At 57.0% G+C, this 56,271-nt stretch overlaps 1 protein-coding gene and 3 long non-coding RNA genes across 4 annotated transcripts; all 4 read left to right on the forward strand.

Moving 5' to 3' along the window:
• The first annotated feature begins 7,880 nt into the window (after window positions 1–7,880).
• On the forward strand, window positions 7,881–28,939 carry LOC137453088 (protein phosphatase 1 regulatory subunit 7-like). Its single transcript, XM_068162041.1, has 5 exons — window positions 7,881–7,991; window positions 24,105–24,221; window positions 24,680–24,784; window positions 27,154–27,240; window positions 28,565–28,939. Exons 1-5 carry the CDS (start codon window positions 7,881–7,883, stop codon window positions 28,739–28,741), a joined length of 597 nt encoding a protein of 198 aa, XP_068018142.1. The 3' UTR covers window positions 28,742–28,939.
• LOC137453083 (uncharacterized) lies at window positions 9,261–11,459 on the forward strand. Its single transcript, XR_010990246.1, has 2 exons — window positions 9,261–9,397; window positions 10,838–11,459. It is a non-coding gene; the product is annotated as an uncharacterized lncRNA (long non-coding RNA).
• A 2,574-nt stretch (window positions 28,940–31,513) lies between the features above and the next one.
• LOC137453084 (uncharacterized) lies at window positions 31,514–37,582 on the forward strand. Its single transcript, XR_010990247.1, has 3 exons — window positions 31,514–34,299; window positions 36,767–36,875; window positions 37,505–37,582. It is a non-coding gene; the product is annotated as an uncharacterized lncRNA (long non-coding RNA).
• An 11,931-nt stretch (window positions 37,583–49,513) lies between these two features.
• On the forward strand, window positions 49,514–51,027 carry LOC137453086 (uncharacterized). The gene is made up of 2 exons (XR_010990248.1): window positions 49,514–50,391; window positions 50,481–51,027. It is a non-coding gene; the product is annotated as an uncharacterized lncRNA (long non-coding RNA).
• The last annotated feature ends 5,244 nt before the right edge of the window (window positions 51,028–56,271 follow it).

Genomic DNA, 56,271 nt, shown 5'->3' on the forward strand with positions numbered 1-56,271 from the left:
AGCCTTCTGTGCCGTTCTGTCCCCTTCTGTCCCCAGCAGCAGCCCCAGGTCCCTGTAAGCAGGGCTGGGGAGGCTGCTTTTGGCAGCTAACAGGAACAAACCCTTAGAGGGTTGAGGTCAGTCCCTGGGCTCCTGAAGAGGTGGTGTTGTGCTGCAGCCAGGAGGGCCGGCCCGTAAGTGGGCGCAGGCCAGAGCCCGTGGCTCTCCGTGGGGCTTTTTGGGAGTGCCGGGCCGAGAGCGACCGCCCTGTAGGCAGGGAAGTGCGTTGCCGGTGTCCGGCGGGAGGTTCAAGGAGGGACCCCCCCTGTAATCAGGGCGGGTAGATCTGGTCCCGGCCTTTCAGAGGCATGGGGCCAGGGAGTGTGTGGGGCTTATCTTAGCGTGTTGTTCCCCCCCGCCCCACCCCGTCTTCGGGGCTGGCGCCACAGCCCCCCGGCCTTTGGCCGTGATGCCCCACTGCCTGGCTGCTGTCTTCCTGTAGCTGCGGGGCCAGGCCAAGCTCTCAGCTCCCTGGGTTTCGACCCGCCCGTAAGAGGGGTCGGGGTCCGAGTGCCTTTGCGCTCAGCTGGCAGCCTGTGTGGGGCACCCCCCCCGGCTAGCGGGGTGTGGGTCAAGATGCCCCTGAAGCGGAGAGAAGGAGCCTCCGTGGGCCTTTTGGGACCAGGGCCGCCCTGTAAGTCAGGGCCCGGTCAGTGCCCTGGCATCCCGGGCGCTTTGAAATGCCAGCGGCGGCTCCAGCCCCCTGTAAGCAGGGTCGTGCAGCCGCTCTGGCCGCTGCGTTGCATGCCCAGCTCCATTGCCCAGGGCGTCTGCTGCGGCGCCCGTCTGCGGTCCCGACCGGAAGTGTGCCGTGCGCCGCTTGGGTGAGTCGAGCGAAAGCGGGAAGACTTTGCAGAGCTGGGGGTGTCTGCGGGCGGGTAGCTGGCCGGGGGGTGCCCATGGGGAGCTGCCTGCGGGGCTGGAGGCTTCCCTCTTTCCCTCGGGCGGGGAGCAACTGGCACTACTGAGGCCTAACTCTGTCCTCCTTCCTTGGCAGTGGCTGGCACAGAAGGAAGAAGAGGCCCGCTGCGGAGCGGCGAGGCAACATACGGCGGAGGCAAGAGGCGGCGAGGCAACATACGGCGGAGGCAAGAGGCGGCGAGGCAACATACGGCGGAGGCAAGAGGCGGCGAGGCAAGAGGAGCGGCGTCCGGCTGAAGAGCGGGACAGGAGAAAGGCGCCCTGGGCAATGAGACCTCCCTCTCAATTTGGCTGTGGTAACACAAGATCTTTGCCAGCACCGTTAGGGTGCCCTGGTTGGCTTTGTGCTGGGCGACCTCCCTGTAAGCAGGGCTCGGTCTTTGCTTTTGCTGTTGTAGGCGTTTTGCCACCTAGCTCCTTGGCTGCACGGAGACTGGCAACCCTGTAAGGAGGGTCCGAGCCGGCGTCTCGGCCCGTATGGGGGGAAGTGTAGCTGCCTGGACCCCAGCCCCCCCTGTAAGCAGGGGAGGGCCCTTTAAACAGTTTCTCGGCTGCTGGCGGCCTGGCCAGCGTGACGCCCTGTACTTGGGGCATGTCACAACGATTGGCATCCTGAGGCCCCTCTACCTGCATGCATCCCCGGGGGGGCCAGGTCTGACCCTCTGCTCTCCTGCTCGGGGTTAAGGATGCCTGCCCCACCAGTGGCTGCCCAGAGCTTGCTCCCTCTCTTGGGAAGGGCTGTGTGTGTGGCCCCTCTTGCCTCTGTGTGCCTGAGTCTGCTTGTCCTTTAGGTCCCTTAGAAAAGGCTGTAGCTTAGCTTAGGCTTCCCAGGAGGGAAAGAGGGGCTCTGGGCGGTTCCACGGCAGTCTCCTTGGAGGCCTCGAGTGGGGTGGGAGCTCGGCTTGCCCCTCCTTTGATTGGATGGACACAGCGAAGCCGCTTAAGTCGTCTTGCGGCAAGGTGACCCCCCTGTAGTTCAGGGCCTGGGTCTCTGCCTTCATGGCAGCCTGTTCCCTTGGCGCCCTGTCAGCTTAACAGCCCCGCACTCGGGGCCTGTGTGACGAGTTATGGAGCCTTCTGTGCCGTTCTGTCCCCTTCTGTCCCCAGCAGCAGCCCCAGGTCCCTGTAAGCAGGGCTGGGGAGGCTGCTTTTGGCAGCTAACAGGAACAAACCCTTAGAGGGTTGAGGTCAGTCCCCGGGCTTCTGAAGAGGTGGTGTTGTGCTGCAGCCAGGAGGGCCGGCTGGGGGCATCCCTCTTTCCCTCGGGCAGGGAGGAATTGGCACTACCGAGGCCTTCTTTTGTCCTTTTGGCAATCTTTGTCAAGGCAGACAGAATGTAGCACTGCTGTGTATCATCACTTCTTGTCCTGCTCCTTCAGATATTCTTCATGTGGAAAGCACACTCAGACTAGCCTTCAGCTGCCACAAGCTGTATCAAAGGCCTGCCTCAGGTGATTTTTTGCCTGTTTATGTCTCCTGGCATAATGAGCTGCAGTCCTGTTGTGCAAGAATCCCATCCTTCTTCCATGTGGATTGTCACTTGCACTAGTGCAAAATGGTTGAGGTACCACGCAGCTCTTACTGTGTCCATTTGAAGTCCATTTTGCTTCGATTCTGGACAGCTTTTCTGTGCTCAGGGTGAACATGCCACAGGTGTAAGGGTGAATTTGTGTTCCCAGTGATCCTCTTCTTTGGGAGAGAATAATTTTTGTTCTTTTGCTCTTATGTGATGCCTCCGTGCTTTTAATGAGTTGGAAGGAAATTTTAAGTGGTATGGAAGCAGTATTCAGCAGGGACACTAAGGACCAGTTTTCAGTTAGTCCACGTGCCAGGCAATCAGGTGAGAGGGTAGACTCAAATCAAACTCTCCAAAGCTTCTCATCATGTCTTCACATGGAGCAACTGCTCCTTCCCTTGCAGGCATCCTGGCTTGTTTCTAGGCTTAAGCATCTGTTGTGGACGTTCTTTGCACTTTTTAACCCTCCTAAACACCGGGGGGATTCTTCAGGGAACAGTTTAGCTCAATCACAGCACTTATTTGTCTGTAAAATTTTGCCAGTGCTTCTGTAATAAAAAGGTTTTTATTTCTGCTGTAGCTTGCAAGCTGGTGACCACCGTGGGAGCACCGCTCTGTTGTTCACAGAGTGTTTTGTTGTTGCAAACTTGGGACAAATGTGAGATTTAGGTGAGTTACTTTCTTTAGAAGTGTCTGCTCAGCCATCCTCTTCCTGGATCTCTTGGACAGGAGAAAGGTTTGTCTCTCTCTGTTTGCAGTGCCCTGATGAGGACTTGTGCCAACACAGGCTCAGAAAGCTGAAACCACCGAAGGGTTTAGTGGATGAGAGCAAAGCTCAGCCAGTTGCTGAAGGTGGAAACCTTACCCAGAAGGCTGTCCCCAGCTCGGGGTGATAAAAAGAACAGGAGCGTAGCTGCTCAGCTGTCTTTCCTTCTGTGATGCCACGTGGGGGTGGTAAGGGTGCAGCAGAGGAGCAGTGAGGGAGGAGTGGGGGCAGTCTCCCACAAAGGCTGCTTGCAGACCTGAATGTTTGAAATGCCAGAACGTTCTTGGAGGGGAGGGAAAGCCCTGGGAAAGTGTGAGTGTGAGGTGTTCCAGCAGAGGAAAAGCGGTGCTGTTTAGCAGGAGATTGCAGGACAGTGATTTGTATGCAGCAAGGCTTTGACCTGACTCCCCCTGGATCTCTGTTATCTTGAAATGCTTCCAGAATAGAAAAGCACAGCCTGAGCAGGCCACAGAGGGTTTGAACTGGAAATAGAAATATCAACTGTGTCTCTCTCAATTAAAACTTTGTGTGTGCTTGTGGTGTGTTGTTTTTTCTTGGAATGGAAAAAGCCTGGAAGGGAGCTCAGCAAAGCTGCTCCCCAGGCAGAGGTGGAGGACCTGCCCCAGACCTGCTGTGTTGGGAGTCTGTTACAGGGGTCTGCTGTTATCTAAAGTGGGCCTTGGGGGGTATGAAAAGGGAATTTGGGGGTATCTGAATGGTTCTGAGGGCCTCTGCAGGGTCCTGATGGAGACTGGGGGGAGGTGGTGGGGTTTAGGGTCAGGCATCTCTGTGGGGTTCCAGGTTTTGGGGTCTTGCAGGAGCTGGGGAGGTCTCACTCTGGGTTTTAGTGTACCTGCAGCCCTGGGAGGCCCCAGCTTCGGCTCCCCCTGCATCTAAAGGTAAGCTAGGTGCACCTCCAGGGCTTCAGATTGTGACAAAAGGGGTCTGGGGACATGTGAACGGGACTGGGGGTACCAAGGCGGTTCTGACCTCACCAAGGTGCTGGCTGGGCAGTTTGCTTTATTTTCTGACATTTTTGGGGGTGAATCAAAGGGAGTGGGGGGATTGTGGGTGGGCTGGTTCTGCCACGTGGGGCAGGGGGCTGCTGCAGCAGAGGAGCAGGTGAGCGAGGGCTGGGGGCACCCCCCTAAAGTGCTGAAAATTCTCCGAGGGGACCACACTATCTTTAAAAGTGTAAGTACTGGGGTGAGGCGAGGCGGAGGCAAACCTCTGGTTTGCAGCTGGAGAGGGAGGGCTTGGAGTGACTGGTGCGTAAGAAAGCTTTGGAAACGACCCCTGTCTGCCCTCTCTGCTTCTAAAAGGCTTTTAGCATTGGAAAATAAAAGCCAGGTGGGGGCCCGGCTGCTGCCCACGCCCAGGGAGGTGCTCAGTGCTGCCACCCGGTGTGTAATGGCCGGCAGTGCAGCCGTGCCGCGGCGTGTGCCGCCCCGGGGGAGCTCAATGCTGCCACCCGGTGTGTAATGGCCGGCAGTGCAGCCGTGCCGCGGCGTGTGCCGCCCCGGGGGAGGTAATTTCTGCAGCCTAACTGCGCTGAATGCTCGAAAATTCTTAGGGGAAGAGCGGAGAGCTTGACTCGAGCGTCGCTATGGATCCGGCGCCTGCGCCCTACCCCGGCTCTGCTCGCGCCAGGGGGGCAGCGTCCCGGTGGTCGCTATGGATACGGCGCCTGCGCCCTAGCCCGGCTCTGCTGGCGCCAGAGGGGCAGCGTTCCGGTGGTCGCTATGGATACGGCGCCTGCGCCGCAGCGGGTCCGGTCCCGCGCACGCGCCCTCCTCGCGGGCTGCGCCCCGCTTTTCTGGCCGGGGGGGCGGGCGCCGCGCTGAGCAGCTTTGGAGCCGGAGCGGTGGCGGACAGCCCTGATTCGGCGCCTGACGCCGTTCTGTGCCCCAGGGTGCCTGCGAACCGCCGTCCTTTGGCGGGGCAAGGCGTCCTGGCGCATTCGGGGAGCTCGCAGTGCGGTTTCCGGTGTCGCTGCCGGCCCGGGACTCCCAGGTGTGTTCCTTCCGGCGTCTGAAGGTGGTCTGGGGCCATCGGCAGGGCTTTTGGGGGTGACGGAGGAGGTCTGGGGACACCTAAGAGGGTCTGGGGATATGTAAAGTTCTGGTGGGGCCATCTGAAAGGGTCAAGGGTCGTGGGGAGGCAGCTGGGCACCTCCGACGGACCCTTTGGGAGGTCTCTGCAGGCTCCCGTGGGAGCTGGGGGTGTCTCGGGGTGGGTTTGGTTTGGGTTTGTGCTGCAAACAGCGTTGATAATGACTTAGAGAAAGACACACAAGAGACTCAGTAAGTCTCTTGTATCGTGCTTCTATTCTGGCGCCTGACACAGGTAGGATCATTTCAAAAGAGCTGTGTGTCTTCAGAGAGGTTTGGGCAAACTTTTATACAAAAAGTTATCTGTCTATAATGACAGAGGTCCAGATGCTGCCTATCTATACAAAGCTTATCTATCTAAAAGAGCAGAAGTATACATATCATGCAGGTGTCCTTTATCTTATACAAAAGAGCATCTTGTCCAAGACTAACAGAAGTGAATCACTGACAAATCCTGTTATTCCTTCACTATCCAAAGGCTGTCTGCCAGCCCCTCTCCCCCTCCCTGCGTCCCAGCATTTCAGCTAACAAGCGGAAAATTCTTATCAACTCTGTTCTGTTAATGAGACTTTTCTGTTCATCAATTCCCCCCTTTCTCACAGCCAACAGTATATTCCTATACTATATTTTCTTAAGTCAATCTTTGGACCCAGGCTTTCTGAGCTATCTTTCCCATGCTGACACTTGTGGAAGTTACTCTCAGATGTAGTCACCCAGTCTGATGCCCCCCAAGTCCAATTCATTGAGGCTTCCCCAAATAAAGGGGTCCTCATTTGGCCTCGAGGAAGTTCAGTGCATATCCAACAGTTAGAGAGATTAGTTTGCAAAGCCAATTCTTGCCTAACGTGTAAGTACATATTGCCTTCCCATCCCTCAATTTCCTTGCTGTGCTGCAAAGATTTTGAGAGGAATTTCTAGGTATTAACTACAGCCAGGGCAATCCTTCAAGTGCCCTAGGAACGCAGTGAAAACCTTTTGGGAATTGTTCCTGCTCTGGTACTCCTCAAGCTATGAGGAGCTCTTCAGGGCAGCTCCAAGGTTAGGTTTGGATTCTCCTGGAGTCTCACACAGAACGAGTCTCACGATTCCAGTGGTCTAATTTCATAGCTGCATTTTCTTCTCTCTGCCTAGGTGACAGGACGACCTCACTAATCAAGAGAGATAGCCTGAGCTCTGCAGGAACCTTGAACCCAAGCAGCCAGTGCCTTCTGTGAGTACAAGCTGTCCTTGTTCAACGTGGAGGTAGTTGAGAGCTGAAGCCAGACCATACCTTAATTCCCTCAGCTTCCTCTTCTGCAGATTAAACAGTCCCAGTTCCTTCAGCCACTCCTCGTAAGGCTTGTTATCCAGACCCCTCACCAGCTTTGTGGCCCTTCTCTGGACTCACTCTCTCACAAGGGGTGTCCTGGGGAACACCACTTGTGCCCGGCCGTCCACCGGCTGGGTTTAACTCTGTTCCCCACCGCTCTTGGGGCCCAGCCATCCATCCTGTTCTGCTGTCCAGCAGTCCCTTTGAAAAAAAATCCATCTGAAAAAAGAAGTAGCAGAGAAGGAAAGCTGAAGCTGCAAGGATTGCAGTCCCCTCAGTTCTGGTTGTAGCCGGGTGGGGGTTGGTCTCTTCTCCCAGGCAAGCAGCGCCAGAACAAGAGAACACAGTCTCAAGCTGTGCCAGGGGAGGTTTAGGCTGAATGTTAGGAAGAGGTTTACAGCTTGGCCGAAGACTCTTCTGATCCCTGCCTTCTGGTCGTGACCAGCAGCGTGCACGGGTGGCCAAGAAGGCCACTGGCAACCTGGCCAATATCAGGAACAGTGTGGCCAGCAGGAGCAGGGAGGTCATTCTGCCCCTGCACTTGGCACTGGTTAGGGCACACCTTGAGTCCCCTGTCCAGTTCTGGGCCCCTCCGTTTAAGCAAGACGTTGAGTTGCTGGAAGGTGTCCGGAGAAGGGCAACAAAGCTGGGGAGGGGTTTGGAGCACAGGCCTGTGAGGAGCGGCTGAGGGAGCTGGGGTTGCTTAGCCTGGAGAAGAGGAGGCTCAGGGGAGACCTTCTTGCTTTCTACGACTCCCTGAAGGGAGGTTGTAGCCAGGTGGGGGTTGGTCTCTTCTTCCAGGCAAGCAGCACCAGAACAAGAGGACACAGTCTCAAGCTGTGCCAGGGGAGGTTTAGGCTAGAGGTTAGGAAGAGGTTCTGCACAGAGAGAGTGATTGCCCATTGGAGTGGGCTGCCCAGGGAGGTGGTGGAGTCACCATCTTTGGAGGTGTTCAGGAGGAGACTGGATAGGGTGCTTGGTTGCATGGTTTAGTTGATTAGGTGGTGTTGGATGATAGGTTGGACACGATGATCTTGAAGGTCTCTTCCAACCTGGTCCGGTCCATTCCATTCCAACACCATCTAATCAACTAAACCACGGCACTGAGTGCCTCATCCAGTCTCTTTCTAAACACTTCCAGTGATGGTGACTCCACCACCTCCCTGGGCAGCACATTCCAAAGGCCAATCTCTCTTTCACCCTGCTCTATTCTATTCTATGAAGACCTTCTTCCTAACATCCAGGTTTAATTGGCGAGAGCAACGGACTTGGTTGCTGCCACCCGCTGCTAAGGGGTCTGAGTGGCCCCCAAATGGGGTTTGGAGGCAGGTAAAGGTTTCTTTTGTCATGTGAAGGGGTTTCGTGGGCATCTAGAAGGGGTGTGGAGCCCCCTGAAAGGGTCTGTGATAGTGTTAGGGGGTTCTGGGCTGGTCCACCAGCGGGTCTGGGGACATTAGAAGCGTCTGGGGGTACCTAAAACAGAGCTGGGCGTATCAGATGGGGGGTTTGGGTGCCTCCAAAGGGGTTTTGTGGGCATCTAAGTTGGGGAATCGGGGGGGTCCTGAAGGAGTTGGGGGGTTCTCCTCAAGCTATGAGCAGACACACAGACAGTTGTTAACGGACTTTCTTTGATCATTCCAGGTCTGGTGTGCTGGGACTGGCAGGATCTTCCTGAGCTGTCCACGTACAGTTTCTGTCGACACTCTTCAGCTCGTACATCCGGTTTGCTGACAGAGGGTGTGGGGTTTGTGGGGCCCGGCAGCGAGACTTTTCCAAAGAGGAGCTCTTCAGGGCAGCTCCAAGGTTAGGTTTGGAGTCTCCTGGAGTCGCACACAGAACGAGTCTCACGATTCCAGTGGTCTAATTTCATAGCTGCATTTTCTTCTCTCTGCCTAGGTGACAGGACGACCTCACTAATGAAGAGAGATAGCCTGAGCTCTGCGGGAACCTTGAACCCAAGCAGCCAGTGCCTTCTGTGAGTACAAGCTGTCCTTGCTCAACGTGGAACTAGTTGAGAGCTGAAGCCAGACCACACCACAATTCCCTCAGCTTCCTCTTCTGCAGATTAAACAGTCCCAGTTCCTTCAGCCACTCCTCATAAGGCTTGTTATCCAGACCCCTCACCAGCTTTGTGGCCCTTCTCTGGGGATACTCTCTCACCTCTGTGTGCTGGGGAACACCACTTGTGCCCGGCCGGCCACCGGCTGGGTTTAACTCTGTTCCCCACCGCTCTTGGGGCCCAGCCATCCATCCTGTTCTGCTGTCCAGCAGTCCCTTTGAAAAAAAATCCATCTGAAAAAAGAAGTAGCAGAGAAGGAAAGCTGAAGCTGCAAAGACTGCAGTCCCCTCAGTTCTGGTGGTACCCTCTGTGAGATCCTAAGCCACCTGAACTGAGCCGGTCAGGCAGCCAAGCTAGTGCAGCAGTGTCTTCTGGAGAGTTGATAGGAGCCAGTTCTGTGGGGTTTGTTGAAGTGAGTGGCCAGTCGTTCTACATGAACAATTGTCTTAGTGCTAGCAAGTAGGAGGCTCTGAAGTGTGGTACTTTGAGAGCTCCATTCATACTTGCCCTTCAGGAGGAGCCAGCTCTTTCATTGAAGGATCTTCCTGAGGTGTCCAAGTACAATTTCTGTTGACACTTTTCAGCTCTTACGTCCAGGTTGCTGACAGAGGACGTTGGGTTTGTGGGCCCTGGCAGCGACAGTTTTCCAAAGAGGAGCTCTAAGGCCAGCTGCAAGGTTAGGTTTGGATTCTCCTGGGGTGCCTGTGCTTGAAAGCCCCCCAGAGGCCGTGCAGAGTGGTGCTCGCAGTAGCTCTGTGCAAGTCTGCCATGGGCTCAGGAGGCCAGTATCTAGAGAGAGGGAAGGACAGAGACTCTTCTAAGACAGTTTTAAAGAAATAATTATGAGAAGAGGCAAATTAATTCTGGGGACTCATGTGATATATCTGTTCAAGAGAAAAAAAAATGAAGGCGGTTTCTGACCATAACCAGGCTGACAAAGCACAGTAATGTGGTTTCCTATGGGATTCAACTCCTCCTGCATTGCACAGGACAAGCTATAAGTAATGAACTTAATCCACCCTGTGCGAGCAATGGGGCAAAAGATTACAAAATCCATGTATGCAGTTGAGATGTGTTACGTTGGGACGCCCAGGATACAGCTCATCAAGCTCTCCTAGTGTTTAGACGCAAGATGGAAGAAGGAAGGGGGAAGACAGAGCAGAAGGTCTATTTAAATATGAAACTCCTAGGCTGAAAGAAAAGAAAAACATTTTAAAGAGCACTCAGTGAGACTCTGTCACCAGCATAGCTAATCACAGAATCACTGAGTGTTAGGGGTTGGAAGGGACCCCAAAATAGCATCCGGTCCAACCCCTGTGCCAGTGCAGGATCACCTGGGGCAGGTTTTGAATGTCTCCAGAGACTCCACTAACTCTCTGGGCAGCCTGCTCCCGGGCTCTGGCACACACAGTGAAAAGGTTTTCCCTTCTGTTCCTGTGGAACTTCCTCCTTTTATTCGTCGGACACAGCAGAGCCGCTGGGTCGTGTTGCTGCGGCAAGGTGACCCACCCTGTAGTTCAGGGCCTGGGTCTGTGCCTTCATGGCAGCCTGTTCCCTTGGCACCCTGTCAGCTTAACAGCCCTGTACTCGGGGTCTGTGTGACGAGTTGTGGAGCCCTCCATCCCCCTTCTGTCCCCAGCAGCAGCCCAAGGTCCCTGTAAGCAGGGCTGGGGAGGCTGCTTTAGGCAGCTAACAGGAACCAACCTTGCCTGGCCCTTAGGGGGCTGAGGTCAGTCCCTGGGCTCCTGAAGAGGTGGTGTTGCGCTGCTGCCAGGAGGGCCGGCCCGTAGGTGGGGCACGGGCCAGAGCCTGTGGCTCTCTGTGGGGCTTTTTGGGAGTGCTGCTGAGGCCTCACTCTGTCCTGTTGGCATCCTTTGTCAGGGTAGCCAGATCCTAGGCCCGATGTCTATCGTTAGCTCAATCGCAGAATTTGCTCGTCTGCTGTTCCTGTCCGTAAATTTTTGCCAGTGCTTCTGTAATAAAAAGGTTTTTATTTCTCCTGTAACTTGCAAGCTGGTGACCTCCTTAGGAGCACCACTGTGTTGTTCACAAAGTTCTTTGCTGTTGCAAAGCTGGGAGAAGTGTGAGGTTCAGCTGATGAAGTTTCTCTCTTTAGGAGTGTCTGCTCAGCCGTCCTCTTCCTGGATCTCGGAGCTTTGTCTCTCCCTGTTTGCGGTGCCCCGACAAGGACTTGTGCCGACACATCCTCGGGAAGCTGAAACCACCAAAGGGTTTAATGGGTGAGAGCAAAGCTCAGCTGTGTGCTGAAGCTGCAAACCTTGCCCAGAAGGCTGTCCCCGGCTCGGGGTGATAAAAAGAACAGGAGCGTAGCCGCTCGGCTGTCTTTCCTTCTGTGATGCCACAGCGGGGTGGGCGAGGATACAGCAGAGGAGCAGTGAGGGAGGGGTGAGGGCAGCCTCCCACAAAGGCTGCTTGCAGACCTGAAATGCCAAATGTTTGAAATGCCAGGACGTTCTTGGAGGGGAGGGAAAGCCCCGGGCAAGTGTAAGAGTGAGTGTGAGGTGTTCCAGCAGAGGAACAGCGGTGCTGCTTATTGAGAGATTGCAGAAGGGCAGTGATTTGTGTGCAGAAAGGCCTTGACGTGACCCCCCTCTGTTCTGTAGAAAGGCTTCTAGAGGAGAAAAGCACATCCTGAGCAGAGCCACGGGGGGGTGTGGGGTGTGGTTTGAAGCAGAAATAGCAACTGTCTCTCAATTAAAACAGTGGATTGTCTTTCATGTGTGTGTGGTGTGCTGTTTTTCATTGACTGGAAAAAGCTCTGCAGGGAGGCCAGCTGATCTGCTCCCGAGGCACAGCAGCACCGGACCTGCTGAGCGTTGGGGGCCTGTTAAGGAGGGTCTGCTGTCATCTGAAGTGGGCTTGGGGGTATGAAAGGGGAATTTGAGGGCAATAGGATGGCTATGGGAGGGGGTGGGGAAGCGCCGTGCGTCACAAGGGGGCGGGGCTTGAGTGCAATAGGATGGCTATGGGAGGGGGCGGGGAAAGGGCTGAGGGAGGTTGCAGGAGGCGGGGCAGGAGGACTGGAGGCGGGGCTGGAGGGCGACAATAGGATGGCTATGGAAGGGGGCGGGGCTCGAGGAGGGCAGCCGGATTGCTATGGGGGGCTACGGAGTCCCTGTTGTGTCGGCACAAGGGCTACGGCTGCTGCGACGGTACAGCCTCGCCCTGCCAGCCTAGCAGGGGATCTCCTGCTTGGCTTGTTTGGGCTCCAGGTAGGGTTTGATCTCTGTCAGTCAGGAAGGAAAGGCTGAAAAGGAAATTGCTGAGTCCACGCTTTTACCGAGGAGCTGAAACTTCTTCCAGTGTACACTCCAACCGAGCAGGTAGGTAAGCAAGCAGAAGTCCTCTGATGGGTATAACGGGGGTGGCAAAGAGACTTCCCTTGTTTCCAGTGTGGAAAACCTCTTGTTTGTCCTCTGACCCCAGGAGCTTCTCACAGGGGCTGTGTTCCTCACTAACAGCAAGGCTGCGCTCGGCCCCTGGGGATGCTGCAACCGGAGCAGAGAAGTTGTGCTCCTGGCAGTTCTCTCTCCACCTGGATCAGGATGAAGGTGCAGGCCATTGCTCTGCAGCTGGGCACTGCTGAGAGCTGCAGCTGGTGCCCAGATCAAAGACAGCTTTGTCTCTAAGGCCAGTGCTTCTCTGCAGAGGAACCAAGATTTCTCTGCAGGTGTTGCCCAGGGTTCCTCATCTGCTCAGAATGCCCAGCTCCAGTGCCAGGCTGATGTCACCTCACAGCCGTCACTCTGTCGGTGCTCGCCTAGGAGTGCCGGAAATCTTCCTGGAACTATTGGAGAAAAGGAAGCTTTGTCTGTCTCTGTTTGCGGTGCCCTGAGAAGGACTTGTACCGACACAGGCTCAGAAAGCTGAAACAAAACAATGAGAGCAACAGATGGAAGAGATGGGTTGATTGCCAGCAAGAAATGCACCAACTGCAAGGTGGTTTTGGTGTAGTAAATCCCAGAAGGTAAATCAACATTGCCAAATGGCAGTGTTTCCTCTTCACCATGGGTTACCCTATTAGAATATGTATTTCCAGCATAGAGGGGATCTTTGCTGCGTGACTAAGAGTGGGATCGTTCCAGTGGGAAACATCATCTGCTCCTGAGCCATTGGAATCTCTCCCAGAGAGACGCAGAGGTACTGTGCTGACAGGCAGAAGCAATCAGAAGGGTTTCAGGTTAGGGGTAGGTGTTGATTCTGGCCTAGAAACCCCTTAATGAGTTTTGTGCCTTGTTACCTGAGAAACAAAGTTTGTCCTGTTGTGTTTCCACCCCTAGAAAAAGCTGAAGAGCTTTGGTTCACCATGCTAAGTTGGCAGGGCAGGAAGACATCAGCGCCCAGCCTCCAGCCACGCCCGCTGGAACATGCTTTCCAATTAGTACGCTACCTCTTAGGTTTCCAACCTGGGTATTCAAAGAACGCCGAGGAAAGTGGGGGCAGGTGCTTTTGCCAGGCAGCCTCCAATGAGCAGGCCCGGGGCAACGAGGAGGTGGCAGCAGCCAGCACATGCAGGCATTTCCTGGGGCTCAGTGAATGTTTAGAGCTCAGGGGCTCAGCCTGTGCTTCCGCTTCCTTTTCTTCAGCACAGGAGTTCGGTTTGGCTGTCCGGAGCCTTGCTCTGCACCCGAATGCCGTACCGAGCGTGAGGGAAAGATGAAGCAACACCCACGTAGGCACCCAGGGAAAAAGCGGAGGTTGTCTTAGGAGCCGGATTGAGACAAAATTCACCCAACTCCTTCTGCGGTGGTGTACGGGAAAGAGTCGGTAGGGGAAGCCGCAGGACAGCCTGCAGCAAAGCTCAGGACTTGTTCCCTCGCCTCTGCCTTCTGCACGTCTCCTCGTCGGCCGCCTGTGAGCGAGACGCTTCACCAGCTGGCTTGTTTGAAATCAGCAAAGTTATGGCATGGAAGTTATCTGGTAGGAGTCGTTGCTAAACAGATGTAGTTGAAGCTTTGTATCTTCCGTTCTCTCTACTAGTTATTCTAATCTTGCCCTGTTGGTTTAGCCCATCAGTTTTCATGCTCTCTTCATCTATTAATAGCAGAAGAAAGGGCCCCTTGATTCCAGTATTTCTTGCTGTAGTTCAGAGGTAGAGTTGGCTTTCCCTCTGACCTTTTATACTTTGTGTTAAGTGGAACCCAAAACTGAATAGGATACTTTGTGTAAAGCTTGAGCAGCCCTTAACTTTCCAATTATTATACTGCATGCACTACTGCTTTGCAACATTTACAGGACTGTGGTGGTGTCAGACAGTTCACTTGCATTTAGCTCCTCAGGGGCCAGGCCTTCCTTTGGGCTGATAGTCTTGGCCAAAGCTGCAATGTTCAGTCCTTGCTGTGAAAGGCAGGAGGTTCATCAGGAGGTTTCCTTTCTGAGGAGGTTCCCCTCGGAAAGGAAACTGGTGACATGGTCACAAGTGATGAGGAAAAGGCTGAGGTGCTTAATAACTTCTTTACCTCAGTCTTCACTGCAAGGGCCTCTAGCCACACTCCTGATGTTATGGAAGTCAAAGCCAGGGACGGGGAGGAAGAACTGCCCATTGTAAGTGCAGATCAGGTTCGTGATCATCTGAAGAACCTGAAAGTGTTCAAGTCCATGGGACCCGACGGGATACACCCACGGGTGCTGAGAGAACTGGCAGAGGAGGTTGCTAACCCCCTCTCTATTATATTTCAAAAGTCATGGCAAGCTGGGGCAGTCCCCACAGACTGGAAAAGGGGAAACATTGCCCCCATCTTCAAAAAGGGCAAGAAGGAGGAACCAGGGAACTCCAGGCCACTCAGTCTCACCTCTGTGCCTGGAAAGATCATGGAGCAGATCCTCCTGGAGTCACTACTCGCTCAAAAGAATAGTGAAGAGGTGATTGGGAACAGTCAGCATGGCTTTGCCAAGGGCAAATCCTGCCTGACCAACCTGGTGGCCTTCTATGAGCAGGTGACAAAATTAATAGCTGAGGGGCGAGCAACTGATGTCATTTACCTGGACCTGAGCAAAGCCTTCGACACTGTCCCGCACCACAGCCTGGTCTCCAAACTGGTGACACATGGGTGTGATGGGTGACCACTAGATGGATAAGGAACTGGCTTGATGGCCACACCCAAAGAGTGGCTGTCAATGGCTCCATGTCCTAGTGGAGGCCAGGGACAAGCGGAGTCCCTCAGGGATCAGTCCTGGGACCTGTCTTGTTCAACATCTTTGTGGGTGACATGGACAGTGGCATTGAGTGCACCCTCAGCAAGTTTGCTGATGACACCAAGCTGTGTGGTGCAGCAGACACGCTGGAGGGAAGGGAGGCCATCCAGAGGGACCTGGACAGGCTGGAGAGGTGGGCACAGGCCAACCTCATGACGTTCAATAAGAGCAAGTGCAGGGTCCTGCATCTGGGTCGAGGCAATCCCAGGCACAAATCCAGGCTGGGCAGTGACTGGCTGGAAAGTAGCCCTGAGGAGAGAGACTTGGGGGTGCTGGTGGACGAAAAGCTCAACATGAGCTCTCAGTGTGCACTTGCAGCCCGCAAAACCAATCAGATCCTGGGCTGCATCAGGAGAAGTGTGGCTAGCAGGTCGAGGGAGGTGATCCTCCCCCTCTGCTCAGCCCTGGTGAGACCCCACCTGGAGTACTGTGTCCAGTTCTGGAGCCCCTATTACAAGAGGGATGTGGAGGTGCTGGAACGTGTCCAGAGAAGGGCCACAAGGATGATCAGAGGGCTGGAGCACCTCTCCTATGAGGGCAGACTGAAGGAGTTGGGGCTGTTCAGTCTGCAGAAGAGAGGGCTCCGAGGTGACCTCATTGTGGCCTTCCAGTATCTGAAGGGGGCCTACAGGAAGGCTGGGGAAGTTTGCTTTATTTTGTGCCTTTTTGGGGGCGAATCAAAGGGAGTGGGGGGATTGTGGGTGGGCTGGTTCTGCCACGTGGGGCAGGGGGCTGCTGCAGCAGAGGAGCAGGTGAGCGAGGGCTGGGGGCCCCCCCCTAAAGTGCTGAAAATTCTCCGAGGGGACCACACTATCTTTAAAAGTGTAAGTACTGGGGTGAGGCGAGGCGGAGGCAAACCTCTGGTTTGCAGCTGGAGAGGGAGGGCTTGGAGTGACTGGTGCGTAAGAAAGCTTTGGAAACGACCCCTGTCTGCCCTCTCTGCTTCTAAAAGGCTTTTAGCATTGGAAAATAAAAGCCAGGTGGGGGCCCGGCTGCTGCCCACGCCCAGGGAGGTGCTCAGTGCTGCCACCCGGTGTGTAACGGCCGGCAGTGCAGCCGTGCCGCGGCGTGTGCCGCCCCGGGGGAGCTCAATGCTGCCATCCGGTGTGTAACGGCCGGCAGTGCTGGCGGAACGAACGTTTTTCTGACAGCTCTTGGAGGAACGTTTCTGTACAGGTGTTCCCCAGGGCTCCTCAGCTGCTCAGAACTCAACGTGTTGTCTTGGAGGGGAATAAAACCCATGGAACGCTGAGCGTGAGGTCACAACGCAGGCACCGCCCCCCCCAGCGTGGCACCGCCCCCCCAGCGTGGCACCGCCCACCCCAGCGTGGCACCGCCCCCCCGAGCGTGGCACCGCCCCCCCAGCGTGGCACCGCCCCCCCAGCGTGGCACCGCCCCCCCAGCGTGGCACCGCCCCCCCAGCGTGGCACCGCCCCCCCCCAGCGTGGCACCGCCCCCCCCAGCGTGGCACCGCCCCCCCAGCGTGGCATCGCCCTCCAGCGTGGCACCGCCCCCCCCAGCGTGGCACCGCCCCCCCCAGCGTGGCACCGCCCCCCCCAGCGTGGCACCGCCCTCAACAACATGGCGCCAGATGTTTTAAAATGGCTCAGTGCAGGGTTGTGGCTGGTAGAGGTTGGAGCTCTTCTGCTGTGTCCCAGGTCAGTGCCAGTCTCTGCTGCTTTGGGGGGTTTCTCTATAGCAGCCGCTGGAGCTGCGCGGGGCTTGGGGGGGTGGCCACCGGCGGGGCAGCGCGGGGCTTTTGCGGGGGGGACGGGGGCATGTCCGGGCTTGGCCGGTGGGGCTCTGCGGGGGTGGCGGCTGCTGCCTCAACCGTACCCAGAGGCCCCGTGGGAGCTCAATGCTGCCACCCTGTGTGTAATGGCCGGCAGTGCAGCCGTGCCGCGGCGTGTGCCGCCCCGGGGGAGCTCAATGCTGCCACCCGGTGTGTAATGGCCGGCAGTGCAGCCGTGCCGCGGCGTATACCGCCCCGTGGGAGGTCAGTGCTCAACCCTGCGTGTAATGGCCGGCAGTGCAGCCGTGCCGCGGCGTGTGCCGCCCTGGGTGAGCTAATTTCTGCAGCCTAACTGCGCTGAATGCTCGAAAATTCTTAGGGGAAGAGCGGAGAGCGGAGAGCTTGACTCGAGCGTCGCTATGGATCCGGCGCCTGCGCCCTAGCCCGGCTCTGCTCGCGCCAGGGGGGCAGCGTCCCGGTGGTCCCTATGGATACGGCGCCTGCGCCGCAGCGGGTCCGGTCCCGGTGTCGCTGCCGGCCCGGGACTCCCAGGTGTGTTCCTTCCGGCGTCTGAAGGTGGTCTGGGGCCATCGGCAGGGCTTTTGGGGGTGACGGAGGAGGTCTGGGGACACCTAAAAGGGTCTGGGGATACGTAAAGTTCTCGTGGGGCCATCTGAAAGGGTCAAGGGTCGTGGAGAGGCAGCTGGGCACCTCCGACGGACCCTTTGGGAGGTCTCTGCAGGCTCCCGTGGGAGCTGGGGGTGTCTCGGGGTGGGTTTGGGTTTGGGTTTGTGCTGCAAACAGCGTTGATAATGACTTAGAGAAAGACACACAAGAGACTCAGTAAGTCTCTTGTATCGTGCTTCTATTCTGGCGCCTGACACAGGTAGGATCATTTCAAAAGAGCTGTGTGTCTTCAGAGAGGTTTGGGCAAACTTTTATACAAAAAGTTATCTGTCTATAATGACAGAGGTCCAGATGCTGCCTATCTATACAAAGCTTATCTCTCTAAAAGAGCAGAAGTACACATGTCATGCAGGTGTCCTTTGTCTTATCCAAAAGAGCATCTTGTCCAAGACTAACAGAAGTGAATCACTGACAAATCCTGTTATTCCTTCTCTATCCAAAGGCTGTCTGCCAGCCCCTCTCCCCCTCCCTGCGTCCCAGCATTTCAGCTAACAAGCGGAAAATTCTTATCAACTCTGTGGTTCTGTTAATGAGACTTTTCTGTTCGTCAATTCCCCCCTTTCTCACAGCCAACAGTATATTCCTATACTATATTTTCTTAAGGCAAACTTTGGACCCAGGCTTTCTGAGCTATCTTTCCCATGCTGACACTTGTGGAAGTTACTCTCAGATGTAGTCACCCAGTCTGATGCCCCCCAAGTCCAATTCATTGAGGCTTCCCCAAATAAAGGGGTCCTCATTTGGCCTCGAGGAAGTTCAGTGCATATCCAACAGTTAGAGAGATTAGTTTGCAAAGCCAATTCTTGCCTAACGTGTAAGTACATATTGCCTTCCCATCCCTCAATTTCCTTGCTGTGCTGCAAAGATTTTGAGAGGAATTTCTAGGTATTAACTACAGCCAGGGCAATCCTTCAAGTGCCCTAGGAACGCAGTGAAAACCTTTTGGGAATTGTTCCTGCTCTGGTACTCCTCAAGCTATGAGGAGCTCTTCAGGGCAGCTCCAAGGTTAGGTTTGGATTCTCCTGGAGTCTCACACAGAACGAGTCTCACGATTCCAGTGGTCTAATTTCATAGCTGCATTTTCTTCTCTCTGCCTAGGTGACAGGACGACCTCACTAATGAAGAGAGATAGCCTGAGCTCTGCAGGAACCTTGAACCCAAGCAGCCAGTGCCTTCTGTGAGTACAAGCTGTCCTTGCTCAACGTGGAACTAGTTGAGAGCTGAAGCCAGACCATACCTTAATTCCCTCAGCTTCCTCTTCTGCAGATTAAACAGTCCCAGTTCCTTCAGCCACTCCTCGTAAGGCTTGTTATCCAGACCCCTCACCAGCTTTGTGGCCCTTCTCTGGACTCACTCTCTCACAAGGGGTGTCCTGGGGAACACCACTCGTGCCCGGCCGTCCACCGGCTGGGTTTAACTCTGTTCCCCACCGCTCTTGGGGCCCAGCCATCCATCCTGTTCTGCTGTCCAGCAGTCCCTTTGAAAAAAAATCCATCTGAAAAAAGAAGTAGCAGAGAAGGAAAGCTGAAGCTGCAAAGATTGCAGTCCCCTCAGTTCTGGTTGTAGCCAGGTGGGGGTTGGTCCCTTCTCCCAGGCAAGCAGCACCAGAGCAAGAGGACACAGTCTCAAGCTGTGCCAGGGGAGGTTTAGGCTGAATGTTAGGAAGTGGTTTACAGCTTGGCCAAAGACTCTTCTGATCCCTGTCTTCTGGTCGTGACCAGCAGCGTGCACGGGTGGCCAAGAAGGCCACTGGCAACCTGGCCAATATCAGGATCAGAGTGGCCAGCAGGAGCAGGGAGGTCATTCTGCCCCTGCACTTGGCACTGGTTAGGGCACACCTTGAGTCCTGTGTCCAGTTCTGGGCCCCTCCGTTTAAGCAAGACGTTGAGTTGCTGGAAGGAGTCCGGAGAAGGGCAACAAAGCTGGGGAGGGGTTTGGAGCACAGGCCTGTGAGGAGAGGCTGAGGGAGCTGGGGTTGCTTAGCCTGGAGAAGAGGAGGCTCAGGGGAGACCTTCTTGCTCTCTGCAACTCCCTGAAGGGAGGTTGTAGCCAGGTGGGGGTTGGTCTCTTCTTCCAGGCAAGCAGCACCAGAACAAGAGGACACAGTCTCAAGCTGTGGCAGGGGAGGTTTAGGCTGGATGTTAGGAAGAAGGTCTTCATAGAATAGAATAGAGCAGGTTGAAAGAGAGATTGGCCTTTGGAATGTGCTGCCCAGGGAGGTGGTGCCCAGGGAGTCACCATCACTGGAAGTGTTTAGAAAGAGACTGGATGAGGCACTCAGTGCCATGGTTTAGTTGATTAGATGGTGATGGAATGGAATGGAATGGAATGGAATAGACTAGACTGGGTTGGAAGAGACCTTCAAGATCATCGTGTCCAACCTATCATCCAACACCACCTAATCAACTAAACCATGCAACCAAGCACCCTATCCAGTCTCCTCCTGAACACCTCCAAAGATGGTGACTCCACCACCTCCCCAGGCAGCCCATTCCAATGGCCAATCTCTCTGTCTGGGAAGAACTTCCTAACCTCCAGCCTAAACCTCCCCTGGTACAGCTTGAGACTGTGTCCTCTTGTTCTGGTGCTGCTTGCCTGGGAGAAGAGACCAACCCCCACCTGGCTACAACCTCCCTTCAGGTAGTTGTAGAGAGCAATGAGGTCTCCCCTGAGCCTCCTCTTCTCCAGGCTGAGCAACCCCAGCCCCCTCAGCCTCTCCTCACAGGGCTGTGTTCCAAACCCCTCACCAACTTTGTTGCTCTTCTGGACTCGTTCCAGCAAGTCAACCTCCTTCCTAAACTGAGGAGCCCAGAACTGGACACAGGACTCAAGGTGTGGCCTAACCAGTGCAGTGTACAGGGGCAGAATGACCTCCCTGCTCCTGCTGGCCACACTCTTCCTGATGCAGGCCAGGATGCCATTGGCCCTCTTGGCTGCCTGGGCACACTGCAGGCTCATGTTCAGCCTACCATCGACCACTACCCCCAGGTCCCTCTCTGCCTGGCTGCTCTCAGCCACTCTGACCCCAGCCTGTAGCACTGCCTGGGGTTGTTGTGGCCAAAGTGCAGAACCTGGCACTTGGATGTGTTCAATCTCATGCCCTTGGACTCTGCCCATCTGTCCAGCCTGGCCAGGTCCCTCTGCAGAGCCTCTCTACCCTCCAGCAGATCAACTCCTGCCCCCAGCTTGGTATCATTAGCAAATTTACTGATGATGGACTCAGTGCCCTCAATCCAGATCATCAATAAAGATGTTAAAGAGGATGGGGCCCAGCACTGATCCTTGGGGCACACCACTAGTGACTGGCCGCCAGCTGGATGTGGCACCATTCACCACCACTCTCTGCCCTTCTCTGGAAACCTTCCAGCATCTCAACCTCCTTCTTAACCTGAGGAGCCCAGAACTGGACACAGGACTCAAGGTGTGGCCTCAGTAGTGCTGAGCACAGGGCAGAATGACCTCCCTGCTCCTGCTGGCCACACTCTTCCTCACCGCGATGGAGAGATGGAGACAAAGCTTGATGCAAGCAAAGTGTCTACTTTATTGTACAAAGTCTTTTCTTTCTGTAGGCTAACCTAATCAAAAGCAACTCGTGATTGGTAATTAGATGTGTCTGTACGACAGTTACAGACTGATGGTTGGCTGCCGAGCAAACGCCAGGGAACACACATCCCTGGGCGAGGCTTCAGAAAGGTGTTAGACAAAAGGCAAACGATCAAGCATCTCTTATCTAAGTTCAGAGAGAAGACAGAAGACTCTCTTGCAGTGTTTACCAGCTCTTATTCTCAGGTCGTTGTGTGGCTTCCTGAGTCACAGTGGCCGTTGGTAATCAGCAAAAGGCTTTTTTCTCTCTACACAGTTGTAGTTTTTCCCAAGGTGTGTGGCCTACAAGGTCTAAAACATTTCCTTCTATCAGCTGAGCATTGCTTGAGGTTCTACTCCCTAAATTCATTGCGTGAATTCTTGATGCAGGCCAGGATGCCATTGGCCCTCTTGGCTGCCTGGGCACACTGCAGGCTCATGTTCAGCCTACCATCGACCACTACCCCCAGGTCCCTCTCTGCCTGGCTGCTCTCAGCCACTCTGACCCCAGCCTGTAGCACTGCATGGGGTTGCTGTGGCCAAAGTGCAGCACCTGGCACTTGGATGTGTTCAATCTCCTGCCCTGGGCCTCTGCCCATCTGTGCAGCCTGGCCAGGTCCCTCTGCAGAGCTCTCCTACCCTCCAGCAGATCAACTCCTACCCCCAGCTTGGTGTCACCTGCACCTTTACTGATTATGGACTCAATCCCCTCCTCCAGATCATCAGTGAAGATATTAAAGAGGATGGAGCCCAGCACTGATCCCTGGGGGACACCACTAGTGCCTGGCTGCCAGCTGGATGTGGCACCATTCACCACCACTCTCTGGGCTCAGTCTGCAGCCAGTTCCTAACCCAGCTCAGAGTGCTGCTGTCCCAGCCAGGGGCTGACAGCTTGGCCAGGAGTTTGCTGTGGGGGATGGTGTCGAAGGCCTTGATGAAGCCCAGGTAGACCACATCCACAGCCTGCCCCACACCCACCAGGCAGTCACCTGGGCATGGAAGGAGGTCAGGTTGGTCAGGCAGGACCTGCCCTTCCTGAATCCATGCTGGCTGGGCCTGATCCCTTGGCCATCCTGTAGGTGCTGTGTGATTGCACTCAGGATGACTGTTCTGTCACCTTGCCTGGCACTGAGGTCAGGCTGACAGGCCTGGAATTCCCTGGCTCATCCAACCGGCCCTGCTTGTGGATGGGCACCACACTGGCAGCTTCCAGACCTCTGGGACCTCTCCAGTGAGCCAGGACTGGTGATAAATGATGGAGAGCGGCTTGGTAGCATATCTGCCAGCTCTCAGCGCCCTAGGGTGGATCCCATCTGGTCCCATGAGCTTGTGGGGATCCAAGCAGCTAAGGCGGTCTTTAACTACCTCCTCCTGGATCACAGGGGAACTCCTCCCTGTCTCCATCTGCCAGCTCAGGAGGCCACTTGTCAGGAAGACATTCTGTCCTGTTACTAAAATTTGAGTCAATGAAGGTGTTAAGTACCTTTGCCTTTTTTGTTGTCCTTCACAGCAGAGGCTAAGATCTAAATGGGCTTTTGTGCCTCTTCATTTTTTTCCTACATGACCTAGCAACATCCTTAAACATTCCATGGGTCAACTCTCCTTCCTTCCCTAGATGTTTTTCCCATCATTCACTCAGAAGCTCATTGCCCATCCAGGCTGTCTCTTCTGGGGCTCATCTCCAGCACATTGGCGCAGCCTGGTCTGAGCCTTCAAGGGTTCTGTCTTGAAGCAGGTCCTGCTCTCCTGGACCCCTTTATTTTTAAGGGCTGTTTCTCAAGGAACCTTCTGAGTTAGTTCCTTAAGTAATCTGAAGTCTGCCCTCCGGCAGTCCAGAGTGGAGGTTTTGTTGCTGCCCCTCTTAGCTTGACTGGATATTGAACACTCAATTATCTCCTGGTCACTGGACCCCAGACAGCCTCCAACCACATCTCCCACCAGCCCTTCTCTGCTTGTAAAAGGAAGGTCAAGCAAGGCCTTACCCCTGGTAGGCTCTCACAGCACCTGGGATAAGAAGCTGTCCTCCATGCACTCTAAGAACCTCTTAGACTGTCTCCCTCTAGCTGCCCATAGAGTCACTCATCAACCTCTCCATCCTGGTTGGGTGGTCTGTAACAGACTTCAACCAGGATGTCAGCCTTGTTGGCCTTCCCTCTAATTCTCACCCACAGGCACTCAACCTGATCATCCATGGCATCTAGAGCCCTCCTGATGTACAGGGCCACCCCTCTACCTTTTCACCCCGGCCTGTCTCTCCTGAAGAGCCTGTGGCCATCAATTACAGTACTCCAGTCATGTGAGCCATCCCACCACATTTCTGTGATGGCAGCTACATCATAACTTTCCTGCTGGAAAAAGGCTTCCAGCTCCTCTTGTTACCCGTGCTGTGTGCATTAGTGTACATGCACTGATTTCAGCCCCTTCCCCCTTCAAATCTAGTTTAGAGCCCTGCCAATGAGACCTGCCAACTCCCTTCTTAGAACCCTTTTCCCTCTGTGGGATAGGCTGTTCTCATGTGCTAGGAAAGCTGCTTTGAAGTCTCCCTGGAGCCTTCTCTTCTGCAGGCTGAACAGCCTCAACTCTCCCAGCCTGGTCCCACAGGGGAGGTTCTCCTGCCCTCTGTGATTATCTTGGTGCCCTCCTGGACCCTCCTTTGCAGCCTCGTGCCCTTCTTTTGCCGGGGGCACCAGAACTGGATATGCAGAAGCGTTGTGCAGAGAAGCTGAACAGTTTGTCTCTGCCTGTGCTATGCCATCACTGCTGAGCAGTGACAGATTCATGCTTGCCAAGTTGGTAATTGCTGCTCTGGATACACCTCATGGCTCAGGGAATGTCACTGTCACTGTTCTCTGAGCCTGCTCATTCTCAGCTCTTGCTACCTGGCCAGTGAAGGCAGCAGCTGGGACAAAGCAATACCGCCCTCACTAAACCCACCAGTAAAAAGTGCCACCAGCCACCTGTCACACGGGTGAGGTTTGCTGTCACTGCACTTAACTCCGCTCTTGGGTCATGGTGGGGGCCCTGCCTCGTGCACACCTTGTGTTGGATTCCCAGGCTTGTTTCTCAGGAGTGCAGCTCCAGGGGCCAAGGCTACAAAATGCCAGGCAGAGGGAGAAGCTGGAGTTGTATATCACAGCAGTGAATGTCTCCTGTTGTCACGTTGCAGGCAATTGAGAACATCGACACCTTGGCCACTCTTGACAGCCTGTTCCTTGGGAAGAACAAAATCACCAAACTGCAGAACCTGGATGCACTGACAAACCTGACTGTGCTCAGCGTGCAGGTAGGGCTCTGCTTTGTCCTGTTTGCAGCAGCCTTCCTCACCCCCTCCCTGGAGGTGTTCCAGGCCTTCAGCAACCTGCTCCGGTGGAAAGTTGGGGCTGGACCTGGATGATCTTCAAGGTCCCTTCCAACCCAAACCACTCTATGAATCTATGAAATGAGTTATAGTAACATGTAAGCCTGTTGTTTGTAAGGACCCCAAGAAGACAACTTTCAGGCTACAGCTTTCGATGGGAGGGTCAGAATCTGATTCTTGCACACTTAGAGCCCCTAGACCCCTGGACCTTCCGTTGCGCATCGGTGGTACAAAGCTCAAAGGAACTGAGCTCATGAGATCAGTGTGCACCCGAGCAGACCCTTTCCCCTTCCCAGCCATACTTCAGAGAAAAGCCTTTTCTTCAGGGAGTCTCTTGGGGTTTGGTTTGTTTGGATGCCCTTACAGCACTGCTTCCCTTTCAGAATAACCGCCTGACCAAGATCGAGGGGCTGCAGAGCCTGGTGAACCTGCGTGAGCTGTACCTCAGCCACAACGGCATCGAAGTCATCGAGGGGCTGGAGAACAATGTGAGCAGGCTCTTGCTAGCTGTGCCTGACCTCTTGCCCTGAGCTGCTCTTATCAGTAGCTGTGCTTTTCAGGAAGGTTTTGTTCCTCAGCTTTCTCCACTTACATGTAGGGTTCTGAGTCCCTTGGAAAGACCTCAAAGATCCAAGTATTTGTTGTGTTAAAGTACCTTGTGTAAGTGGAGCTCCTCCTTGTGTTGTAAATGGGTTTTGTGGCGAGGTGAAGCACAAGATGCAATTAATGCAGGAGCCTGGCTCATGCCAGGACACAGAGGTGTTTGGGCAAGTCTGGAGGAGGGCTACAAGGGTGATCCAAGGGCTGGAGCAGGTCTGCTGTGAGCACAGGCTGAGGGAGCTGGGGCTGAGCAGCCTGGAGAAGGCTCCAGGGGGGCCTTAGAGCCTCAGGGGAGGTTCAGGTTGGATGTTAGGAAGAAGTTCTATACAGAAAGAGTGATTGCCCATTGGAATGGGCTGCCCGGGGAGGTGGTGGAGTCGCCGTCATTGAAGGTGTTCAGAAGGAGACTTGATGGGGTGCTTGGTGCCATGGGTTAGCTGTTTGGGTGGGTTGGATTGGTTGATGGGTTGGACACGATGATCTTGAAGGTCTCTTCCAACCTGGTTTGGTTTATTCTAATAAAAGTTTATTCTAATAAAGAGCTGCCTGCCAGGACCTGAAGGGATCCTGCAGGAAGGCTGCAGAGAGACTTTTGCTGAGGGTGTCTGAGACAGGCTATGGGGGAATGGTTTGAAGCTGAGGCAGAGCAGGGTTACAGTGGAGCTGAGGAAGAAGTTCTTCGGTATGAGGGTGGTGAGACTCTGGCACAGGCTGCCCAGGAGACTGTGGATGCCTCCTGCCTGGGGGAGTTCAAGGCCAAATTGGATGAGGCCTTGACCAGCCAAGTCTAATTGAGAGGTGTCCCTGGGCATGGCAGGGAGGTTGGAGTAGATCATGTCTGAGGTCCCTTCCAACCTGAGCCACTCTAGGATTCTGTGTGTCCCTATGCCCTAACCACTGCCTGCAGAGGAGCCGAGCACCCCAAGCCTGCTTTCCCCCACGCACAAGGTCTTGCACTGAGCAGTTTGCAGAGGAGATAATGACATTCCCAATTTGCTTAGAGAAGAGATAGAGGGGGGGAAAAAGAAAGAAGGAAAGCAGGCTAAGTGATGCCTGCCCTGGATATTCAGCTGCTGCTGATCTCGCCCCCTCCTCCAGGAACAGCGTAACCCTAATAATCCTTCTAGCACCCTGTAACGAAGGCTAATAAACACCTAAGGGGTTTGCTTGAACAAAGGATCTTGGCACCGGCCATAGGAAACCCCTAGCCCGTGGCTGGTATGGGGGAAGAACAAGTAGCAGGATGTGGGTTGCCCACCTGAGACCCCCCCAGCTCAGTCCCTCTGTGCCCCCCTGCCTGGTTTCCTGCTCCCCTGGGGGTTTCTGGGGTGAGGGACTTTTGGCAAGGGCTCGTAGGGACAAAAGGAAGTGGAATGGCTGTGAGCTGGAGGAAGGGAGATTTAGATTGGAGATTAGGAAGAAATTCTTTCCAGTGTGGGTGGGGAGGCACTGGTACAAGCTGCCCAGGGAGGCTGTGGATGCCCCTTCCCTGGCGGTGTTCATAGTCAGGTTGGATGAGACCTTGAGCAACCTGGGCTGGTGGAAGGTGTTGACGGGGGTTGGAACTGGATGATATTTAAGGTCCCTTCCATCCCAAACCATTCCATGATTCTGTGATCTTCAGCCATGGAAATGCTGCTGCAGCCTTTTACACAGCAGTTTGTAGGTAACTCTCGGTTCCTTTTGATAGGACATCAACTGGAGCTGGAAGTAGGAGGGAACGAACTGTGGCATGTGGCTTTCCTTTGTGTTAGTATCCATTTGAAGAAGCCTGTAGCATTTTCATTCTCACCCAACAGTAGATGATATTGTCAGAGAGCAGAGACAATCTGGAACTTAGCTGACTCTGTAAGGCAGAAAAAATCCTTTTTCTGGAGCTCTTGAATTCCCTGCTGCAACAAGTTTGTTCAGGTCTGCTGCTGAAGAGGGCATTTGTGATCTGATTTTTAATGGAGCACTCTGCTTCATGTGTTCTGAGGAAAGGCTCACTCTTGAGGAGCCCTTGGCTGTGAATTGCTGTCAGACTAGTGATTGCTTTAATTTTTGTCATAAGGCTTCTGGGCTGTCAGTAACCCAGCTTCATTAAAAGTAAGTGTCCTTGCTACATACATAAGCAGGGAGAGTTCTTGTGCTGCATGTAAACAGCTGGCAATAGTTTTTCTTTGCTTCCCACAGTTTCCAGCTCTGGGCTTGAAAAAGTGGGAGAGAGAAGATGGGAAGAAATTTTGGTCTAATGTTTTTGTGTTTGCTTGTCTAGAACAAACTCACAATGCTGGACATAGCATCCAACAGAATCAAGAGGATTGAGAACATCAGTCACTTAACAGAGCTGCAGGAGTTCTGGGTAAGCATAGGATGGAACTGTCCCTGGAATGTCCCTACAGCAAGTGAACAAAAACCTTCTGGTGAGGAGCAATGGGAGGGTGGTGTACATCTATATCTCTGAGTAAGCTCAGATTCACAGATTGCACTGGGTTGGGAGGGACCCTCAAAGGTCATCTTGTTCAACCCCCTTGCACTCAGCAGGGACACCTTCAACTAGATCAGGCTGCCCAGGCCCAAAAGGAATTTGATCTTGAATGTCTCTGGGGATGCCCCCTCGATGGAGGTGTTCAAGGCCAGGCTGGATGAGGCCTTGAGCAGCCTGGGCTGGTGGGAGGTGTCCCTGCCCAAGGCAGGGTTTGGAGCTGGATGGTCTTTAAGGTCCCTACCAACCCACTCTATGATTATCTGCCAGGCAGCAAACAGTGCACAAAGTTTCCACTTCACTGTGGATGGCCGAGGTGAGGAAGTTGTTCTTGGATGGGGGCACAGCTGATCCATTGCTGGGGTTTTTTAATGATTATTTTTTGTTATTGCTGTTAGTGTTTAAAGGTGATACTGCTTTAGTCACTGCTTCTGCATCCAAAAGCAAAGGATGGCTGAAGTCTCCAGGTTGCCGGCAGTTGGAGCATCATCCCCTTGTAATTCCTCTGCAGTGCCAGCAATGAGGCACCTCCTAGGCTTGGTCCCTGGATCAGGGAGCTTGGCACTTTCTGGAGTGGAGGAACAGTTTTGGTGGGAAAGTGATGTAGAGGGGGGAGGAAAATGCCACTTTTCACATCAGTTTGGGACCAATTTTAATGTTTCCTGGGAAATCATGAAAGTAAAGATTTCAGTGTAAGAAGATCTTGGCAGTAAACATTTCTAGCCCTTAAATGTGCAGTGGATCAACTGGGACACTGTTGTAAAGAGACTGTCTCAATGTCTTGCAGGGTGTTTTATCCTAATTCATAGATCACAGAATGGTTGGGTTGGAAGGGACCTTAAAGATCATCCAGTTCCAGGCCTCTGCCTTGGGCAGGGACACCTCCCACTAGACCAAGTTACTCGAGGCCTGGATATGCTCTCAGAGGGGTGGAGCCTTTGATCACTACCCCAGGACAGTGTAGGGATGGTTAGCGAGGGCCTGCCTGGAATGTCTGACAGGAAAGCACAGCTGGGAGGCTCCAGGGGGAAAAGGGTCACATAGCCAGGGCCATCTCACATGTGCATGAAGACTGTACAGTGCCACTGCCTTGGGCTTGTAGAAATCCTCCTGTGCGGTGGCTCTGTGGCGAGGCTGCTGCTAACCAGGCTTAGCTTGCAAGTATCTGTTGGTGTGAGCCTCCCCTGTATGTGCCGTGCAGATGAATGACAACCTGGTGGAGAGCTGGAGTGACCTGGATGAACTGAAAGGAGCCAAAAACTTGGAAACCGTCTACCTGGAGCGAAATCCCTTGCAGAAGGACCCCCAGTACCGGCGCAAAATCATGCTGGCCCTCCCCACTGTCCGGCAGATTGACGCCACCTTTGTTCGATTCTAAACCTCCTCCTGCTGCCCTCCTTGGAGAAATGTCCCAGCTGGGTTTTTTATCCACTTAACCACACAGCCCAAGTCTTCAGTACACTGTCACAGAGCAGATGGTCAAGAAAAAGCACTGAGTACCAGATCCTGTGTACGATGCACTCATTGTTTTTGAGATGTTGTTGTTATTATTATTAAATCTTAATATGGAGACTTCTCTCCGTTTCTGCCTCTTGCTGGTGGGGGAGGTTTGGCCAGCATCATTGCCGCAGACTGAAGTCACCTGGAGCCACTTGCTGACTTCTCTTGGCTCTGTGACACAGCTTTGGGTTAGTGACATCCTTGCAAACATCACTGCCAGATCCAGTCACAGTGGTGGTCTGTCAAAGGATGAAAAGATGGGGAACACCGTTCATGTGGGGCAGAGTCAGAGAGAGACACCCATCCAAGTCACCCTCAGAGCTGCATCCGCTCCTTCTGCTCTGTCAAACGATAGAAAACTACAAGAAGAAATAAATGGGAAGGGTGATTGATTGGTGGTGCTTTGATTCATTCTGATCTGTGGTGGATTTGAATCTTAGGAAGCCTGGAATGAATCCCTTTGCCTTCAGCAGGAGATCAGTAGCATTAAACAGGACAATGTGACCCTGTGGAAAATTTTGCAGGTTCCATTTGTGGGCTGTTTTCCTTTTACATGCCCAGCCCAGCTCCGCTGTGAATTAAGATACCACAGAAGTTGCTGGAGGTGGTCAGGTGACACTGGGCTTCATGGTGGGAGCTGCACCCCACCGTGCTCCTGAACTGGGGTGATTGATTCACCTCAGCCTGCTGCAGGTACGTGTTTTTGGAGGTCTTGGAGCCCCCTCATAGCGTCAAGATCACTCCTTGGGGTCTATAAGAGTAGCAGCTTCTTGGCTGCTCCAGTGGCCATCCCTGCTGCACACCCCCATGTTGTCCTCTGGCCTGCTGCCTGGTGGCCTGCCCATTGGTGGGCAGCACCTTGGAGGTGGAGCTGGACTTCAAACAAGGCTGCAAAAAACAGCAGAAGCTTCTGCAGGTATGAGGTAAGCATGGCGCTTTACACTTACATGGCACCCCAAAATTCTTGTAGCAGGCACCCTCCAGGGTGTAGGGGGATACCTACTGCCCCCTCAACGACTCTCTGCAAGTCCCTCACAAAACAAAGGAAATTTGGGCTAGGCTCTTCATCTTATAACCTGGAGTGTTTTGCTTTGTGTGCTATTCAGATGAGTAAGTGCTCTGGTTCAAAACTGCATGGTTTGCTCCTGTGTCCTACCTTTTCCTGTCCCACTCTCCCCTTGTGTCACACCTTTTGTAGCCCCCTTTTCCCCCCTCCTTTTTAGGTCCCCTTCTGTTCCTCCTTTCCCCATCCCCCTGTGCTGAGTCTTTCTTACCACCCTGCATCCCTCCTTTTCCAGTCCCTCTCCCCCTGCTTTTCATGTCACACTGTCTCTCTCTGCACAGTCAGAGACCAGAGAACAGAATTAAGACTCAAGATGGAGTCAAGCACCAAGTAACTTTTATTTGCCTGACAGCAAATTTGCAAATGCAAAGGGGGGAGAGAGAAAAAGAAAGGAAAGAAAGAAGAAAGGGTCAGTTGAGATAGCTGCCACCACCACAGACCTGCAGCGTCCTGAAGGCCAACTCATCTTCCACCTCAGTGGGTCCAACGTTGGCAGTCTTTCCTCTTGCATTTGGTCACATTATATATTCATTTCTCTTCTGAGAATCACTTAGCATGTTCTGTGATTAGTTTTGCTTACCCACAGCTTCCACCCAGCAGTGGTGTGCATGCCCAGTACTGTCACTGGAAGGGTTCTGGTGGTCTTCGGGCTGTCTGAACTGTTCTGTCTCCCAGGCCATGGGTTTGAGCACACGTGCAGAGGTTAGGCCAAATTTATTGGAATCAGCTCCACACTCAGGTGTGGAAGAAAGCAGGAAACCTCTGTCTAGTCTTGCGGTCCAATTGATGCTGCATGGCTGTGGCAGTGATGTCAGTTGTTGGCTTTGTGTTCTAGCAACACTGAACCAAAACAAGCAACCAGTCTCTTACACGAAGTTTGCAGAGATGGGGAGTAGCCTCTGGCCTAGTGAGACTAATCAGCAGTGTTGCTTCAGCTAAGATCTCCATGGTGGAATTTTTTACTGCAGGGAAAATATTGTGGGTAGCAGTTGTCATTAAGTGGGTAGCAAAAAAGGTAAAGGCTCTTAAATGACAAGTAACTGAATTTCATTGCTGTTAAAATATGCAGCAGCAGGTTTAGTTGATTAGATGGTGTTGGGTGATAGATTGGACTTGCTGATCTCAAAGGTCTTTTCCAACCTATTCTTTTTTTTACTTTTATTCTCATGCAAGAGTTGGCTTTCCCTCTGAACTTTTATACTTTTGTGTAAAGCTTGAGCAGCCCTTAACTTTCGAATTATTATACTGCATGCACTACTGCTTTGCAACATTCACAGGACTGTGGTGGTGTCAGACGGTTCACTTGCATTTAGCTCCTCAGGGGCCAGTCCTTCCTTTGGGCTGATAGTCTTGGCCAAAGCTGCAATGTTCAGTCCTTGCTGTGAAAGGCAGGAGGTGCTGGCTGGGCAGTTTGCTTTATTTGGTGCCTTTTTGGGGGTGACTCAAAGGGAGTGGGGGGATTGTGGGTGGGCTGGATCTGCCACGTGGGGCAGGGATTGGGCGACCGGCGCTGCGTCCCGGCGTCCCGGTGGTGAGGGGCCCGGTCTCGGGGTTCTGGTATCCTGCGGTCCGGTTTCTGGAGGGGCCGGGGCCGTGGGGGCCCGTGGCGCGGTCACGCTCGCGGGTCTGACGTCCCGGTTTCTAGGGGGGGACCTCGGTTTGAGGGCCCTGCTTCGGGTCGGCACAGCGAGGGGGGTCGGTCGTTCGCAGGGAGCCGGCTAGCGGCTCGGAGCCGGCGCTTCAACTGCCGCCGCTCGGTTTTGACCCCCGGGCAGTGATTAGTGATCGGGAGAACGGGACAAAAGCAAGTCATCAGAACTCCCTCCCATCCCCATCTCAGAGAGCGCCTTGGGGATCATATTATAGTATTGGGATGATGAGTTGAGAGAAGGAAAATCAAAGAAAAAAATGGTTTAAGCTGAATATGCTGCTGTTTGGATCAGGGCTTCACGCCCTACCCCTGTTCCCATATTTAAGGACAAAGACAAGGAAAAGGCAGACAGGCTGGCGTGAGAATATGGGAGAGGTAAAATCAGAGTGGGGGGGCCACCAGGAAATCAGAAGTGGCCTAATCAAGATCCTCAGTGGGACCATCAACAGCTTCAGGGGAGACAGAACATGGGACAAGGAATTGAAGCTGTGCCCAGAAATTTTGATAAAGCCTATAGTGAGCATCAGAGGAAGCCTCCTATGGGGTGGATGCTAGGATTAAAGAGAAGTTTGCAGCTCTATTCTGGAATAGATCCCAGCTCTGCAGCTGGGGTGATACTTCTCAGGATGCAGTTTGTGGCAAAACCATGGGCAGATATTAGAAATTGGAAAAGATTGAGGATTGGCACGACAGAGGTTTAGAGGAATTACTACGTGAAGCTCGGAAGGTGTTTGTAAGGAGGGATGTAGAGAAACAGAAGGCAAAAGCTAGAATGTTGGTAACTGCTGTAAGGGTACTGGTGATTATGGATAGAGAGGGAAAAAAAGGTAGAAGTCTTATATGATAAATTAGCCCTCAATAGTAATATTAATGGAGTCCAGAAGACGATGAGTGATTGGATAAATAAAAGAATGTTGATTGATGCTCTGTTTTAAATTTGCCTGACATGGACAAATAATTTGATCTTTTTGTACATCTATATGGGGTGTTGACCCAGGACTGGACTGGAATTAAAAATCCTGTAGGGCATTGTTCCAAGTTATTAGATTCTGTAAGTAGGTGAGGGCCAATTTGCTTATCAGTGACCTTTACTAGTAGAGGAGGCCCAGAAAGCGGCTTTTTGTTTTGTTCTGGTCTCAGATCCCACCTTTGGGATTCCTGATGTATATGGGACTGAAGCTGGGGGTAAAGTGTTAATAACAACTTGGAAAGGAGAGTCACTAATTTCCCCCTGGGAAGGATCTTTTCTTGGTTTTGTTAACAACAGATCCAGCTGTCCGTACTGCAGAACAAGGGTGGACACGTGCTTCCTGAGTAAAAGGAGCACTTCAGGAATGTGCCTCTGAACCTGCCTGACTTGCACCTGTAACACCTCTGGTCTGAAGGCTCTGGAACTAGCGAGACAAACCCACCTTTTGAAACATCTGACATTGTGTGACATCGAATCTGCATTGCAAGAAAATACCAAGGATTTCATTCGGTGTATAAAAGATCCTGGGACTTGATGTCATTGGGGATGGCTAAAGTGTAATGGTAAACTGGCTATTTAGAAAAGTGATGGTAAATTTTTCTGCTGCACTACAACGATGTGCTGAGAGTGTGTGTGGTTATAAATGTATGCTGTTGTAGTTCTAATTTGAAGTGATTAGGACAGAGGATTCATCTGTGTTCTTTGTGTTAAAGTACCAAAAACTCTGTTCGGCTAGTGGGACCACAGGGACTGCAATACAGAAAGGACTGCTGGATCCATCCACTGAATGGACTGAGGTACCCCAAATGGAGGACATAAAGATGAGTTCCAGTATCAGAATAGGAGCGGTAATGGTCCTTGCCTGAAAATATCACAAACTAGAAACAGGTCGGGGTTCGAAATTGGTACAACCTCCCTGGACAAGGGAAGGAGACACGGTCTGAGCAGAGCATTGGTGGGATTGAAGGAGGCAAGGCCGGGTAGACCTCTGTAATTGCCACAAAGAAGATCTAGAACCATGGCTGTGGGCAGCAACCCCATAGGCCATGTGAGTGGAGTTGCAAGTCAAACCGGACTCCTAATTCCCAGGATTAACCACTCAGAGGGAGAAAGGTGTCACCCAGGTATTGGTATATACAGCATAGCCACTCACTGTGTATGGCACCTATTAAAGTAAAAGAGGAAATACTTTCAGGCAAGGAACATCAGTTGTTATCCCATTCCCTTTACCAGGAAGTTGAAATTGGGAATCCTTTTGCTTGTTGTAGAATTGTTGCCAAGTTAGGTTATTATGGCTCAAGCCAAATGTAGTAGAAAGAAGGGGAGGGATTGTGAGAAACTGGTTATAATATTTGGCTTTCGCAAGGGGGATTACTGGGGAGCGTGGGGCTGGATCGTTGGGCTGATGGTCTGTATTGTGTGGGGTATTGGGAGGGAAAGGGGAGGTGCCAACAGGTCTAAAGACTGGCCAGGTCAAAAGTGCAGGTTTGGTCTGTCCTGATGGAGAGGGGTGGGAGCGTGCTGGGGAATATATGAATATGTACGCTTTAATATATGAATATGTCTGTTTGCCGTCTCTATCAGCTCACCTCGTGTTGTGGGGGTGCGGCTCTAGCAAGCTCGCTCTGCGCCCAGTGCTGTGTTGCCTTTATTTTATAATAAACTGGTTATAAGTTTTCAGCAGTGAGTTCGTTTCTCACGGTCTCCAGAAGCTTTCCATCAGAGGGAAGTTGCTCATCAGCTTGTCTGCAGGTGAGTGTTTTATAGAATAATAGAATCGTTTGGGTTGGAAAAGGCCTTTCAGATTCCGCAGTCCCAACAGCTCACAAACTGCCAAGTCTCATCCCAATCTCTTTGTCTCTTAAGCATCTGCAGGGATGGGGATTCAACCACTTCCCTGGGGAAACTATTCCAGTCTTTTGAGAAGCTTTCAGTGAAGAAGCTTCTTTAACAGGCAACCTAAACATCCTCTGATACAACTTGAGGCCATTTCCTCACATGGGGGGGGGGGGGACAATGAACACCAGAGTGAGCCCCCCCGATGCTGGGAGACCCCAAAATCTAAGATCCTGCAATTCCACTGAAGACACCAGATGAAGGGGGGACCATCAAAGGGTTTAAGTGAGGAGAGCAACAGACAGAAGAGATGGGTGATTGCCAGTGCTAAATGCGCTGACTGCAAAGTGGTCTCGGGGCTGTCAGCCCTGGGAGCCCTGCTCGGAGATGCGGAGCTCTGTGTCTCCTGCGCGGCGGCGTTTGGATCAATACATCATTAATATTGTTATTGCCTCCCCGCCTCCGCCTTTGGCCGCAGGGGGCCAGGGTGCTGCTGGGACAGGACAGCTCCAAGGCAGGACAGCCCCAGGCGCGGCAGGGGGCCGGGGGCACAGCCGGGCGGGGGAGGCAGGGGCGGCCCTGCGGTGTGCCGAGCGGCTGCGAGAGCTCTGAGGGACGGGGAAGAGCGCTGGGGGGGCGGCTCGGAGCCGGGGCCGCTGTGAGCACCGCGGCGGGGCCGGGGCCGGGGTCTGTGCGCCCCGGGGCTCCCCGCCCCAGCGCTCTGCCGCACCGCAGCGCTCGGCGCCGGCCGCTGCCCCTCCGGCCCGGGCTCGGTGCGAGACCTGCAAGGGGCAGAGGCGCTCGGCTCTGCCGCCAGAGCTCAACCCCAGCCTGCGGCCGCGGAGTGCGGAGGCGGCGCTGGGGCAGAGCTCCGGCGCTGAGCTCTGGCAAGCACCGCGGAGCGCCCTGAGGCAGGGCCCGGGCAGGTGCGGGAGAGGGAGCGGGGGGGGCTCGAGCAGGGGGGGCCTGGGGCGGCCGAGAGGGACGTTTTAAATTCCCTTCTGTAACTGTGAGGTCTCTCCTGGGCCGCTCAGAACACTACAGATGGAGATACAGTTCATAGAGGGAGCAGCAGGGGTGCCCGAAGGCTCTCTGGGGGGCGCGCCAGCGCCGGCGGAGGAGACTGAGCGCCCTGAGGCGCGGGGCGGGGCCGGGGGCGGGGCCTGGGCTCCTCCCAGGGCTTCAGCGCGAGAATTCGAGCGGCCAGAGGCGCCCGGCCCGCGCGGGACCGGCCCCGGCCAGAGGCGCCGCTGGACTTGGGAGTTGCGCTCAGAGGGCAGCTGTGGCAGCGCTCCGGCGGATGGAGACCTGGCAGGCGCCTCAGGGGGGCTTTGGCGGATCCGCCAGGGACAGGAGCCAAGGTGCGAGCGGGGACAGGGAGGGCTGGCCCGGGGAGACCTGCGGGAGCTTAGAGCCTGAGGCGCTCGCCGTGCAGCTTCAACCGCCCGTCGGTGCAGATGTCCTCAGTGCAATGAACACGAGGGGGGGCTGCCAGGGCGGCCCGGAGGGCATTCCAGCGGCTGGGGGAGTTCCGGCTCTGCGGGGAAGGCTGAGCCGAGGCGCCGGTAGACGGGCTGGGTGCGAGGACGGCTCCCGAAGCGCAGGGGCAGCGCTGGGGCAGCGCGGGGGGTGGCGGAGCGCTGAAGGCAGCGCCGAGGTGCGCGAGAGGGAACGGGGCTGGGCTGGGGCAGAGCTGCAGCAGCTGAAGGGAGGAGTTTGTGTAGGCAGTGTCTGAGGTGCTGTCATCTCCAGCCCGGAACATACACGTGTTTGTATTGGTTTTAATAAAAGGACATTAAGGGTGGCCGGGATGGGGGGGGGCTGTGTCTGTGAGCGCCACAGAAGGCGCCGCGGCGGGGGGGGGCTGTGGGGTGTTGGGGGCTGTGAGCGCCCTGAGGGTTCCCGCGCGGCGGCTTTCCCGCCCTGCCCGCGCCACAGGCACCAGCGCGCGCTGTTCCCGCGCGGCCGCCGCCTGAGGCAAGGGGAGGCGCCTGGCTGTGGGGACTGTGAGCGCCCGGAGGGTCCCGGCCTCACCTGTGCGCCCTTCCCGCCAGAGGGGCCGGCGCGCGCCGCGCGCCTCAGGAGCTGCCGGGGCGGGAACGGGAAGCGGCCGGCGCGGCCCGGGGCAGGGCCGGGCCGGGCCGCAGCCTGCAGCTGCGCTGGGGTTGGGGTCTGGGAGGATCCGCTCCTGGGGCAGAGCTGCGGATGCCGGAGGGCAGGGCAGGCAGCGCAGGGGCTTGGGCAGGTTCGTGAGGGCGCAGGGTGAGACCGGCCGGGGGCAGGGGAATCAGCTCGGGGACAATTTCTGTTTCGTTAAAACCTGAGGCACTTCCCTCTGTAGCTCAGCACCTCCTGAGTGTGCCTCTGCTGTTTGCTCCTTCAGGCAGAACGAGGCTCTGCAGGGAGCAGACTCGGGGACAGAGAAGTGACGTTTGGGCAAAGAGACTGAGAGGATCTGTGGGGCAGAAAATGCAAACAGAGAAAGCCCTGAGGTAAGCAAGAGCAGAGGTGACATCCTGGAGGGAAAACATGGAGGCAGTTTATACAGGATAAAAGCCAAAGCTTTCGGAGGGAAAAGCTGAGGCAATGTGCTGGGGGCAGAGCGGGCATGGAGGGAACCTGAGGCAACCCACAGGGAGAAGGTGAAAATTGTCCTGAGAAAACCTGAGCAAAGAAGAGGGGACACAGGAAGCAGCTTGGAGGGAAGACTTAAGGCAAATATCTGTGAGACAAGATACAGAAATGAACAGGAAAGTTAACCTATGGGAGACAAAAACGAGGATTTGAGAGGGAAAATCACAGCTTATTTAGGAGGGAGAGTGAGGGGGAGGAAAGGCATGGGAGGGAAGAGCTGAGGAAAGGTGGAAGGAGGAAAGGGGATGTTTGGGAGGGAAACAGAGGCCATTTTGGACGGGAGGAAGGGAAATTATGTCTGGAATTGAGAAGGAAATCTGTAGGGCAGAGGATGAAAATGTTGAAAATAGAAGCTAAGATAATGCAAGGAGAGAAAGGACATTGTAAACAGAAAAAGCCTGTAGTGATTGAGGAGCAGTGATACCTTTTCCCCTTGGGCGGGGAGGAATTGGCACTGCTGAGGCCTAACTCTGTCCTCCTTCCTCAGAGGCAGCTGGCACAGAGCCCCACTATGGAGCGGCGAGGCAAGGTGCGAGGGGGCAAGAGGAGCTGAGAAGAGGAGGAGCACCGGGCTGAACAGCTGGACATGAGCAAGGCGCCCTGGGCAATGAGACCTCCCTCTCAATTTGGCTGTGGTAACACAAGATCTTTGCCAGCACCGTTAGGGTGCCCTGGTTGGCTTTGTGCTGGGCGACCTCCCTGTAAGCAGGGCTCGGTCTTTGCTTTTGCTGTTGTAGGCGTTTTGCCACCTAGCTCCTTGGCTGCACGGAGACCGGCAACCCTGTAAGGAGGGTCCGAGCCGGCGTCTCGGCCCGTATGGGGGGAAGTGTAGCTGCCTGGACCCCAGCCCCCCCTGTAAGCAGGGGAGGGCCCTTTAAACAGTTTCTCGGCTGCTGGCGGCCTGGCCAGCGTGACGCCCTGTACTTGGGGCATGTCACAACGATTGGCATCCTGAGGCCCCTCTACCTGCATGCATCCCCGGGGGGGCCAGGTCTGACCCTCTGCTCTCCTGCTCAGGGTTAAGGATGCCTGCCCCACCAGTGGCTGCCCAGAGCTTGCTCCCTCTCTTGGGAAGGGCTGTGTGTGTGGCCCCTCTTGCCTCTGTGTGCCTGAGTCTGCTTGTCCTTTAGGTCCCTTAGAAAAGGCTGTAGCTTAGCTTAGGCTTCCCAGGAGGGAAAGAGGGGCTCTGGGCGGTTCCACGGCAGTCTCCTTGGAGGCCTCGAGTGGGGTGGGAGCTCGGCTTGCCCCTCCTTTGATTGGATGGACACAGCGAAGCCGCTTAAGTCGTCTTGCGGCAAGGTGACCCCCCTGTAGTTCAGGGCCTGGGTCTCTGCCTTCATGGCAGCCTGTTCCCTTGGCACCCTGTCAGCTTAACAGCCCCGCACTCGGGGCCTGTGTGACGAGTTATGGAGCCTTCTGTGCCGTTCTGTCCCCTTCTGTCCCCAGCAGCAGCCCCAGGTCCCTGTAAGCAGGGCTGGGGAGGCTGCTTTTGGCAGCTAACAGGAACAAACCCTTAGAGGGTTGAGGTCAGTCCCTGGGCTCCTGAAGAGGTGGTGTTGTGCTGCAGCCAGGAGGGCCGGCCCGTAAGTGGGCGCAGGCCAGAGCCCGTGGCTCTCCGTGGGGCTTTTTGGGAGTGCCGGGCCGAGAGCGACCGCCCTGTAGGCAGGGAAGTGTGTTGCCGGTGTCCGGCGGGAGGTTCAAGGAGGGACCCCCCCTGTAATCAGGGCGGGTAGATCTGGTCCCGGCCTTTCAGAGGCATGGGGCCAGGGAGTGTGTGGGGCTTATCTTAGCGTGTTGTTCCCCCCCGCCCCACCCCGTCTTCGGGGCTGGGGCCACAGCCCCCCGGCCTTTGGCCGTGATGCCCCACTGCCTGGCTGCTGTCTTCCTGTAGCTGCGGGGCCAGGCCAAGCTCTCAGCTCCCTGGGTTTCGACCCGCCCGTAAGAGGGGTCGGGGTCCGAGTGCCTTTGCGCTCAGCTGGCAGCCTGTGTGGGGCACCCCCCCCCGGCTAGCGGGGTGTGGGTCAAGATGCCCCTGAAGCGGAGAGAAGGAGCCTCCGTGGGCCTTTTGGGACCAGGGCCGCCCTGTAAGTCAGGGCCCGGTCAGTGCCCTGGCATCCCGGGCGCTTTGAAATGCCAGCGGCGGCTCCAGCCCCCTGTAAGCAGGGTCGTGCAGCCGCTCTGGCCGCTGCGTTGCATGCCCAGCTCCATTGCCCAGGGCGTCTGCTGCGGCGCCCGTCTGCGGTCCCGACCGGAAGTGTGCCATGCGCCGCTTGGGTGAGTCGAGCGAAAGCGGGAAGACTTTGCAGAGCTGGGGGTGTCTGCGGGCGGGTAGCTGGCCGGGGGGTGCCCATGGGGAGCTGCCTGCGGGGCTGGAGGCTTCCCTCTTTCCCTCGGGCAGGGAGCAACTGGCACTACTGAGGCCTAACTCTGTCCTCCTTCCTTGGCAGTGGCTGGCACAGAAGGAAGAAGAGGCCCGCTGCGGAGCGGCGAGGCAACATACGGGAGAGGCAAGAGGCGGCGAGGCAAGAGGAGCGGCGTCCGGCTGAAGAGCAGGACAGGAGAAAGGCGCCCTGGGCAATGAGACCTCCCTCTCAATTTGGCTGTGGTAACACAAGATCTTTGCCAGCACCGTTAGGGTGCCCTGGTTGGCTTTGTGCTGGGCGACCTCCCTGTAAGCAGGGCTCGGTCTTTGCTTTTGCTGTTGTAGGCGTTTTGCCACCTAGCTCCTTGGCTGCACGGAGACCGGCAACCCTGTAAGGAGGGTCCGAGCCGGCGTCTCGGCCCGTATGGGGGGAAGTGTAGCTGCCTGGACCCCAGCCCCCCCTGTAAGCAGGGGAGGGCCCTTTAAACAGTTTCTCGGCTGCTGGCGGCCTGGCCAGCGTGACGCCCTGTACTTGGGGCATGTCACAACGATTGGCATCCTGAGGCCCCTCTACCTGCATGCATCCCCGGGGGGGCCAGGTCTGACCCTCTGCTCTCCTGCTCGGGGTTAAGGATGCCTGCCCCACCAGTGGCTGCCCAGAGCTTGCTCCCTCTCTTGGGAAGGGCTGTGTGTGTGGCCCCTCTTGCCTCTGTGTGCCTGAGTCTGCTTGTCCTTTAGGTCCCTTAGAAAAGGCTGTAGCTTAGCTTAGGCTTCCCAGGAGGGAAAGAGGTGCTCTGGGCGGTTCCACGGCAGTCTCCTTGGAGGCCTCGAGTGGGGTGGGAGCTCGGCTTGCCCCTCCTTTGATTGGATGGACGCAGCGAAGCCGCTTAAGTCGTCTTGCGGCAAGGTGACCCCCCTGTAGTTCAGGGCCTGGGTCTCTGCCTTCATGGCAGCCTGTTCCCTTGGCACCCTGTCAGCTTAACAGCCCCGCACTCGGGGCCTGTGTGACGAGTTATGGAGCCTTCTGTGCCGTTCTGTCCCCTTCTGTCCCCAGCAGCAGCCCAAGGTCCCTGTAAGCAGGGCTGGGGAGGCTGCTTTTGGCAGCTAACAGGAACAAACCCTTAGAGGGTTGAGGTCAGTCCCTGGGCTCCTGAAGAGGTGGTGTTGTGCTGCAGCCAGGAGGGCCGGCCCGTAAGTGGGCGCAGGCCAGAGCCCGTGGCTCTCCGTGGGGCTTTTTGGGAGTGCCGGGCCGAGAGTGACCGCCCTGTAGGCAGGGAAGTGTGTTGCCGGTGTCCGGCGGGAGGTTCAAGGAGGGACCCCCCCTGTAATCAGGGCGGGTAGATCTGGTCCCGGCCTTTCAGAGGCATGGGGCCAGGGAGTGTGTGGGGCTTATCTTAGCGTGTTGTTCCCCCCCGCCCCACCCCGTCTTCGGGGCTGGGGCCACAGCCCCCCGGCCTTTGGCCGTGATGCCCCACTGCCTGGCTGCTGTCTTCCTGTAGCTGCGGGGCCAGGCCAAGCTCTCAGCTCCCTGGGTTTCGACCCGCCCGTAAGAGGGGTCGGGGTCCGAGTGCCTTTGCGCTCAGCTGGCAGCCTGTGTGGGGCACCCCCCCCGGCTAGCGGGGTGTGGGTCAAGATGCCCCTGAAGCAGAGAGAAGGAGCCTCCGTGGGCCTTTTGGGACCAGGGCCGCCCTGTAAGTCAGGGCCCGGTCAGTGCCCTGGCATCCCGGGCGCTTTGAAATGCCAGCGGCGGCTCCAGCCCCCTGTAAGCAGGGTCGTGCAGCCGCTCTGGCCGCTGCGTTGCATGCCCAGCTCCATTGCCCAGGGCGTCTGCTGCGGCGCCCGTCTGCGGTCCCGACCGGAAGTGTGCCATGCGCCGCTTGGGTGAGTCGAGCGAAAGCGGGAAGACTTTGCAGAGCTGGGGGTGTCTGCGGGCGGGTAGCTGGCCGGGGGGTGCCCATGGGGAGCTGCCTGCGGGGCTGGAGGCTTCCCTCTTTCCCTCGGGCGGGGAGCAACTGGCACTACTGAGGCCTAACTCTGTCCTCCTTCCTTGGCAGTGGCTGGCACAGAAGGAAGAAGAGGCCCGCTGCGGAGCGGCGAGGCAACATACGGCGGAGGCAAGAGGCGGCGAGGCAACATACGGCGGAGGCAAGAGGCGGCGAGGCAAGAGGAGCGGCGTCCGGCTGAAGAGCAGGACAGGAGAAAGGCGCCCTGGGCAATGAGACCTCCCTCTCAATTTGGCTGTGGTAACACAAGATTTTTGCCAGCACCGTTAGGGTGCCCTGGTTGGCTTTGTGCTGGGCGACCTCCCTGTAAGCAGGGCTCGGTCTTTGCTTTTGCTGTTGTAGGCGTTTTGCCACCTAGCTCCTTGGCTGCACGGAGACTGGCAACCCTGTAAGGAGGGTCCGAGCCGGCGTCTCGGCCCGTATGGGGGGAAGTGTAGCTGCCTGGACCCCAGCCCCCCCTGTAAGCAGGGGAGGGCCCTTTAAACAGTTTCTCGGCTGCTGGCGGCCTGGCCAGCGTGACGCCCTGTACTTGGGGCATGTCACAACGATTGGCATCCTGAGGCCCCTCTACCTGCATGCATCCCCGGGGGGGCCAGGTCTGACCCTCTGCTCTCCTGCTCGGGGTTAAGGATGCCTGCCCCACCAGTGGCTGCCCAGAGCTTGCTCCCTCTCTTGGGAAGGGCTGTGTGTGTGGCCCCTCTTGCCTCTGTGTGCCTGAGTCTGCTTGTCCTTTAGGTCCCTTAGAAAAGGCTGTAGCTTAGCTTAGGCTTCCCAGGAGGGAAAGAGGGGCTCTGGGCGGTTCCACGGCAGTCTCCTTGGAGGCCTCGAGTGGGGTGGGAGCTCGGCTTGCCCCTCCTTTGATTGGATGGACGCAGCGAAGCCGCTTAAGTCGTCTTGTGGCAAGGTGACCCCCCTGTAGTTCAGGGCCTGGGTCTCTGCCTTCATGGCAGCCTGTTCCCTTGGCACCCTGTCAGCTTAACAGCCCCGTACTCGGGGCCTGTGTGACGAGTTATGGAGCCTTCTGTGCCGTTCTGTCCCCTTCTGTCCCCAGCAGCAGCCCCAGGTCCCTGTAAGCAGGGCTGGGGAGGCTGCTTTTGGCAGCTAACAGGAACAAACCCTTAGAGGGTTGAGGTCAGTCCCTGGGCTCCTGAAGAGGTGGTGTTGTGCTGCAGCCAGGAGGGCCGGCCCGTAAGTGGGCGCAGGCCAGAGCCCGTGGCTCTCCGTGGGGCTTTTTGGGAGTGCCGGGCCGAGAGCGACCGCCCTGTAGGCAGGGAAGTGTGTTGCCGGTGTCCGGCGGGAGGTTCAAGGAGGGACCCCCCCTGTAATCAGGGGTGGTAGATCTGGTCCCGGCCTTTCAGAGGCATGGGGCCAGGGAGTGCGTGGGGCTTATCTTAGCGTGTTGTTCCCCCCCACCCCACCCCGTCTTCGGGGCTGGGGCCACAGCCCCCCGGCCTTTGGCCGTGATGCCCCACTGCCTGGCTGCTGTCTTCCTGTAGCTGCGGGGCCAGGCCAAGCTCTCAGCTCCCTGGGTTTCGACCCGCCCGTAAGAGGGGTCGGGGTCCGAGTGCCTTTGCGCTCAGCTGGCAGCCTGTGTGGGGCAGCCCCCCCGGCTAGCGGGGTGTGGGTCAAGATGCCCCTGAAGCGGAGAGAAGGAGCCTCCGTGGGCCTTTTGGGACCAGGGCCGCCCTGTAAGTCAGGGCCCGGTCAGTGCCCTGGCATCCCGGGCGCTTTGAAATGCCAGCGGCGGCTCCAGCCCCCTGTAAGCAGGGTCGTGCAGCCGCTCTGGCCGCTGCGTTGCATGCCCAGCTCCATTGCCCAGGGCGTCTGCTGCGGCGCCCGTCTGCGGTCCCGACCGGAAGTGTGCCGTGCGCCGCTTGGGTGAGTCGAGCAAAAGCGGGAAGACTTTGCAGAGCTGGGGGTGTCTGCGGGCGGGTAGCTGGCCGGGGGGTGCCCATGGGGAGCTGCCTGCGGGGCTGGAGGCTTCCCTCTTTCCCTCGGGCGGGGAGCAACTGGCACTTCTGAGGCCTGACTCTGTCCTCCTTCCTTGGCAGTGGCTGGCACAGAAGGAAGAAGAGGCCCGCTGCGGAGCGGCGAGGCGACATACGGCGGAGGCAAGAGGCGGCGAGGCGACACACGGCGGAGGCAAGAGGCGGCGAGGCGACACACGGCGGAGGCAAGAGGCGGTGAGGCAAGAGGAGCGGCGTCCGGCTGAAGAGCAGGACAGGAGAAAGGCGCCCTGGGCAATGAGACCTCCCTCTCAATTTGGCTGTGGTAACACAAGATCTTTGCCAGCACCGTTAGGGTGCCCTGGTTGGCTTTGTGCTGGGCGACCTCCCTGTAAGCAGGGCTCGGTCTTTGCTTTTGCTGTTGTAGGCGTTTTGCCACCTAGCTCCTTGGCTGCACGGAGACTGGCAACCCTGTAAGGAGGGTCCGAGCCGGCGTCTCGGCCCGTATGGGGGGAAGTGTAGCTGCCTGGACCCCAGCCCCCCCTGTAAGCAGGGGAGGGCCCTTTAAACAGTTTCTCGGCTGCTGGCGGCCTGGCCAGCGTGACGCCCTGTACTTGGGGCATGTCACAACGATTGGCATCCTGAGGCCCCTCTACCTGCATGCATCCCCGGGGGGGCCAGGTCTGACCCTCTGCTCTCCTGCTCGGGGTTAAGGATGCCTGCCCCACCAGTGGCTGCCCAGAGCTTGCTCCCTCTCTTGGGAAGGGCTGTGTGTGTGGCCCCTCTTGCCTCTGTGTGCCTGAGTCTGCTTGTCCTTTAGGTCCCTTAGAAAAGGCTGTAGCTTAGCTTAGGCTTCCCAGGAGGGAAAGAGGGGCTCTGGGCGGTTCCACGGCAGTCTCCTTGGAGGCCTCGAGTGGGGTGGGAGCTCGGCTTGCCCCTCCTTTGATTGGATGGACGCAGCGAAGCCGCTTAAGTCGTCTTGCGGCAAGGTGACCCCCCTGTAGTTCAGGGCCTGGGTCTCTGCCTTCATGGCAGCCTGTTCCCTTGGCACCCTGTCAGCTTAACAGCCCCGCACTCGGGGCCTGTGTGACGAGTTATGGAGCCTTCTGTGCCGTTCTGTCCCCTTCTGTCCCCAGCAGCAGCCCAAGGTCCCTGTAAGCAGGGCTGGGGAGGCTGCTTTTGGCAGCTAACAGGAACAAACCCTTAGAGGGTTGAGGTCAGTCCCTGGGCTCCTGAAGAGGTGGTGTTGTGCTGCAGCCAGGAGGGCCGGCCCGTAAGTGGGCACAGGCCAGAGCCCGTGGCTCTCCGTGGGGCTTTTTGGGAGTGCCGGGCCGAGAGCGACCGCCCTGTAGGCAGGGAAGTGTGTTGCCGGTGTCCGGCGGGAGGTTCAAGGAGGGACCCCCCCTGTAATCAGGGCGGGTAGATCTGGTCCCGGCCTTTCAGAGGCATGGGGCCAGGGAGTGTGTGGGGCTTATCTTAGCGTGTTGTTCCCCCCCGCCCCACCCCGTCTTCGGGGCTGGGGCCACAGCCCCCCGGCCTTTGGCCGTGATGCCCCACTGCCTGGCTGCTGTCTTCCTGTAGCTGCGGGGCCAGGCCAAGCTCTCAGCTCCCTGGGTTTCGACCCGCCCGTAAGAGGGGTCGGGGTCCGAGTGCCTTTGCGCTCAGCTGGCAGCCTGTGTGGGGCACCCCCCCCCGCTAGCGGGGTGTGGGTCAAGATGCCCCTGAAGCGGAGAGAAGGAGCCTCCGTGGGCCTTTTGGGACCAGGGCCGCCCTGTAAGTCAGGGCCCGGTCAGTGCCCTGGCATCCCGGGCGCTTTGAAATGCCAGCGGCGGCTCCAGCCCCCTGTAAGCAGGGTCGTGCAGCCGCTCTGGCCGCTGCGTTGCATGCCCAGCTCCATTGCCCAGGGCGTCTGCTGCGGCGCCCGTCTGCGGTCCCAACCGGAAGTGTGCCATGCGCCGCTTGGGTGAGTCGAGCGAAAGCGGGAAGACTTTGCAGAGCTGGGGGTGTCTGCGGGCGGGTAGCTGGCCGGGGGGTGCCCATGGGGAGCTGCCTGCGGGGCTGGAGGCTTCCCTCTTTCCCTCGGGCGGGGAGCAACTGGCACTACTGAGGCCTAACTCTGTCCTCCTTCCTTGGCAGTGGCTGGCACAGAAGGAAGAAGAGGCCCGCTGCGGAGCGGCGAGGCAACATACGGCGGAGGCAAGAGGCGGCGAGGCAACATACGGCGGAGGCAAGAGGCGGCGAGGCAAGAGGAGCGGCGTCCGGCTGAAGAGCAGGACAGGAGAAAGGCGCCCTGGGCAATGAGACCTCCCTCTCAATTTGGCTGTGGTAACACAAGATCTTTGCCAGCACCGTTAGGGTGCCCTGGTTGGCTTTGTGCTGGGCGACCTCCCTGTAAGCAGGGCTCGGTCTTTGCTTTTGCTGTTGTAGGCGTTTTGCCACCTAGCTCCTTGGCTGCACGGAGACTGGCAACCCTGTAAGGAGGGTCCGAGCCGGCGTCTCGGCCCGTATGGGGGGAAGTGTAGCTGCCTGGACCCCAGCCCCCCCTGTAAGCAGGGGAGGGCCCTTTAAACAGTTTCTCGGCTGCTGGCAGCCTGGCCAGCGTGACGCCCTGTACTTGGGGCATGTCACAACGATTGGCATCCTGAGGCCCCTCTACCTGCATGCATCCCCGGGGGGGCCAGGTCTGACCCTCTGCTCTCCTGCTCGGGGTTAAGGATGCCTGCCCCACCAGTGGCTGCCCAGAGCTTGCTCCCTCTCTTGGGAAGGGCTGTGTGTGTGGCCCCTCTTGCCTCTGTGTGCCTGAGTCTGCTTGTCCTTTAGGTCCCTTAGAAAAGGCTGTAGCTTAGCTTAGGCTTCCCAGGAGGGAAAGAGGGGCTCTGGGCGGTTCCACGGCAGTCTCCTTGGAGGCCTCGAGTGGGGTGGGAGCTCGGCTTGCCCCTCCTTTGATTGGATGGACGCAGCGAAGCCGCTTAAGTCGTCTTGCGGCAAGGTGACCCCCCTGTAGTTCAGGGCCTGGGTCTCTGCCTTCATGGCAGCCTGTTCCCTTGGCACCCTGTCAGATTAACAGCCCCGCACTCGGGGCCTGTGTGACGAGTTATGGAGCCTTCTGTGCCGTTCTGTCCCCTTCTGTCCCCAGCAGCAGCCCCAGGTCCCTGTAAGCAGGGCTGGGGAGGCTGCTTTTGGCAGCTAACAGGAACAAACCCTTAGAGGGTTGAGGTCAGTCCCTGGGCTCCTGAAGAGGTGGTGTTGTGCTGCAGCCAGGAGGGCCGGCCCGTAAGTGGGCGCAGGCCAGAGCCCGTGGCTCTCCGTGGGGCTTTTTGGGAGTGCCGGGCCGAGAGCGACCGCCCTGTAGGCAGGGAAGTGTGTTGCCGGTGTCCGGCGGGAGGTTCAAGGAGGGACCCCCCCTGTAATCAGGGGGGGTAGATCTGGTCCCGGCCTTTCAGAGGCATGGGGCCAGGGAGTGCGTGGGGCTTATCTTAGCGTGTTGTTCCCCCCCACCCCACCCCGTCTTCGGGGCTGGGGCCACAGCCCCCCGGCCTTTGGCCGTGATGCCCCACTGCCTGGCTGCTGTCTTCCTGTAGCTGCGGGGCCAGGCCAAGCTCTCAGCTCCCTGGGTTTCGACCCGCCCGTAAGAGGGGTCGGGGTCCGAGTGCCTTTGCGCTCAGCTGGCAGCCTGTGTGGGGCACCCCCCCCGGCTAGCGGGGTGTGGGTCAAGATGCCCCTGAAGCGGAGAGAAGGAGCCTCCGTGGGCCTTTTGGGACCAGGGCCGCCCTGTAAGTCAGGGCCCGGTCAGTGCCCTGGCATCCCGGGCGCTTTGAAATGCCAGCGGCGGCTCCAGCCCCCTGTAAGCAGGGTCGTGCAGCCGCTCTGGCCGCTGCGTTGCATGCCCAGCTCCATTGCCCAGGGCGTCTGCTGCGGCGCCCGTCTGCGGTCCCGACCGGAAGTGTGCCGTGCGCCGCTTGGGTGAGTCGAGCAAAAGCGAGAAGACTTTGCAGAGCTGGGGGTGTCTGCGGGCGGGTAGCTGGCCGGGGGGTGCCCATGGGGAGCTGCCTGCGGGGCTGGAGGCTTCCCTCTTTCCCTCGGGCGGGGAGCAACTGGCACTACTGAGGCCTAACTCTGTCCTCCTTCCTTGGCAGTGGCTGGCACAGAAGGAAGAAGAGGCCCGCTGCGGAGCGGCGAGGCAACATACGGCGGAGGCAAGAGGCGGCGAGGCAACATACGGCGGAGGCAAGAGGCGGCGAGGCAACACACGGCGGAGGCAAGAGGCGGCGAGGCGACACACGGCGGAGGCAAGAGGCGGTGAGGCAAGAGGAGCGGCGTCCGGCTGAAGAGCAGGACAGGAGAAAGGCGCCCTGGGCAATGAGACCTCCCTCTCAATTTGGCTGTGGTAACACAAGATCTTTGCCAGCACCGTTAGGGTGCCCTGGTTGGCTTTGTGCTGGGCGACCTCCCTGTAAGCAGGGCTCGGTCTTTGCTTTTGCTGTTGTAGGCGTTTTGCCACCTAGCTCCTTGGCTGCACGGAGACTGGCAACCCTGTAAGGAGGGTCCGAGCCGGCGTCTCGGCCCGTATGGGGGGAAGTGTAGCTGCCTGGACCCCAGCCCCCCCTGTAGGCAGGGGAGGGCCCTTTAAACAGTTTCTCGGCTGCTGGCGGCCTGGCCAGCGTGACGCCCTGTACTTGGGGCATGTCACAACGATTGGCATCCTGAGGCCCCTCTACCTGCATGCATCCCCGGGGGGGCCAGGTCTGACCCTCTGCTCTCCTGCTCGGGGTTAAGGATGCCTGCCCCACCAGTGGCTGCCCAGAGCTTGCTCCCTCTCTTGGGAAGGGCTGTGTGTGTGGCCCCTCTTGCCTCTGTGTGCCTGAGTCTGCTTGTCCTTTAGGTCCCTTAGAAAAGGCTGTAGCTTAGCTTAGGCTTCCCAGGAGGGAAAGAGGGGCTCTGGGCGGTTCCACGGCAGTCTCCTTGGAGGCCTCGAGTGGGGTGGGAGCTCGGCTTGCCCCTCCTTTGATTGGATGGACGCAGCGAAGCCGCTTAAGTCGTCTTGCGGCAAGGTGACCCCCCTGTAGTTCAGGGCCTGGGTCTCTGCCTTCATGGCAGCCTGTTCCCTTGGCACCCTGTCAGATTAACAGCCCCGCGCTCGGGGCCTGTGTGACGAGTTATGGAGCCTTCTGTGCCGTTCTGTCCCCTTCTGTCCCCAGCAGCAGCCCCAGGTCCCTGTAAGCAGGGCTGGGGAGGCTGCTTTTGGCAGCTAACAGGAACAAACCCTTAGAGGGTTGAGGTCAGTCCCTGGGCTCCTGAAGAGGTGGTGTTGTGCTGCAGCCAGGAGGGCCGGCCCGTAAGTGGGCGCAGGCCAGAGCCCGTGGCTCTCCGTGGGGCTTTTTGGGAGTGCCGGGCCGAGAGCGACCGCCCTGTAGGCAGGGAAGTGTGTTGCCGGTGTCCGGCGGGAGGTTCAAGGAGGGACCCCCCCTGTAATCAGGGGGGGTAGATCTGGTCCCGGCCTTTCAGAGGCATGGGGCCAGGGAGTGCGTGGGGCTTATCTTAGCGTGTTGTTCCCCCCACCCCACCCCGTCTTCGGGGCTGGGGCCACAGCCCCCCGGCCTTTGGCCGTGATGCCCCACTGCCTGGCTGCTGTCTTCCTGTAGCTGCGGGGCCAGGCCAAGCTCTCAGCTCCCTGGGTTTCGACCCGCCCATAAGAGGGGTCGGGGTCCGAGTGCCTTTGCGCTCAGCTGGCAGCCTGTGTGGGGCACCCCCCCCGGCTAGCGGGGTGTGGGTCAAGATGCCCCTGAAGCGGAGAGAAGGAGCCTCCGTGGGCCTTTTGGGACCAGGGCCGCCCTGTAAGTCAGGGCCCGGTCAGTGCCCTGGCATCCTGGGCGCTTTGAAATGCCAGCGGCGGCTCCAGCCCCCTGTAAGCAGGGTCGTGCAGCCGCTCTGGCCGCTGCGTTGCATGCCCAGCTCCATTGCCCAGGGCGTCTGCTGCGGCGCCCGTCTGCGGTCCCGACCGGAAGTGTGCCGTGCGCCGCTTGGGTGAGTCGAGCAAAAGCGGGAAGACTTTGCAGAGCTGGGGGTGTCTGCGGGCGGGTAGCTGGCCGGGGGGTGCCCATGGGGAGCTGCCTGCGGGGCTGGAGGCTTCCCTCTTTCCCTCGGGCGGGGAGCTACTGGCACTTCTGAGGCCTTGTTTTGTCCTTTTGGCAATCTTTGTCAAGGCAGACAGAACGTAGCACTGCTGTGTATCATCATTTCTTGTCCTGCTCCTTCAGATATTCTTCATGTGGAAAGCACTCTCAGACTATCCTTTAGTCGCCACAAGCTGTATCCAAGGCCTGCCTCAGCTGATTTTTTGCCTGTTTATGTCTCCTGGCATAATGAGCTGCAGTCCTGTTGTGCAAGAATCCCATCCTTCTTCCATGTGGTTTGTCACTTGCACTAGTGCAAAATGGTTGAGGTACCACGCAGCTCTTACTGTGTCCGTTTGAAGTCCATTTTGCTTCGATTCTGGACAGCTTTTCTGTGCTCAGGGTGAACATGCCACAGGTGTAAGGGTGAATTTGTGTTCCCAGTGATCCTCTTCTTTGGGAGAGAATAATTTTTGTTCTGTTGCTCTTATGTGATGCCTCCGTGCTTTTAATGAGTTGGAAGGAAATTTTAAGTGGTATGGAAGCAGTATTCAGCAGGGACACTAAGGACCAGTTTTCAGTTAGTCCACGTGCCAGGCAATCAGGTGAGAGGGCAGACTCAAATCAAACTCTCCGAAGCTTCTCATCATGTCTTCACATGGAACAACTGCTCCTTCCCTTGCAGGCATCCTGGCTTGTTTCTAGGCTTAAGCATCTGTTGTGGACGTTCTTTGCACTTTTTAACCCTCCTAAACACCGGGGGGATTCTTCAGGGAACAGTTTAGCTCAATCACAGCACTTATTTGTCTGTAAAATTTTGCCAGTGCTTCTGTAATAAAAAGGTTTTTATTTCTGCTGTAGCTTGCAAGCTGGTGACCACCGTGGGAGCACTGCTCTGTTGTTCACAGAGTGTTTTTTTGTTGCAAACTTGGGACAAATGTGAGATTTAGGTGAGTTACTCTCTTTAGAAGTGTCTGCTCAGCCATCCTCTTCCTGGATCTCTTGGACAGAAGAAAGGTTTGTCTCTCTCTGTTTGCAGTGCCCTGATGAGGACTTGTGCCAACACAGGCTCAGAAAGCTGAAACCACCGAAGGGTTTAGTGGATGAGAGCAAAGCTCAGCCAGTTGCTGAAGGTGGAAACCTTACCCAGAAGGCTGTCCCCAGCTCGGGGTGATAAAAAGAACAGGAGCGTAGCTGCTCAGCTGTCTTTCCTTCTGTGATGCCACGTGGGGGTGGTAAGGGTGCAGCAGAGGAGCAGTGAGGGAGGGGTGGGGGCAGTCTCCCACAAAGGCTGCTTGCAGACCTGAATGTTTGAAATGCCAGAACGTTCTTGGAGGGGAGGGAAAGCCCTGGGAAAGTGTGAGTGTGAGATGTTCCAGCAGAGGAAAAGCGGTGCTGTTTAGCAGGAGATTGCAGGACAGTGATTTGTATGCAGCAAGGCTTTGACCTGACTCCCCCTGGATCTCTGTTACCTTGAAATGCTTCCAGAATAGAAAAGCACAGCCTGAGCAGGCCACAGAGGGTTTGAACTGGAAATAGAAATATCAACTGTGTCTCTCTCAATTAAAACTTTGTGTGTGCTTGTGGTGTGTTGTTTTTTCTTGGAATGGAAAAAGCCTGGAAGGGAGCTCAGCAAAGCTGCTCCCCAGGCAGAGGTGGAGGACCTCCCCAGACCTGCTGTGTTGGGAGTGTGTTACAGGGGTCTGCTGTTATCTAAAGTGGGCCTGGGGGGTATGAAAAGGGAATTTGGGGGTATCTGAATGGTTCTGAGGGCCTCTGCAGGGTCCTGATGGAGACTGGGGGGAGGTGGTGGGGTTTAGGGTCAGGCATCTCTGTGGGGTTCCAGGTTTTGGGGTCTTGCAGGAGCTGGGGAGGTCTCACTCTGGGTTTTAGTGTACCTGCAGCCCTGGGAGGCCCCAGCTTCGGCTCCCCCTGCATCTAAAGGTAAGCTGGGTGCACCTCCAGGGCTTCAGATTGTGACAAAAGGGGTCTGGGGACATGTGAACGGGACTGGGGGTACCAAGGCGGTTCTGACCTCACCAAGGTGCTGGCTGGGCAGTTTGCTTTATTTTCTGACATTTTTGGGGGTGAATCAAAGGGAGTGGGGGGATTGTGGGTGGGCTGGTTCTGCCACGTGGGGCAGGGGGCTGCTGCAGCAGAGGAGCAGGTGAGTGAGGGCTGGGGGCACCCCTCTAAAGTGCTGAAAACTCTCAGAGGGGACCACGCAATCTTCAAAACTGTAAGCACTGGGGTGAGGCGAGGCGGAGCCAAACCTCTGGTTTGCAGCTGGAGAGGCAGGGGTTGGAGTGATGGTGCGTAAGAAAGCTTTGGAAACGACCCCTGTCTCCCCTTTTTAAAGGCTTAGAGAATTGAAAAACAGAAGCCACAGAGGGGCTTGAGCTATAAGCAGAGCCTGTGTCATGCAAATTCAAAACAGTGGGGTGTGCGCGTTGTGGTTTGTAATGTAAATAGAAAAGATTCTGAGCAGGGCCGAGCCGAGCTGCTGCCCACGCCCAGGGAAGTGCTCAATCCCGCCCCGCCTGTGTAATGACACTGCTGCAATGGGCACAGCGCCTGCGCCCTAGCCCGGCTCTGCTCGCGCCACAGGGGCAGCGTCCCGGTGGTCGCTATGGATACGGCGCCTGCGCCCTAGCCCGGCTCTGCTGGCGCCAGGGGGGGGGGCAGCGTCCCGGTGGTCGCTATGGATACGGCGCCTGCGCCCTAGCCCGGCTCTGCTCGCGCCAGGGGGGGGGGCAGCGTCCCGGTGGTCGCTATGGATACGGCGCCTGCGCCCTAGCCCGGCTCTGCTCGCGCCAGGGGGGCAGCGTCCCGGTGGTCGCTATGGATACGGCGCCTGCGCCGCAGCGGGTCCGGTCCCGCGCACGCGCCCTCCTCGCCACAGCCCTTTACAGCCTCCCAGTCCATCCCATTTTCTCCTACACCTTTCCCAGTCTGGGAGGAGACTGGTAGGGGCTGGAAGTTTCTGGGAGAGTCTGGGAGCCATACCTGCAGCACCTGGAGTCAGACCTGGAGCCCTGGGAGACAACTGGAAGCAGCAGGAACCCAACTGGGACAAAACTGGGAGCCAGCTGTGAAAGTGCCCTCCCAGTCCATTCCCACTATGTCCCCTCCCTGTCCCTCCATGTCCCCTCCGACACTGTCCCACTCCCTCCCCAGTCCCCTCCCAGTCCCTCCCTGTTTATTCCTGTCCCTCCCAGTACCTCCCAATCCCTTCTACTCCTGTCCCAGTAGAGGAGACCAGTAGGGACCAGGAGGCACTGGGAGACATACCTGGGCCAGGTGGAGGCATTGCTGGAGCCCTGGGACACAAGTGGAAGCAGTGGGAACCCAACTGGGAGCACTAGGGGTCCCTGGGAGGAACTGGGGGAGCACTGGGAGTATCTCCCCATGACCCCCAGTGCCCCCCTGAGCCCCTCCAGACCGCCCCAAAGTCTTTCCACAGTCTCTGAGTTCTTCCCAGTGCCATGTAGAGCCCTTCCCAGTACCTCCCAGTTAACCCTTATAGTTCTCCAGTGCCCCTCACTCCCCCCCAGTAACCCTCCCCCCCCAGAGTCCTTCCACAGCCTCCCAGTACCTTCTAGTACTTCCCAGTAACCCCCAGTTCCTCCTAGTACCTCCCAGTCTCACATAATCAACCAGGTTTGAAGAGACCTCAGATCTCATCAGTTCCCTCCTATGTCTGCATCCCTATCCCCTCCTCACAATTAAACCATGGCTCCAGGTGCCACATCCAGTTCTTTTTTGGAACACCTCCAGGGATGGGGACTCCACCACCTCCCTGGGCAGCACATTCCAATGGCCAATTCCTCTTTCTGGGATGAACTTTGTCCTCACCTCCAGCCTAAACCTCCCCTGGCACAGCTTGAGACTGTGTCCTCTTGTTCTGGTACTGGGTGCCTGGGTGAACAGACCAAACCCCACCTGGCTACAACCTGCCCTCAGGTAGTTGTAGAGAGCAAGAAGGTCTCCCCTGAGCCTCCTCTTCTCCAGGCTAAGCAACCCCAACTCCCTCAGCCTTGCCTCACAGGGCTGTGCTCCAGACCCCTCCCCAGCTTTGTTGCCCTTCTCTGGACACCTTTCAGCATCTCAACATCTTTCCTAAACTGAGGGGCCCAGGAACTGGACACAGAACTCAAGGTGTGGCCTGACCAGTGCTGAGCACAGGGCAGAATGACCTCCCTGCTCCTGCTGGCCACACTGTTCCTGATGCAGGCCAGGATGTATTTAGCCTTCTTGGCCACCTGGGCACACTGCTGGCTCATGTTCAGCTGGTGTCAACCAGCACCCTCAGGTCCCTTTCTGCCTGGTTCCTCTCCAGCTAGTCTGACCCCAGCCTGTAGCAATGCCTGGGGTTGTTGTGGTAATGTGTAGAACCTGGCACTTGGATGTGTTCAATATCATGCCCTTGGACTCTGCCTGGAGGAAAGCAGAAAGTATCTATGGAAGGTTTCAGGACAGGAAAGAACAACAGGCTGCTGACGACGGAAGAACGGTCTGATGATAAAGAAGAGCTGACTGCAGTAAACAGCCTGAAGTGCGAGACAGAAGGACGCTCGCCTCCGTGCTGGAGAAGCTCAATCCCTCCCAGTCTCCTTCTCATCTTGCAGCGTGGCAGATTTCCCGGAGTGGGAAAGCAGAGCTGCGCTCTCTTTGGTCAGTGCAGTTTAGGTGGGAAGTGCTTCCACTGGCTCCATTGGTCCAGATCACCCCAGTTTGGGCTCTGTTTACTTTGGGGCCGTTTGGGCCCATTTAGGGTCCTCTTTGGGACTTTTTCCCCAGTTGTTCCCAGTCCCTTCCAGTTCCCTCGGAGCTCTCTCACAGTTCTCCCCAGTGCCTCCCACTTGAGCCTCCACTACCTCTCAGTCTCTACCAGTTTCCTCCCAGTTTTCTTTCAGTCTCTGACAGTTTCCTCCTCCTTCCCTCCCAGATTCCACCTCGTGCCCTCCCAGTCCCTCCCAGTTTCTTCCCAGTCGCTTCCAGTTCTCTGCCAGTCCTTTGGTGGGAGGAAACTGTTGGGACCGGGAGGGCACCGGGAGGAGGCCATTACTGTGTAGTTTGGTAATACTGACGGCTGCAGCTGGTGCTGAGCTAAACAGAATGATCACAGAAGGCTTTTGCTCTGAAGCCAGAGCTGCCTGCTGGGGGAACGAACGTTTTTCTGACAGCTCTTGGAGGAACGTTTCTGTACAGGTGTTCCCCAGGGCTCCTCAGCTGCTCAGAACTCAACGTGTTGTCTTGGAGGGGAATAAAACCCATGGAAAGCTGAGCGTGAGGTGACAACGCAGGCACCGCGCCCCCCAGCGTGGCACCGCGCCCCTCCAGCGTGGCACCGCCCCGCTCCAGCGTGGCACCGCCCCCCCAGCGTGGCACCGCCCCGCTCCAGCGTGGCACCGCCCCCCCAGCGTGGCACCGCCCCCCCAGCGTGGCACCGCCCCCCCAGCGTGGCACCGCCCCCCTCCAGCGTGGCACCACCCCCCCCAGCGTGGCACCGCCCCCTCCAGCGTGGCACCGCCCCGCTCCAGCGTGGCACCGCCCCCCCAGCGTGGCACCGCCCCGCTCCAGCGTGGCACCGCCCCCCTCCAGCGTGGCACCGCCCCGCTCCAGCGTGGCACCGCCCCCATCCAGCGTGGCACCACCCCCTCCAGCGTGGCACCGCCCCCCAGCGTGGCACCGCCCCTCCAGCGTGGCACCGCCCCCTCCAGCGTGGCACCGCCCCCCAGCGTGGCACCGCCCCCCCAGCGTGGCACCGCCCCCCAGCCTGAACCCCACCCCCCAGCATGGCACCGCCCTCAACAACATGGCGCCAGATGCTTTAAAATGGCTCAGTGCAGGGTTGTGGCTGGTAGAGGTTGGAGCTCTTCTGCTGTGTCCCAGGTCAGTGCCAGTCTCTGCTGCTTTGGGGGGTTTCTCTATAGCAGCCGCTGCAGCTGCGCGGGGCTTGGGGGGGTGGCCACCGGCGGGGCAGCGCGGGGCTTTTGGGGGGGGGAGGGGGGCGTGTCCGGTCTTGGCCGGCGGGGCTCTGCGGGGGTGGCGGCTGCTGCCTCAACCGTACCCAGAGGCCCCGTGGGAGCTCAATGCTGCCACCCGGTGTGTAACGGCCGGCAGTGCAGCCGTGCCGCGGCGTGTGCCGCCCCGGGGGAGCTCAATGCTGCCACCCTGTGTGTAATGGCCGGCAGTGCTGCCGTGCCGCGGCGTGTGCCGCCCCGGGGGAGCTAATTTCTGCAGCCTAACTGCGCTGAATGCTCGAAAATTCTTAGGAGAAGAGCGGAGGGCTTGACTCGAGCGTCGCTATGGATCCGGCGCCTGTGCCCTAGCCCGGCTCTGCTAGCGCCAGGGGGGCAGCGTCCCGGTGGTCGCTATGGATACGGCGCCTGCGCCGCAGCGGGTCCGGTCCCGGTGTCGCTGCCGGCCCGGGACTCCCAGGTGTGTTCCTTCCGGCGTCTGAAGGTGGTCTGGGGGCCATCGGCAGGGCTTTTGGGGGTGACGGAGGAGGTCTGGGGACACCTAAAAGGGTCTGGGGATACGTAAAGTTCTCGTGGGGCCATCTGAAAGGGTCAAGGGTCGTGGGGAGGCAGCTGGGCACCTCCGACGGACCCTTTGGGAGGTCTCTGCAGGCTCCCGTGGGAGCTGGGGGTGTCTCGGGATGGGTCTGGGTTTGTGCTGCAAACAGCGTTGATAATGACTTAGAGAAAGACACACAAGAGACTCAGTAAGTCTCTTGTATCGTGCTTCTATTCTGGCGCCTGACACAGGTAGGATCATTTCAAAAGAGCTGTGTGTCTTCAGAGAGGTTTGGGCAAACTTTTATA

Source organism: Melanerpes formicivorus, unplaced genomic scaffold (genome assembly GCF_026170545.1).
Source record: "Melanerpes formicivorus ecotype bairdi unplaced genomic scaffold, bMelFor1.0.p_v2 SCAF_61, whole genome shotgun sequence".
Classification (NCBI taxonomy): Eukaryota; Metazoa; Chordata; class Aves; order Piciformes; family Picidae; genus Melanerpes; species Melanerpes formicivorus.

Excerpts from the sequence above, each read along its gene's own strand:
- LOC137453088 (XM_068162041.1), top strand. The coding sequence starts at position 7,881 with ATGAAGACCTTCTTCCTAACATCCAGGTTTAATTGGCGAGAGCAACGG. Across the intron at positions 24,785-27,153 it reads TCGAGGGGCTGGAGAACAAT|AACAAACTCACAATGCTGGA; the intron begins GTGAGCAGGCTC and ends TTGCTTGTCTAG. Across the intron at positions 27,241-28,564 it reads CAGAGCTGCAGGAGTTCTGG|ATGAATGACAACCTGGTGGA; the intron begins GTAAGCATAGGA and ends TGTGCCGTGCAG.